Source organism: Cricetulus griseus (genome assembly GCF_003668045.3).
Source record: "Cricetulus griseus strain 17A/GY chromosome 1 unlocalized genomic scaffold, alternate assembly CriGri-PICRH-1.0 chr1_0, whole genome shotgun sequence".
NCBI classification, from domain to species: domain Eukaryota; kingdom Metazoa; phylum Chordata; class Mammalia; order Rodentia; family Cricetidae; genus Cricetulus; species Cricetulus griseus.
In genome coordinates, this window is record NW_023276806.1 from 161,500,813 (window position 1) to 161,572,149 (window position 71,337).

The 71,337-nt window shown below is 42.3% G+C and overlaps 3 protein-coding genes across 4 annotated transcripts; 2 read left to right on the top strand and 1 right to left on the bottom strand.

The window, feature by feature from the left end:
* The first annotated feature begins 1,395 nt into the window (after positions 1-1,395).
* On the top strand, positions 1,396-35,240 carry Ube2n (ubiquitin conjugating enzyme E2 N). The gene is made up of 4 exons (XM_027394122.2): positions 1,396-1,583; positions 33,283-33,529; positions 33,694-33,834; positions 34,421-35,240. Exons 1-4 carry the CDS (start codon positions 1,554-1,556, stop codon positions 34,459-34,461), a joined length of 459 nt encoding a protein of 152 aa, XP_027249923.1. The 5' UTR covers positions 1,396-1,553; the 3' UTR covers positions 34,462-35,240.
* A 5,394-nt stretch (positions 35,241-40,634) lies between these two features.
* On the bottom strand, positions 40,635-57,370 carry Nudt4 (nudix hydrolase 4). Of its 2 annotated transcripts, none has more exons than XM_027394124.2 (5): positions 56,881-57,370; positions 46,776-46,886; positions 45,540-45,584; positions 43,567-43,651; positions 40,635-43,341 (listed from the first exon to the last, which is right to left on the bottom strand). In XM_027394124.2, exons 1-5 carry the CDS (start codon positions 56,974-56,976, stop codon positions 43,139-43,141), a joined length of 540 nt encoding a protein of 179 aa, XP_027249925.1. In that variant the 5' UTR covers positions 56,977-57,370; the 3' UTR covers positions 40,635-43,138. The 2 variants fall into 2 exon arrangements, with proteins under 2 accessions (XP_027249925.1, XP_027249924.1); XM_027394123.2 differs by having other exon boundaries at positions 43,567-43,654.
* Positions 48,794-49,283, top strand: LOC118239604 (peptidyl-prolyl cis-trans isomerase H-like). Its single transcript, XM_035452048.1, has one exon. The coding sequence runs from the start codon at positions 48,843-48,845 to the stop codon at positions 49,266-49,268; it is 426 nt and encodes a 141-aa protein (XP_035307939.1). The 5' UTR covers positions 48,794-48,842; the 3' UTR covers positions 49,269-49,283.
* Positions 57,371-71,337: the final 13,967 nt, after the last annotated feature.

A 71,337-nucleotide genomic window follows, 5' to 3' on the forward strand; every position in this document is an offset into this window, starting at 1 on the left:
AGCCTCTGGGCATGCCTGTGGGGGACTTAATTGATGTATGGACACCCATCTTAATTGTGGTTGTCACCTGGGCTGTATAAACAGAGAGGTAAGCACTAGCATGAAAAATTCGATGTGACCAGCTGTCCTTAACTATGGTGATTATCCCCTTTGAACTGAAATTAACCCCTTTTCCTTTAAGTTGCCTTGTGGAGTATTGTGGTGATATTTTATGATCTAATAAAGCTTGCTTGAAGATCAGAGTGCAAAGCTAGCCACAGCCATTCAGGCCAGACAGTTGGTGGCACACACCTTTAATCCCAGAAGACAGAGGCAGATGGATCTGCGTTCACCACCACCCTAGGAAAACCTGTAGGGAGGTGGAGAGAGAGGAATCATAAGGCAGAAGGAGACAGGAAAGCTTGGATTTAGAGGTTGGTGGAGAGCAATGCAGTCTGAGGACAAGGATCTCCCCTTCCTTCTGAGCTTTGGTAGAGGTGAGAACTCTCTAGTGGCTGGCCACTTTGTTTTTCTGATCTTCAGCCTTAACCTCAATATCTGTCTCTGAGTTTTTATTATCAATATCAACTATTATTCGTGCTACAGGATATTTTATCACAGCAACAGGAAAAGAAATGAAAACACCCAACAATCCCTTTTGGGACCCCTCCACTTTTAGGGCCTTCACTCTGAAGGTACTCCTACTCCTTTAGGGATTACTCCCCTACTTGTTGCAAATCCTTTTGGGGTGGGGGACAGGTCGGAGAGCCCCCCTCCCTTTTTTTGTTGATTGTTTGCTTATCAAGACAGGGCTTCTCTGTGTAACTTTGGAGCCTGTCCTGCAACTTGCTTTTTAGACCAGGCTGACCTCGAACTCAGAGATCCTCCCGCCTCCGCCTCCTAAGTGCTGGGATTAAAGGCGTGCGCCACACCGCCAGGCGAGGCCCCCCCCCTTTTTTTTTTATGTGAAATTAAAACATTTAGAATTATTTGTCAGGGCCTTGACAACCAGTTTCCCAGTTAGAAGCTTTGCCATCGAGTGCTTCTCGTTTGGAACAAGCCCCCCGATCACCAGGTCGACGGAGATGCGGCGCAGCGTCAGCCCGCCGCGCAATGCGGGAACATTGAATGAACAAATGGAACGAATGAATGAATGAGCTACGCCGGGGGCCGGGCCTTTGTTACGTCGCCCACCGGCGCAGGCGTGGTCGGTCGCACGTACGCTACTCGTGGACGCCGGACACCCAGTCTCGCGCAGATTCTGCCGCGGGCGAAGCAGCTCGGCGCTGCCTGGCGCCGCCTCCCCCAAGTCCCTGCCCCGCCGCGGAGCGTCACTTCCGCCACCCCCGGCTGGGGTTGGGGCGGGGAGTGCGGGGGAGGGGGCCATCAGGTCGGACGGAAGGCCGCCCGAAGCCCGCGTCCAAGCAGGGACTACATTTCCCGAGGGGCCTCGGCGGAGGCAGCGGCGGCGGGCGCGGCGACGTCCCCCGGAAGTGGAGTCCGGGACTTCCACTCGTGCGTGAGGCGAGCGGAGCCGGAGACAAGAGCAGAGGCCGAACTCGGGATCTGACAAGATGGCCGGGCTGCCCCGCAGGATCATTAAGGTAACCGCCCAGGCGGGCTTCGGGCCTCCCGCTCGGCTCTCCTCCACCAACGCGCCGGGCCGCGCGGCCATACGCTTCACTCGGCAGCCGCTGAGGGGCCCGAGGCATCGCGGAGAAGGGTCTGGCCTCGGCGGCGGGGAAGTCGGGCGCTGAGGAGGGGGCGCCGAGGAGACTTCCGGCCGCCGCTGAAAGCCGGACGCCGGGGGCTCTCGGGCTGCGAGGCCGCGCGCGGCACGGGAGGCCAGGCCGGTGCCGGTGCCGGGTGGAGGGCGGGGCTGCGGGCTTGGCGTCTGGCGCGGGACCGGCGCGGGCCTCGCCAGGCTTTCTTCACCCGCGGGCGGGAATCGCGGCGTGGCCTGGACTCCGGGCGTGGGTTGTGGCCTGGGCTGGCCGCTTCGCCCCGGAGCCCCCTTCTCCTGGTCGGCGGTCTCGGGTGCAGAATGAATGAACCGGCCCCGAGAACCGGGCGGGGCCGCGGGCCGCGAGTCCAGCCGCCGACCGCACATGTTCGTCCTGGCTGCCCGCGGTCGGCGGCGCCGGGGGCTTGGCGCCCGGGTGGGTGTCCTGCCCGCCGTGTTCGCTTCCCCGCGTTGCTGCCGGTTATCTCCGCGAAGTGATTTTACTCCGGTTGGCAAACTCTTTTTTCTTTTCTTTCTTTATTTTTTTGGCCAACTGTTTTCTGTTCCGAGGCACTGGTTCAGCCCAAAGCATCTCGGTTATGGGGATGATCTGTAATAGTTCGCCTCTGTTTTCGTGCGCCTTCCGTATACTAAGCGGTCTCGAGGCTCTTTAGGAATACTGTGTTTTGGTGAGTACGTATGGAACCATGAAAAAACTCGTATCTTGATTTTCTGAAGTCTTTACATAACAGCGTTGAGACTTCAGACACGATAGGCATCTGTTTTTATGAAGGATATTTAGTTAAAAAAAAAAAAACCCTACACTGCTCACCATGCCAGTGATATGCCCATATTGAAGCTTCGTTTTGCTTGCTGTAATCTAGTGAGCTTGAATTTACAGCACTGTTCACTCTTCTGAAGTTTTGGGCGAGATTTGTACTAATTATATCGAGGGCCCCTTTGAAGGATGTGATGCACTGTCTAGTCCCTCGGGCAGTCACAAATGGGTGTGAGGTTGGGTGTATGACAGAAAGGTGCTTAAATTAGAAAACAAGACCATTTATAAGACATTCTTAGGAAGAAAGAATAAATTGTCAACGAGCACTGTAGTCTTGACATAAACTTTTACTGCTATATTATGAATCTCAGATTCTTTCAAAGTAGATTTTAATTGTTAGGTCGTGCGTTGGAAAGTCCTGACTCGTTTAATTCTGATACAGAGACATGAACACTAGTGATCATGTTAATCAGGATTCCATTTGAAAAATGATTGCTTCCCACCAGACCACCGGGTTTTTATTGTTTGGTTAGGGACTAAACATACCACAGATTGATAATGAATATAATTCTCTAAAATTCACACTGAACCTAACAGTTGGTGTAGTTTTTTTTTTTTTTTTTGATTTTTGCTTGATTGTGAAGATTAATATTCTGCAGTAATACAAAAGTCTTGATTGGGAAAATAAATTCTGTGGAATATTGGCTATAAATTTACAGAAATGGTTTAAAGTAGGATGTTGAGGAGCTTGTTTAATTCATTTGGTACACAATGCTTAAGCATATATTCAGTGTTGCCATTTTGCTATTTTAAAACAAGGTAGTGGTAAACTCGTGCTGAGACATACAATCTTTACAGTATTTTATTGCACCCACCTCTAATTTATGTAATATTAATTGACTTCAGTACTTATAGCTTTAAAGGATTTTTTTTTTTTCCCCCATCAATAGGGCAGGTTAAGAGATTAGAATAATTTTTTTGTTTGTTTTCGAAGCAGGGTTTCTCTGTGTAGCTTTGGAGGTTGTACTGGAACTCACTCTGTAGACCAGGCTGGCCTGGAACTCCCAGAGATCCTCCTGCCTCTTCCTCCCCAGTGCTGGGATTAAAGGTGTGTGCCACTGACACCCCCTAGAATAATTTTTAGATCCATTTTTATATTATGTAGGTTCTATAATCAGTTAAAAATATGCTTTTTCTACTGTTAGGGATTGAATTGAAACTAGCTAGGACTTTGTATGTGCTCTGCAAATGCTTTACCACCAAGCAACACCTCAAGCAGAAAACGTATTTACATTAAAATTTATTTTGAAAAGTAACTTTTGGGCCAGAGAGTGCTCAGATATGGTGCTTGCAAGCTTTCTGAGTTCTACCCTTAATACTGCACACAAACCAGTTTTGGTATTGTATTTAAGTGTTACTTTTTTTTTTCCCCCCAAGACAGGGTTTCTCTTTGGAGCCTGTCCTGGCACTCGTCTGTAGACCAGGCTGGCCTGGAACTGACAGAGACCCACCTGCCTCTGCCTCCCGAGTGCTGGGATTAAAGATGTGTGCCACCACACTTGTCTGTCATGGTGTTTTATACTTATGATTCTAATGTAATAGAGGAAGGAGGGTTTAGAAGTTTATCATCCCTGGCTGCTTAGGGGGTTGAGGCCTGTCTAGAATATATGAGACTTTGTTTCAAACAGGTTAATACAATACTGGGGTCTATGTGACTAGAACAGTAAGTGGGTAAGGGTCGATGAAGCCATAGGGACATACTTTTTTCTATTGGATTATTTTATTTCTTGGTAGACTTTGGCTTTCAAAGGATAATATTTACTATTGCTAATAGTCTTTTTTTAAATTTTGAGACAATATTCCATGTAACTTGTGTTGGCCTCAAACTCAGATTTCCCTGCTGCTGCCTTCCCGTTCTGAAACTAAAAGTATAGGACACTATACCTCGCAATATTACTCTTCTCATCTCACAAATATTAAGTCGTTTGGTTTGGTGAGTTATTAATATGGTGCTTTCTACCTCGTGATGGCCATTGTATTTGTATATTTCTAAAGCCATTTGTTCCTTGATGCCACTTTGTGAATTAGTGACTGATTCAAATGTTGTGAATTAGTGACTGATTCAGATGGCTTTCCTTACTGTTTCTTACTTGGAAATAACATAAGGTATGTACAAATACCTTGGTAGCAATAAAGTACAAGATAACCACCCCTTCACTTTAGACAGGGTCTCACTGTGTAGCCTTTGCCTACTGATTGTTGGGATTAAAGGCTTGTGCCACCATACCCAAATGAGATGACTTTTGAGTTACTGTTCACCCAGTGGCAGCCTCTTTCAGATTCCTGTGTTCAATCCATTAGAAATTCTGTAGCCTCTACTTTCTATGTTAGGCATATTTTCCCATCTGTCTGAAGCCCCTGATCAAATCTGTCCTTTGCCTGCTTTTTTTGCATTAGCACTAAGAAAAACTACAGTGGTTCTCCATTATATACTAAAATCAACATCTTGACAAACTGCCCCCAAATACAAGACCCTGCAATACTATCTGGGATCAGCTCATCTCTTGCACTTCCTACAGTTACAGTGTTGGCTTTGCTCTCCCTAGGATAGTGAATGGTTAAGCTTATTCCAATCATGGGGCTTCACTGGTGTTTGTTGGCTTGCTCACTTTGATAATATATTGTGTTATTTTCTCACAAGACCTGTCCTAAGAAGGGCTATCTTAATTTTAACTGTCTTGTTTTTATGTCCCCATAGTCACCTCCTTTTTGCTGTTTAACACTTAAACACTTTTAAAGCTGTATTATGGCTTTGGGTGATCCTGGCATTGCTTCTTAATGTCAAGAGAAACTTTGGCAAATATATGATAGATACTGCAATACCATTTAACATAATCAATGAGATTTATTTGTAAAAAGTTCTTTTGCTTTGTTTTTTTCGAGAGGAGTTTCTGTGTAGCTTTGGAACCTGTCCTGGAACTAACTCACTTTGTAGACCAGGCTGGCCTGGAACTCACAGAGATCTGCCTGCCTCTACCTCTTGAGTACTGGGACTAAAGTCATGCGTCACCACTCACCTAGCCTGTCCCGTCTGTTGTCATCCGCCCCACCCCCAGTAAAAAGTTTTACAAGAGCTGTGATTTTTTTTTTTTTTTTTTATTTTGAGGCAGGGTTTCTCCGTGGCTTTGGGGGCTGTCCTGGAACTAGCTCTTGTAGACCAGGCTGGTCTCTAACTCGCAGAGATCTGCCTGCCTCTGCCTCCCGAGTGCAGGGATTAAAGGTGTGCATCACCACCAACCAGCATGATTGCATATTTTAATTTGATATTGTTACTGTGTTTAGTAGTGTTCATTTGAACCAGCAATTTCTGAAAAAGTTTTATATATATATATATATATATATATATTTATACACAAGATTTCATGTAAACTAGGCTGACTTCAAACCTCATTTGTAGCTGAGGATGACCTTGAACTGGTGATTTCCTGCCTCCAAATGTGCCACTGTGTCTAGTTTTATGTGGTGCTAAGTATTGAACCCATGCTAGGCAAGCACTCTGCCAACTTACTTGTCTCTTGTGTTCCCCCAAATTCATAAAACAAAAAAACAAAAACAAAAACAAAAAAAACCCAGAAGACTAGGACCAAACAAGCTCTAAAGGGTGCAGAGAGGATTAAGATTTTGCCTATCTGGGTTTCAGTTCTTCACTACAGACACCAGTGTTTTATGGTGTGTCCTGTCAGAAAGACCACTGTAATTCAGTTCATGTGTGTTCTGCTTCTTCCCCTACTCATGTAAATACTTGATATCCTCTCCACCCACCTGGCCAACAATTCTCCTTCAAAGTGAATTACTTTTTCTAGAGCTGCCTTTTAGGATTTTAACTAATTGTTGAAAGCTTTTAAATTGTGTCTTGCAATATTAATAGTTCTGATAGTTTTGCTTATGTGATTTTTTGGTGGGTGATGCTGGCTGTTGTAGTTGTTTTTTTAGCTTTAACCTCCCCTGCTCTCCTACAAGTCCTTCCTAACTACCCCAGACTGTCCTCTAACTTGAGATCTTGCTTCAGCCTCCAGAGTCCTGGGATTATAGGGTGCGGACCACCACATCATTTGGCATTAGAGTTTATTCTCAGTTCAAAGCTAAACAAAGACCACAAAGTATCACTAAAGTGAGAGATTTATTTATCATAAAGAAGAACTGATTATTTTGGGAACAAATAAGTCTATTTTAGTTTTATGTTACACTGATACCCTGATCTTAAAAAGCCTTAATTTTTTAGCAGGGTGTGGTGGCACTCGCCTTTGATCCCAGCATTCAGGAGGTCGAGGCTTGTGGATCTCCTGAGTTTTGGGCCAGTATGGTTTATAGAGCAAGTTCCAGGACAGCCAGGGTACACAGAGAACCCCGTCTTGAGCCCCCCCCCCCATTTTTTCAAGTGTGTGCATGCATGCATATACATGAATCATGGCACACCTATGGAGCTCAGAGGGAGTTGGTTATCCTTCTATCATGAGTTCTGGGGGTAGAACTCAGATTGGCAGGTTTATTATGCTTTTACTCACTGAGCCATCTCTGATACCATTTGATTGTTTTTGAGACTATGTTGGTCTTGAATTTGACATGGTGCATTAGCTTCCAGAGTGTTGGGATCACAGGGATGCCAACACATCCAAAGTGATATTCTTTTATTTTTTTAAATTATTCATGGACAAGAAAATACTGTCTGAAAATGGTACTGACTTACTAAAGGAGTTGATTTATTTGATAAAATCTAGTAAGCTGGTGATGTGGTGGGGATATGTAGCTCACTTGGTAGATTGCTTGCCTAGTGTGTAAAAGCCCTGGGTTTGGTGGTTCCATAGGCTGTAGCTTGAACACTCAAGGAGGTAGATCAGAAAGATCTAGAACCTCAAGATTATTTATCCTCTTCTACTGAGTTCCATGCAGCCTTGAATACATCTCAAAACCAGCCTATCCACCATTGAACCTACTGACCGAGCAAGTCAGTTTCTTGAGATTAACCATTTCCCCCCCAATTTTACTTCTCCTGTTTGAGCGTTTCTGCTTCTGTCCCCTTTCCTCTGTCTTTTACTTCTTTTTGAGTCAGGGCCTTCTATGCTGTGCATCCCAGGATGGCTTCTTGATTTGACCCTCTTGTTTCAGCCTCCTAAGTGTTGAGATTATGGAAGCGAGCATGTCCTACCCAGACACATTCTTGGTTTTTATTTTTTTCAGTCCTGCAACTCACTATGTAGTTTAGGCTCATTTGATACACACATTTTAAGCTTGACCTCCTATTATTACTGATCCATAGCCAGCCCCTAAAATACTTTGAAACGTTGACTTCATCATTTAATTGCTGATACATATTTGTTTAAAAAAGAAAATTGGCTGTTCAGATTTGCAAGTGCTCCGTTAATTTTCAGTGCTATCACTTGTTTTGTCTTTGTCAGTTTGGCTAATTTTAGATAGATCAATTTGTATTCTCAGTCTTTACAGATTTAGGGATTACAGCTATGGTTGCTAAGAAAACACTCAGTAAGGTAGTAAGACTCCAAGGGCACATTTCATTCTTTCATATCTGATTTGTCTGCCTTTCTGTTTTTTTTTTTTTTTTTTTTTTTTGGTTTATTGTATAACATCTTAAAAACTTAAGGGTTACCGGGTGGTGGCTGCACACACCTTTAATCCCAGCACTCGGGAGGCAGAGGCAAGTGCAGGCAGATATCTTAGTTTGAGGACAGCCTGGTATACAGAGTTCCAGGACAGGCTCCAAATTTACAGAGAAACCCTGTATCGAAAAAACAAAACAAAACAAAAACCAAACTTTAGGTTTAGGATTTGTTGAAAATCATTACTATTTAATCATTGTTCAGAGTTAGCATTAATTACTGTTGAGCAGCCAGAAATTGTGGTGTGTCACTGCTATCATCTCTCAAGAGGCTGAGGCAAGAGGATAGTGAGTTTGAGTGCCACCTTGCCTACATTAGGGAAGGAGGCTCAGTGGTTCTGTATTTCTTAACATGTTTGAGGCCCTGGTTTTGATACCTACCTAGTACTACAAAACAAACTCTGGGGGGCGCAGACAAAGGTTTGTCAATTTTTAAATTGTTAAATTAAAATTTAGTCTGTGGATAATGTTCACTAGAGAATTGTAGGGTGGAGGGACTCTTCTCAACAGGGTTTCACACTATAGCCCAGGGTATTGGTTTCTTTTCCGGTTGCTGTGATTAAAAACTCTACACAAAAACAGCTGAAGTGTTTTAATCCCAGCACTAAGGAGGCAGAGGCAGGCAGATCTCTGAGTTTGAGGCCAGCCTGGTCTATAGAGCTAGTTCTGGGATATGAGACACCATGCCCAGGTTTTGAGGTTAATCATACAGTTTTTTATTCTATATAATAATGATCTTACTGACAATGAACTAGGCATTGTTCTAAGCATGCTATATGCATTTCTTTAATTCCAGCAACAATCCTGTGAGTGTATTATCCCCATTTTATAAGTCAACTGTCTCGCATTCAGTGATTTATGGAGTATTGATTTGAACCCAAATGTTTCAGTTCCCTGGGCTAAGTACTACACATAGTGATGCATGTGTTTTTATGTGTGGACCAGTGAAATCGAAGCATGTCCAAGTGAAGGATCTAGGTGCTTTAAACAAAAATCTTAGCCAGACAGTGGTTGTGCACACCTTTAATCCCAGCACTCAGGAGCCAGAGGCAGGCCAGCCTGATCTACAGAGTGCCAGGACAGGTTCCAAAGCTACACAGAAAGAAAGGAAAAGGAAAAGGAAAACTTACTTATTTGTGTGTGTTAGTGTTTTGCCTGTGTGTTGTATGTCCACCACATGTGTTCTTGGTGTCTGTGGAGGCCAGAAGAGGTTGCTAGATCCCCTGGAACTATTTAAGACCAGTTGTCAGTTGCTATGTAGGTATTAGGAACCAAATCTGGGTCCTCTACAAGAATAGTAAGTGCTCTTAATTACTGAGCAATCTCTCCAGGCCCTGTCTTTCTTTTTGCTTCCCTCCCCCCAACAGAAAATTTTAAAAACATTGTTTTATTTTTTACATTCCAATACCAGTTCTCCCTCCCTCCTCTCCTTTCTCTCCCCACTTCCTCCCTCCACCTCCCATCTGCTCCTCAGAGAAGGTAAGGCCTCTCCTAGGAATTAGTCTACTAAGTCTTTCCCATCATCTCATTGAAGCAGGACCAAGGCACCTCCCCACCCTCACCCCCCTGTGTCTAGGCTGAGCAAGGTATCTCCATATAGAATGAATGGGCTCCACTAAGTCAGTTTGTGCATTAGAGTTAGATCTTGCACCCACTGCCAGTGGCCTCATATATCGCCACACAATTGTCACCTATATTAAGGGAGTCTAGTTCAGTCTTATGCAGGTTCCCCATTTGTCAGACCTGAGTCAGTGATTTCTCACTAGCTCGGGACAGTGGGATTCTGTGGGTTTCCCATCATGGTCTTGATTCCTTTGTTCATACTATTGCTCCTCCCTCACTTCTATTGTACTCCAGGAGCGTGTGCATTGGTTAGTTGTGGATTTCTGCATCTGCTTCCATCTGTTTCTGGAAGAGGGTTCTAGCTTTTCTGGGGTTGTGGATTGTAGGCTAGTTATCTTTTGCTTTTATTTATGTCTGGTATCCACTTATGAGTACATACTATATTTTATATTTGTCTTTCTGGGTCTGTGTTACCTCACTCAGGATGTTTCCCCTCCCCCTAGTTACCCAACAGAATTCTTTACTATTTAATCACAAACTTTTGCCTAATGTATTGAAGTTTGTTGTGGGTTTGCTCAAGTATCCTGAAATATCAGAGTTTGTGGTTCTTTGAGAGTAGACTAGAAAGCAGTTATCACTGTTTCCTGAATCTCTCTCGATTCTTATTGAGATCTTGCTGTGTGTGTGGCCTGCATCTTCAAACAGGCAGTTTACCTGCCTTAGCATCCCCAAATGCTAGGATTAATCACAACCGCATGATGCCAAAGTTTGGAAGAGACATTCAAGTATCATTATATCACACTGAAACCATTTACAATGTTAACTTTAAACAACATTTAGTGGTTTTGGCTGGGCGATGATGGTTATGGTACATGCCTTTAATCCCAGCAGTCTGGAGGCAGAGGGATCGCTGTGAGTTCAAGGTCAGTCTGGTCTACAGAGTGAGTTCCAGGACAACCAGGGCTGCAACACAGAGAAAGCCTGTCTCAAAAACCAAACAAACCTTTGTGTTCTACTAAATAAGCCTAAAAGTAGATTCAGATTCTTTTGCTCCCATTGTATTTTCAACTCAGAGAAGGTATTTATTCATACCTGACTCCCCCATTTGGAGAGAATACGAAAAACTGCCTTCCTCAGTTTTCTTCTGCCTGCAAAGAATTCTTGGTGTTAGGGAAACCTCAGCTTAGGGAAAAATTTTTTTTTCACAGTTGGAAACAGCGATTTACAGCTATAAAACTTGACTTTTCTTAACCTTGGCTGTAAAACAGCTATTCTCATTAAGTGTGCCCTCCCCATAAAGCCACATCTATCTGTTTTATTGTTGCTTTTTCTTTGTTTTATTATACTGGAATTAAAGCTAGGACCCCATGCATATAGTATTTTATTGCTCCCCCTTTTTTTGACTATTTGAGATAGGGTCTGAACTAAAATTGCCCAGGCTGGCCTTGAATTTGAGATGATATTCCTGCTTCAGTATCCAGCAATCCTGTTCTAAGGCTTTCTTTCCATCAGGACTCTGACTCCCAAATAACCACATGGGGACTTCTTATTAATTATAAATGCTTGGCCAATAATAGCTCAGGTTCGTTACTAGCTAACCCTAGTTTTAAATGAGCCCATATTTCTTATCTGTGCTGTCATGTGACACCATTTCTCAGTACAGCAAGTTCATCTCCCAGCTTCCGCTGTCTCCTTGCTACTCCCAAGGGTGCTACTCTTTTTCGAGATCCTTTTTTGTCTGCCACTCCCACCTAACCTCTAGCTGTCCAACTGTTGGCCAGTCAGCTTCTTTATTAAACCAGTCACAGTGACATTCACATGCTATAAAGAAACTACACCAGCTGGGTTTTTTGTTATTATTTTGATTTTAAGACTAGATCTTAGTTCAGGCGGTGGTGATGCACCTCTTTAATCCTAGCACTCGGGAGACAGAAGCAGGTGGATCTCTGAGTTCAAGGCCAGCATGGTTTACAGAGTGAGTTCTAGGCCAGCCAAGGCTACACAGAGAAACCCTCCCTCAAAAAACTGAAACAAACAGGACTGAATCTCACCTCCAGTTCTGTAGGTTGGCATTATAGGAGTACACCACCATCTCCACATTCAGATTTTAATTCGAAAAGTTCTTTCCTTTTAGGTTGTTACTACATTGCTAATAATCCAGTCATTGTATGGGGTTATATTAAAAATAGTAATAGGAAAAAAGTCCCCCCCTTTTGCTAATCTAGCCTATTAAAATGTTACCTTATCACTGAATAGTGAAAGAAAAACTTATTTGCCTGTTTATTTTATTTACTTATTTTTTGAGGCAGGGTTTCTGTTTGTTTTGTTTTTTGAGACAGGGTTTCTCTGTATTGTTTTGGAACCTGTCCTGGAACTAGCTCTTATAGACCAGGCTGGTCTCAAACTCACAGAGATCATTCTGTCTCTGCCTCCTGAGTGCTGGGATTAAAGGTGTGTACCATCATTGCCTGGCTCTTTTGTTTCATTTTAAGGTATAAATTTATATAATGTAGAATTCAGTACTTTCAAAATTGAAATTTAGTGTTTTTTTAATATATTCAGAGACATTTGACCAACACCACTAATTCCAAAAGAAGTGTTTTCATAACCTGCAAAAGAAATCCTGTACATACATATATGTATTACTTTAGGACTGGACATGTATGTAGCTCACTTGGCCAAATGCATGCCTAACCTGCACAAGGCCATGAACCCAGCAGTTGCTCATATACTGGGTGTGGTGGTACATGGGTGTAGTCTCCACACTGAAGAATTAGAGGCAGAGGACCAGGTGTTCAAGGTAATCTTTGGCTGGATAGTTATAGACCTGGATTATGGGTGATTGCCTGAACAAAACACTGAACAAACTGGCTTTTAGATTTTACCTTAGTCCCTGATTTTTATCTTCACTTAGAAGGCTTGTACATTTTATCCAACTTTGTTTTACATAGAAAGATTTACATTTTCTGGCCTGCTCTCTGATGTGTGTCAGCACTGCTAGTGTTTTCTTTTGTTAGCCTCTCCAGTCTCAACTTAATTATCTGATCCATCCCTCTTCCTCCAGATGTTTTTTCATGTGGGCTTCTGTTTTCTTCTGGATTTTTTTCAACACTTTTCTTCATTCACAAACACCTTGTCACCGTGAAGCACCTAAAAATGTAATATTGAAGGGTCTCCATTGTGGGTAGGATTGGGTTCCAACTCCATCTGCCATGTAAAACCTCATAGTTGGGGCTAGTGAGATGGCTCAGTGGGCAAAGGTGCCTGCAGCCAAGTCTGACAACCCGAGTTCACTTCCTGGGGAAGAGCATTGTGAAGAGTGAGAACAGACTTCTATGCAATACACATACATGCATGCAAAAAGTGAGAAGTAAAACCTCAGAATCTTCTTTTCATCTTAATTATTTCATTGATCCTTTCAGTGCTTCCTTCCTTATGCATTTTCTATATTTATTGATCACAATGGTGAATTTGTCTGCTCCTGAGTTAAATCATTCCTGGCTGTCTAGTGGGGAATGATAATTAAGTTGGTTCTTTCAATATTGGATAAATTCCAAATTGGATGAATGTCAGGAGATACTGGATAGAAAAAGAATCCTTGAGGAACAAGTTTTCTCTGTTTCTCTTGACACCTTCTTTGTTTAGAGTTTAGCAGTCATAGGAAGACTTCATAGCTAACACCAATTTTCCAGTGTAGATTTTTTTTTAATTTTTATGGACATTAGTGTGAGGGTTTCAGATCTCCTGGAACTGGAGTTACAGACAGTGGTGAGCTGCCATGTGGGTGCTGGGAATTGAACTCAGGTCCTCTGGAAGAGCAGCCAGTGCTCTTAATCACTGAGCCATCTCTCCAACCCCAGTGTAGATGTTTTTTAAAGGAAGAAAAGTGCCTGACATGGCTCTGCCTATAGGTAGGAATAAGATGCTCTTGTGATGTTACATAGTGCTTGGCTTTAGTCCTGCAGAGATTTTTGTAGGCTGTTAGTTCAGTTAGGGGAAGACTGGTGTACTTTATAGCTTTAAGTAGTCATTACGTATTAGATAAAGAGACTCTTAATATAGTTCATATTCTACCATAAGTAGATGTTTCTGTGTACATTTCTGTAAAATGTTTTCAGAGATGGTTCTGATGATTAAGCAATTTACATGAACATACAAACCAGCTACGGGGATTAACCCTCACATCAGTATCTTTTTGTAGGTATTCTGGCTAAATCTGGCTAGATTTTCTGTATTGTTTTTTATTATTTCAATTTTTTTTTCTTGTGTTGGGTGTTCAGTTCACTCGGGTTCATGGAAGAAACAGGATGGTTTTTAGCCCTTGTGGCTGCATGGGTCAGCTTTTGGTGAACTGACTGTAGCTTTACAAAAGGCTTTTTTTTATTGTTATACAATTTACACCTTAGCAAGTCAATTTCTGCATACTAAAACCTCCTATCTAAAACTCCCCAAAGAGCCAAATGCCATATAGCAATTCCTAGTCACAGGACGTCTGTTTTCTGAGTCCTCGAACAACCAAGTTTTGCATAGGCTTTGAATCTTTTAGGAAACAGTCAGATAAGTTCAAACAGAAGGTAGCAGACACAAAAGTTAGCAGTCACAAAAGGCAGATCAAAGCCAGGTGCTAACATTCCAGAATCAAAACTAGCTGCAAAACTATGGGAACTCCCACTACATTTAAAAAATTTTTATTTAAATGTGCATTGGTGTTTTGCCTGCATATATCTCTGTGTGAGGGTGTTAGATCCTCTGGAACTGGAGTTACAGATGGTTAAAGCTGTCATTTGGGTGCTAGGAATTGAATCTGGGTTCTCTGGAAGAACAGCCAGAGCTACTTATTTTGTTGTTTTTTGAGACTGGGTTCTCAACGTAGCCTGGCTGTCCTGGAACTTGCTCTCTGGACCAGGCTGACCTCAAACTCAGAGATCTACCAGTCTCTGCCTCTGTGCTAGGATTAACGATGTGCACCATCGCCTGGTTTAAATAATTTATTTTAAGGATAATTTTTTATGACTTTGTTGCTCAAACTGGTAGCATAAAACGAGTTCCACATATTTTTTATTTTTTACATTCATTTTACTGATTTATGTTGTGTATGTATCTTTGTATGTGAGTGTACACATTTTGATAGTGTGAAAACAGCTTTTGAGAGTCAGTTCTCTCCTTTCACCCTGTGGGTTCAGGGGGTTGAAGTTAGGTCTAAATTTCCGACTGTGTATGTGAATGAGGCATGTGTGTGCAATGGCACGCGTGTGGAGGTCAGAAGACAACCTTTAGGGGTTGGTGCTTTCCTTACTTCCTCTGAGCTTTGAGGACCTGGCTCAGCTCATCAAGCCTATCGTATCAGCAAGTGCTTTTACCTGCTGAGCCATCTCTCCAGTCCTTCAAATTCTTGGGGAGGAGGGAGGAAAAAGACAAACAACAAAAACTTTGAGCTAGAGAGCACACACACACACACACACATACACACACACTAACAGTGATCTGTGTGGAAGTAAGAGGCCTCAGTATCATTCCTCAGGAGCTGTCCAACTTGTGATTTTGGTTTTTCCAGACAGGGTTTCTCTGTGGCTTTGGAGCTTGTCCAGGCACTCACTCTATAGACCAGGCTGGCCTTGAACTCATAGAGATCCGCCTGCCTCTGCCTCCCAAGTGCTGTGATTAAAGGCGTGGGCTATCTTGTTTTTTGAGACAGGGACCTGGGCCTCCTTGATAGGCTTAGGCTGGATGATAGAAAGCCCTGGAACCTGCATGTCTTTGTCTCCCCATTACTAGGGTTATAAAAACATGCCTGGCTTTAGTCTAGTGCAGGGGATCAAACGTGACTCCTCAGCCCTAAGATCTTTAATATGCTAAATAGTCAATATTGAGACCATGTTCATTATCGCAATTGAGGATACTTAAGAAGAACCAACCTAAGTTTGACACCAGCTAGAGCTATGTAGTGTGAGACAGCTTAAAAATCTAAGGGGTGGGATGGAGGAGGGAAAGAGCTAAGTGGGGAGAGGGATGCAAAGAGAAGGAAGCTGCTGGAAGAGCAACAAATAAATTGAGCTTGGTGCTGTTGACTCTTGAATTTGGTCCTTTTTAGTGTATAACTGTGTAGTTACACTATAAAAAGCTGTTGAGCAGAAGTGCAAACAGTTTGTGAAAGTTGGAACAGTCTGTCCTATTGTTCCTACCACCACTTTTTCTACTGTTTCCAGCCACTTTCTAGCTTCCTAAATCCTTAGACTTACATTCCTGTTCCCAGTTGGTCTTTTTTTTTTTTTTTTTTTTTTTTTCTCCTCATGGAGATGCTCATCTCTTCCACTAGGATTGAGACACACGTGGGTGTTTGGGATTGGGCCCATGCTGGTTGGTGGAGACATCATAAAGTAGCTAATTGTGTAAGGGGTAGTCTACAGAAGGTGCACTTAGTGGTACTCAGTGACACTTAGGGTTTCTTTTAGCTGTCATTAGATTTTCCAGAAAGTTGAAGTGTTGGCATTTGGGGAGCTAAAATATGCTCATGGTGTAGCCTTATCCTAATGCTCCAGAGCAAAATGCTGATTGTGGGGAATGTGATGTGTGTTTATATAGTCAAGCACAAAACCAGGGCCAGAGTCTTGGCTTGACTTTGTCTCTGCCAAATAGTAGCTTGAGTAACTTCATTTGACCTTTCTGGGGATGGACACATGAACACACACACACACACACTCTCTCTCTCTCTCTCTCTCTCTCTCTCTCTCTCTCACACACACACACACACACACACACACACACTCACTCACTCACTCACTCACTCTTTAGGATGGTTAAAGTTCAAATAACAGACATTAACATAATGCTGTATTGGTTCTTAACATTACTGATTTTTTGTTTTACAAAGATTTTCCTTCACTATAAAGAAATTTACTGTAGCATACTGAGTGGGAATTTTGAATTAGTTACACAGAATACATAGTGCTAAGTTTAATTCTGAAATGAACCAACCATTTTTGAAAGCCAGCGATACCCATTTACCAATAGTAGCTAAGAAAATGGGATATTTTATGTAAAAATCAGCAAGTATCTTTCTTTTTTTTTCTTTTTCTTTTTTCTTTCTTTCTTTTTTTTTTTTTTGAGACAGTGTTTCTCTGTGGTTTTGAAGACTGTCCTGGAACTAGCTTTTGTAGACCAGGGTGGCCTCAAACTCAGAGATGCACCTGCCTCTGCCTCCAGAGTGCTGGGATTAAAGGAGTGTGCCACCAACGAGGTAAAATCCATTTTCTATGTGTTAGATTATAAAGAAATTAACCTTGGAACCATCAAAATGGCACCCAGTACACATCCAAGAAAAGATGACTTTGCAGCTGATAAATTGAACTTTTATTCTTTAATTGAAGATATTTCCATTCTTGCACATCACAGCTGCAGAGGCTGTTGTTCATGCAGACAACATTATGAACAGTGCTGTTCTGAAGTTGTGCAGCCTTAGCAAGGGAGGGAGACAACCCTTAAAACCTGAATGCCTCCTGCATTACCTGTTTTATTTATACTTGATCTCTGTCTTGTCCTCCCCCCCCCCCACTGTCCTGTAACTTCCTTTGAAGGTGGGGTTGGGTGCCAATTGAAGGCAGAATTTAAATGAGTCCACTAGACCCAAGATAAATGATAAATAGGTATTTATTAGGGAAGGACTTAGACAGATAAAAGCTGTAGTCTTCCTGCTCCATAAGGTGTAGGCTCTTCCCTTCCAATGCTCTCTGCAACTCAAGAGAGCGAGAGCCAGCCCCTCCTCTACCTTAGAATTGGGGTCACCTCTCTACCTGAAACCACACCCAAAGGGAGTGGCCACCACAAGTTCATTGACAAGGCAAGATGCTACTATACCTGTAAACTACAGTGGTCTTGAACTCAGAGATCCAATTGCCTTTGTCTCCCAAGTGCTGTAATCAAAGTTGTGTGCTACCATACTTGGCCATATTACCTCATCTCGAGTGTGACATAGTCTTTGCTTTGGGTTTTATTTTGGGGAGGGGGTGGAATCAGGAAACTTTATGGGAGCTAGTTTTCTCCTTTCATTGAGTCCTAGAAGCAGGTCATCAGGCTTGGTGACAAATGAATTTACCTTTGAGTCATCTCATTGGTCCATGGGCTCTTAATTCTTTTCTGGAACTAAATTATGTTGGCATAATTGGATTGAGTGCAGATCTCCACCAGTGTGTCTTTGCATGCCTCACCAAAAAAAAAAAAAAAAAAAAAAAAAAAAAAAAAAGCTGCCCTACTTCCCTTTTTCTGTGTGTTACTAGAAGCATAAGTAACCTCTGTTAGGTACATTTGTAGGCACAACATTGTGTTGTGGTTGCTGCATTCAAATTCAAACTGAGATTCAAATTCAACTGAAAGAAAAGCTTATATAATATTATGCTTGCTTTGGTAGCCCATAGGATGGAACTTGAATGGTACAGAGTTACTTAGTGTGGCATTGTCCCTGATCTAGTGTGATCATTAGCTTCTAGGCCAAGAAAAAATAGTGATTTATCTGTTATGCACCAGCTTTGAGGAATGAAGCTGGCAGTGTCAGAGTAACAAGTGTACACCTTCAATAACTTCAGGGATTTTGTCTGTATAAGAATAACAACATTCTAGAATGTGGCTGGAGTTTGGTTGCTAGGAATATGACTAATTTCATATTTTATGAACAAATTAGAAAACAAAAACTTGGAACTTGGGTGTGGTGACACATGCCTGTAATCTAGTACTTCACTCAATGGAAGCAAGATCAAGATTTAAGAGGCTGGGCTAAACAGCTAGACCTCACCTCAAAAATGAACAACCACAAACATTGGTAACAAATTTCCTCCTCTTCCCCTTGGCAGAAAGACTACTGAACAGTACTTAGCACCAGAGATAATAACAAAAGGGGAGTGTCCAGTAACAGTAGGATTTAATTCATTCTAATAATAGAATGTTTAGTAAATTTAGTGCCAGAGAGTCTTTGATATTCAGGGTAGGCCTCAATTTTAGAAGGTGATTGACTAGTATATAGTTTTGTGGCACAATGTCCAATTAAAATTGGAATTAAATTAAGGTGTCCTGGCTGTGAGCCCCTTCCCCCATACTCCAGGCTACCTAGCTGATTTCAGCTCTGTAGTTTGAAATTAGTACTATTTTAAAAGGGTTTTAAATTATGTAGAGGGTCTTTGATAAGAGATTATTACTGACTTAATCTGTTCTTCCTTTTGTATTTCTTTACTCTCAGTCTGTTAACCTCCTGTCCTACTTTGGTTTGTTGAGATGAACACCACAACCAAAAGCAACTTGAGGAGGAAAGGTGGTGTTTTTTAATTTTTTTTTTTCTTTAACAATCATCAGGGAAAGCCAAGGCAGGAACTGAAGCAGAGACATGGAGGAACACTGCTTACTGGGTTGCTTCCCATGGCTTGCTCAGCTTGCTTTCTCATACAACCCAGGACCAACCATCTGGGATGGTATTTAACATCCCCCTCCTCAAGGTGAGCTAGGCCTTCCAACACTAATCATCAAGAAAATGCCCCCACAGACTTGTCTTTAGGCAGTCTGATGAAGACATTTTCTCAATTTAGGTTCCTCTTCTCAGATAACTCGTTTGTGTCAAGTTGACAAAAAAACTAGCCAGCATGTCCCCTTTTCACTTCTCTAATTTTAGACTATTTCGTTACCAAGCAACTACAGCAGCTTTAGGTAATTTTAGCAGGAGCAGCATCGATTGCATTATTAGGCATCTCAATCATCAGGAGAGTCAAAGAGCTAGTAACAGAGTTTAGAATTGGACAACAGTGATTTCATTGAGTTGATGTATACACTATGCTCTACACAGTATACTCTGCATTGTGGTGCTCTTGGTTGCTGGTGGCCAGTACAGGATGTTACTTTGAGAACTCTTCCATTATTTGTTGCGTTGGTGGTAACTACTGTTATTCTTTCTAGGATGCATGTATTCTTTTGATTTGTTAACTTCTGGCACACAAGGGGTGCTTGCTTTTTTTTTTTTTTGCTTTTTTTGTTTTTTCTTTTTTAAAGACAGGATCTTACATAGCCCAGGTTGGCTTAAACTTGGTGTGTAGCTCAGGGTAATATTGAACTCCTGATCCTTTTCTTCTAACACCCAAGGTGCCATGGAGGGTGCCATTGTGTCCAAAAGTGAGGAACTAATATTTCAACTTTATTGAGGGGGCCATGGAATCCAAAAAGTGTGGTTGGATGTGTTTACATGTGTCTAAGGGTGTGTGCTGATTTCCAAACAAGGATGTTTGTTTATGGCCTGGTCAAAGGAACTAGGGATATCTACAAGCCTCATTTTGCCATTACTGTTGCCCTGCAGTCTTAACTGTGGCCATTAGTTTTTGCTATTCTCCAGCAGTTGTCTCACACCATATTTTTCTTAGTGCCTCAGCTTCAACTTAATACTAAAAAAGAGCAAGGAAAGAAAATGGGAGTCAACTGGGCACAGTCCTAGCACTCCCAGCATTTGGGAGGCAGAGGCAGGCGATCTCTAGTTCTCCAGGACAGCCAGGGCTACACAGAGAAACCCTGTTGGTGGGGGGGAGATATGAGTGAACAAAGGAAAATATGAATGATTTGGGGAATTTTTCTTTTACTAAAGTTCATATTTGTTCAGTTTTGCTAATGTATCACACAGAATTTAAGTTTGCAACATAGAAATTGAATTTAACAAACAGCTCCCCTAGTTGTCACTGGTGATGAAGGCAGACATTTGTCTCTTACTCTACCTACCTGTTAAGTTACTACTATTCTAGGATATGAAATATTCAAGTTAAAAAAGAAAGCCAGCTTGTTGAATTTATTAGTGCTTTAGAAACTTGGCATACAGCAGTCCCAGTGAAGTGTTAATAAGTTAGAACCTTGCAGTGAGGAATAAACTTATACTTGAAATAGCAAGCACTGGAGATGCATAGCAAGCAGATCTAATACACTGCAAGTGTGGGTACCCTGATTGAATGCTGAGAGCAACTTTTATGACCTTGAACACAAGTCTCTTCCTCCTTTTCTTCACTGGTTAAGTAATGGAGGATTAGTCTTTTGTTGTTTTTATGAGTGTTTTTTGTACACCACAGTTAAGGATGGCTGATAGATGCCATGTGGGAGGCTGGGAATTGAACCTGGGCCCTTTGGAAGAGCAGCCAGTGTGCCCTTAGCTGCTGAGCCATCTCTCCAGGCCCAGGAGTTATATTATATTCTTATACATCATCTGCTGCCACTTTCTCAACAAAAACACCTGCAGGGGTTAACTTTACATCTCATTGATTTAAAAATGTTGTACCTTAGCTGTTCTTTTTCTACTCTAAATTTTTAGGTTTGGTGGGAATAGCTGGGTGTTAGCAGCCCTGGTTCTGTTCATCTGTCATTGGGCCTAAGGTTCTTGAAAACAGTCTGTTCTATTTTGTTTCTTAAACTTTCATTCAGGCCTCCAAGATACCAACATTCCTGAGACATGGAATTCATTAGAAACAAAAAGATAACTGGTATTCAAATCACTATGTCTAATTTTTTTTTTTTTTTGAGTTTATGATAAAAATAAGTCGAGCTGGGAGTGATAGTGCCTACCTTTAATCCCAGCACTGGGAAGGCAGGGGAGGGGTGGATCTCTGAGTTTGAGGCCAGCCTGGTCTTTACATAGTGAATTCTAGGACATTCAGGGCTACATGGTGAGACCCTTTCTTAAAAAGTCTCATTCACTAAATTAGGAACTAGAGAAAATGGAGCTGTTTGGATTCCTTGAATCTAATTTAGTGCTGGATAGTTAAAGGACAATTTTACTATGAAGAATTTTCCAAGTTTATGAATGAGTAGGGGATGTATCTGTAACTGGTGCTATTATTTGGAAGTCTTGGAAAACATAACAAGATGGAAGCTTTATTTGCCATAAAGCTTAAAATATATTTAGAAATCAGCAAGAATAGGCTTAATCTTGTCATGCTTGTTACAACTGTTAAGACTGATACTCAAATTCTAAAACAAATTTTTCAAAGAGTGGCATTTATATATATATAATATAATATATATTCAATATATATTCAATATAATATATATATATATGTATATATATATATGTCCAACAAAAACCTAACTCTGGGAGTAGTGACATTCTTGGAATTTCAGAACTTGGGGACTGGGAGAGATGGCTCAGAGGTTAAGAGCACTGACTGCTCTTCCAAAGGTCCTGAGTTCAATTCCCAGCAACCACATGGTGGCTCACTACCTTCTGTAATCTGTAATTTTTTTTAAGATTCTAATGTGTAAACCTCAATAGGCCCTCTTCTGGCCAGCAGGCATATATGCAGGCAGAATACTGTATACATAATAATAAATCTTTAAAAAGTTTCAGAACTTGGGAGATGAACACAGAAGAATCAGTTCAGTCATCCTCTGAAGATTTAGATTGTTCTATTATTGAATAAAATGAGTCAGATGCAGGGTAAGAGAAGTGAAGAAGCAACCAGTGACGACCTTTCTTTTCCCCCATTTAAAGCCCCTAATCTTAATAAGCCCCACCTACTACTTCCTGTGACTTTATGTATTCTGGGTCCTCCAAAACCTATGGCTAATTGTGGTCAGCTAATCCATAACTCTGCCCTTCAATTTAAAGTAAACTTTATTGGCATTTACAGAGTGGGAGTGTCAGTGCAAACAAATAACCTTCAACAGTCCTTAGTTATATGGGGAGTTCTAGGCTTGTCTGGGCTATGTGAACCCTGTCTCAACAAAAACAGAACACGAAAAGCCATCTCTGGCAAACAAACATCCCCAAACAACCCATTTGCACACTCAGTAGGCTACTAGTTTTCACTGATGTGGCTGCATATAAGAATCACTGGGGACAGTATGTAATGTTCTCCACCCCAATGGAGATCTGGTATCGGAGGCCTATTGAGGTTTACACATTAGAATCTTAAAAAAAACAAACTTGTTAAGCTTAATGCACATCTACAGTTGTTATAAAGCAACACTAAAAGGGTTGGGAATGCTCTAAACTATGGAAATGGAAAATAAATTTTTTTTTCTCTTCTGAGCTCAGGAGGGTGGGTCTCTTTTTTTGGGGGGGGTCTCTTTGACACACTTCTGTCCCATTCACTTAACAGCAGGAGCCTTGTCCGTGAGAAGGACTACCTAAGCCCTGGTCTTCATAGAAGAGCCTATGTCACTATGGTCAGTGATAGGCCACGGCCAACCCATTTTCTAAAGACCTGTTAATCTTTCCTCATATAGAATTGAGGTTTGTTTATTATGTGTTGTATATTGGGTATGTGTGGGTGCATTTAGATGCTCTTAGGTGCACTTGTGGGATCAGAGGGACATAATCCTCTCTTGTTTCTCCACCTCAGTATTCTGAGAGAGGATGTTTCATTGAACCTGGAGCTTGATGTTTCAGCTAGGCTGACTAGCTGGTTGGTTGTACTATTTGGTTAGCAATTCCTGACACCCCCAAAATAGACAGAGCTCCTTCTAGCACCAAGGTAACAGTCTGTTTCCACACCTAGCTTTTTTTTTTTTTTTTTTTGAGTGCAGAGGAGATATTTTCAGGTCCTCAACACTTGTGCGACAAGCACTTTACCCTCAGCCTTTAGGCTAAGCAGAAATCATTTTACCTCCTCAGAGAAGGGAGGGAAGGGAAGATAGGAAGAAAAATGTCTTTTGCTTTCCATGATTTGAAAGCTGGGCATGATGGTTCACACCTGTAATCTCAAATACTGAAAGGTAGAAGGATTCTGTGAATCTAAGGTCAGTGTGGGTACATTGTTGAGTTCAGGACAAAGTGAGACAGCCTGTCTTTTTTTTTTTTTTTTTTTTTTTTTTTTTTTAAGGAAGCATTGACAGAGGCAGGTGATCTCTGAATAACAGGCTGGCATGGTTTACATAGTGAGTTCCAAGTTCTCCAAAGTTACAGAATGAGACCCTGTCCCAAAAAATAAAAATAAAACAAAAACAAAAAATTGATACTTGTCCCAAAAAATAAAAATAAAACAAAAACAAAAAATTGATACTTCAACATTTCATAGGAAACACAACTAATAAACATTCATTAGTAAATTGGCCCTAGGTTCATGGAATGTCAAAGATGGACGAAATGTTTTGCTGTTTTGAAATTGCAATAGACAATTTGTATGATAACATAGCAGATTTTCAAAGACTTTTCTCTATTTCATTTGTGTGAATGAAATTGCACCATTTCAGTTCTTAGTAAAAAGGAGGAAAAGTGGCATTATTGCTTAAATTTACTACTTTTGTGAGCTGGTGATTATAAAGGTCAAAAAACGTCCCTTCTTAAAGCCTTTCCTCTTTACTGCCCCAGCAGACCAGTTGAATCTTTAGAGTTCACAGTGTTTGCCACCAAGATTAAGAAGCCAGATGGAGTAGAGCCCAAAGCCTGGATTAAGCCTTGGCTCTATTTCCTGGTTTGGTTCTATTTTAACTGGTTACTCTTTGTTCCTCATTTATTAAATGAATATGAGGATTGAGTGAATTAATTTACGTAGAACACTTAGATAAACATTTGGCATGGATCATTGTATCCATTCTTATCTGGGCATAGTGCATTATTCCTATCCTTAGGAGCTTACAGGGTATGTGTGTAAACTAATAGTTGATGTGTTTAGGTATGTTTAGTTGGGGCAGAAGAATTGGGGAGATGATAGACAAGGAAATTAAGAAGTTAAACCTAATTTACAAGGACATTTTGTTAGAATTTTTTTCTTGTCAGCAATTGGATAATTGTAGATGCTGCTTATTCTCTCTGCTTCCCAATCAGGCTGACCTCTCTTTTGTAACAGTCCTCAGGCCTGAGCTTCCCCAAGGGCTGGGACTATAGACCTAAGTCACCTCATCTGCTTTTAAATATGTCTTGAGGTACATGTTCCCAATAGACACATGCATGTATTTTGCACTTAATGCCATTTACTAGCTGGGATTCTTGTCATCAGAGAGTTGTATCAGTTTGAGTGATGGTAGAGAATAGGAAAGTGGAAACACAGGAGAGGTTTTCCTTCTGTTTCAGACCTTTGAAACAATCTGACCGTACATAATTAGTCTTTCATATCTTCTGTTTCCCTGTCTTCATTTCTTTTTCCCTGAATCTCACAGGTGTATTGATTTAGTTTAATGGGGAGGGATAAAATTGGGATGTAGAGTTCTAACCCATAAAAGCATTAGGCCCCACCTATTGCTTAGTACTCTTAGTGGAGTAGAGTACTTTCTTTCCTGCTACTTAACTGGTAGGATGAACCCAGGGCCTTTTGTTGTTGTTGTAGATCCTTTGTATTTCTATGGAGTTTTGCTTGGAGACAAGGTTTGTATCCAAGGCTGGCTGTCACTTTATAACCGAGAATGACCCAGAATTCCTGTTACTCTACTCTCTACCCAATGGTGTATGTGATGCTAGGAATTGAACTCAGGGCTTCCTTCCCAAGTGCTTTTCAAGCACTCTGCCAACTGAGCCACATCTTCAGCCTCCAAGTAAGCTTTTTAAGAAAGCTTTCTTTACATTAGATTAAAAATCTTGGGCCGGGTGGTAGTGGTGGTAGTATATACCTTTACTTGGGAGGAAGAGGTGGGTGGGGTCTCTAAATTCAAGGCCAGCCTGGTCTACAGGGCAAGTTCCAGGACAGCCAGGGCTAAAGAGAAACTCTGTCAAGAAAGAAAGAAAGGAAGAAAGAAAGAAAGAAAGAAAAAGAAAGGAAGAAGGAAGGAAAAGAAAAGGGGGCTGGAGAGATGGCCCAGAGGTCCTGATTTCAATTCCCAGCACCCACATGGTGGCTCACAACCATCTATAGTGGGATCTGATACCCTCTTCTGGCATAAAGTTGATAAAGCACTCATAGACATATAAATAAATATTTAAAAAAAAAGAAAAGAAAAAGAAAAACCTTCTCAGATTTAGTCCTTGTTACCACATCTTGGAAAGAGCTTCTCTTCTGCTACCTAAAAAATCCAGGAGGTAGAAGAGAAGGGGGAGTATATTGAAAACCACTATATTCATTTGACTTTAGGATAAGCATCTTCAAGAGGTTCCATAGGCCAGTGGCTTGTCTAGGGTTACAGAATGCAGTAACATACAGACAATTACTGGTTAGCTTAGTTTTCCAGACTTTCTTAAACTTTTTAAAGGTGAACTTGAAATCCAGGTCAGAATGGGAACTCTTTTAAAGACATGCTTACATAGAGTTAACTTTAGCTTAGGGAAGTGACCTTGTGCTATAATTTGGAGAGAAGAAAAACAAATGACAAGCTGCTGGGGTGAAGTAATGAACTTTTAAAGAGTATTTGTTTTTTTTTTTTTTTGTTTTTGTTCCATCTGTTCATGTCTTTGTCCAGTAGAGGGTGGTGTTCACTGGAAGAATTAGCATTGTTCCTTGTGATTAACTAATATTTTGTGTAGTTGCCCTTTTTTTTAAAATGAGTCACTTTCATACACAGTGTTTTGACTGCAGCAAACAGCAATTCTGACCCATTAGTGACTCCTGGTCTTCCTATATTGCTTAGATTATTTTTGAAGGGAAAACAGTGATAGTATAAAGTTCTATAAAAACTTACCCACTTATTAAGTAAATTCATTCTTAATGATATCATTGAATGATACCAGTGATATCTTGAATTTTACTCATTAGATGATGGCATCTTGTGGCTAAGAAACAGTTGAAAAGTAGCTAGTTTGAATTATGTGCTTAGTGTAAATTACAACCTGGATTTCTGAAGACTCGGTATGAAAGAAGAGCTAAGCTGTTCTGTTAGTCATTTTATACTGATAGCATGTTGAGATAGTATTTTTATATTGGGTTAATAATTGGGTGAAAATTTTAGAAGCTAATTTTTTCACATAAATAAATTATTGTCCTAAGAACACACACACACACACACACACACACACACACACACACACACACACACACACACACACAGAGAGAGAGAGAGGACAGAGAGAGAGAGGAGAGAGAGAGAGAGAGTGTTAGCTGGTAGACACACTTGCCTGGTGACCTGAGGTCTATCCCTGGAACCTACATTGTGGAAGGGGGAAAAAAAAGAACTTCTACAGTTTCTCTCTGACTTTCAAGGCAAATAAACACGTTAAAAATTGTGCACCAATTTTAATACCAGTGCTCCAGAGGCTGAAGCAGGTTGATTTCTGTGAATTAGAGGCCAGCTTGGTTTACATAAGAGCCTGTCTCAAAATGAAACAAAATAAAAATGTATTTTTTTAAATATGCTTGTGTTGGGGGTGTTGCCCATGTATCAGTATTATGTATTTCAGTATAAAATATCTCATTATTAGCCGGATGTTGGTGGTGCGCACCTTTAATCCCAGCACTCAGGAGGCAGAGGCAGGTGGATCTCTGTGAGTTCAAGGCCAGCCTGGTCTCCAGTGCCAGGATAGGCTCCAAAGCTACACAGAGAAACCCTGTCTCGAAAAAGAAAAAACAACAACAAAAATCTCATTCTTTTATACACATGCATATGTAAATTCCATTTCATATGTGCATCAAAAAAAAAAGAAAAAAAAGTTTAAACACTTCAGGCGTTGGTGGCGCATGCTTTTAATCCCAGCACTCGGGAGGCAGAGGCTAGGTGGATCTCTGTGAGTTCGAGACCAGCCTGGTCTACAAGAGCTAGAGCTCCAGGACAGCCTCCAAAACCACAGAGAAACCCTGTCTCGGGGGGAAAAAAAAATCATATGTGCATCTTAAATAAACATTGCAGCTTTTCCACTTATGATTTGAAGTATGACAGGAAAATTGGCAAATTTCTTTTTTACAATTTTACCTATAGATTAAGGGTCTCCCCCCACCCTGGGGGGGGGTTGGGGGGCTAGAGACAAGGTTTCTCTGTGGCTTTGGAGGCTGTTCTGGAACTAGCTCTTATAGACCAGGCTGGTCTTGAACTCACAGAGCTCCTCCTGCCTCCTCCTCCCGAGTGCTAAGGTTTTTGTTTTATAAAACAATCTCTCAGGGCTGAGGGATAGCTCAGCCGTTAAAGGCTAGGCTCACAACCAAAAATAAAACAATCTCACTGTGTAGTCTTGATTGGTTTAGAACTCACAAAGATGTATCTGCCACTACCTTTCCAGTGCTGGGATTAAAGGCGTGCCCCACCATGCTCTGCAGAAAATTCATTTAAGTAATTTTCGTACCTTTAATAAAAACGACTAAAAACAAGAACTTTCACTGTCAATGCTTTCCCCCTCTCTCCTACACTGGTTTTGGGTCTCAAATAGCCAAGGATGACCTTGAACTTTTGGATTTTCTTGCCTCTACTTCTGAGTTACAGGTCTGTGCTACCATGTCCAGCTAATATGCTAGGGATCTAAGGTTTTGTGTAAGTTGGAAAGCACTGTCAACCCCACTCTGTAGCACAGCCTTTACCTTTTCATTAGGGGAAACACCTTTTACCCCCCTTTAAAGATTTTTTGCCGGTGCTGTCCCTGGTGTTGCATGCCTTTAATCCCAGAACTTGGGAGGCAGAGGAAGGTAGATCTCTGAGAGTTCAAGGCCAGCCTGGTCTACAGAGTGAGTTCCAGAACAGCCAGGTCCACACAGAGAAACCCTGTCTTGAATTAACAACAAACAACCAAAAAATGATTTATTTTATTTTATTTTTTGGTTTTTCAAGACAGGCTTCTCTGTGTATCTTTGGAGCCTGTCCTGGAACTCACTTTGTGGACCAGGCTGACCTCGAACTCACAGAGATCTGTCTGCCTGTGCCTCCCGAGTGCTGGGGTTAAAGGCGTGTGCCACCACCACCCGGCTAGAATGTATTTTTTTTTTATCATTTATTTTATTTGTACATCTGTGTGCATGCCTCTGGGTGCCCACAAAGCCCAAAAGAGGGAGTTGGAGCCCTTGGAACAGATGGTTGTGAGCCACTTGGTGCGGGTGCTGGGAATCAAACTCTGGGCCTCTGCAAAATCATAAATGCTCTTAACCTTGTAGACAACTCTCCAGCCCTGAGGGGAAACATCTTAGGGCTTTTCTTTGGCATTTACAAATTGCAGGCTTCACTGCTGTTACACTTTGGTGCAATCACTAAACAAAATGAGGTTAATTTGAACACACATTATCAGTCTGGTAGCTGGGACTGGTAGCACCTGGGCACAAAGTTACTAATGGCCAGTAATGTAATTTTCTTGGATAAACTGGGCAAAGGATTCACATCTAGGTGTGCAACAGTGTGAGATTTTATGCTACAGCTAGGTTTCCTGCTAAAGCAGTGGTTCTCAACCTTCCTAATACTGTGACCCTTTAATACAGTTCCTCATGTATGGTGACCCCCAGCCATAAAATTATTTTTGTTGCTACTTTTAGTTCCTGACCATCCTGAGTTACATGTCTAGAAAGAAAACAAAAATCCCAACAACATAAAACCTTATAATCTTTTAGTTAGGGAAATTTCCATTTACTATTTTAGGAATTTTTTTCTTTTTTCTTTTTTGGTTTTTCAAGACAGGGTTTCTCTGTGGCTTTGGAGCCTTTTCTGGAACTAGCTCTTGTAGACCAGGCTGGTCTCGAACTCATAGAGATCCACCTGCCTCTGCCTCCCAAGTGCTGGGAGTAAAGGCGTGGGCCACCAATGCCCAGCTTATTTTAGGAATTCTTAATTGTTTTATGTGAGTATGAAAGGGAGGGGAAGAGAACACCTGCATCATGGTGCCTGTAGAAGTCATAGGGCTTCAGTGACAGAACTGTCTGCTGACCCATCAACTAATATTTTTTGATTGAGGTTGACCAAGGGTAACTGCAGCTGTGGGAAGATAAATTGAGTTCAAGGGGAGAACACTGTAACTGCACAAAATAGTGATGGAGCTTGCTCAGAAACAGTAAACAAGTGAAGCAGTTGGAATTGCAGCTCCACTTTGTCACTTAAAGAATCCTACTGTATACTTCACGGTCTTTCTGATAAAGAACTGTAAAATCTGAAAGTACTTCACATTTAACTGTGTTAGATAGTAGCAAGAGAGATTATTTCCTACCTAATATTTACTTTTTACTTCAGTGATTAAGGGTTTCAGGTAATGGTGTCAGAGCCTTGTTCTCACAATTTATGCTGTGTTTGGGAAATAAACAGTGTTTCATCAGATAATTGTCTGTTTATTGTGTCACATTCATGGCAACCTGAGAGGAGGGATGTTTTGTACATCTAAAAACTTACCAACAGTGTATATTCTAATGAAATCTTATGATCGATTAGGTCATGTTTGTGCTTTGTATGTACTTTTTGGTTTTGGGTCGGTCTTGCTGTGTAACTTGCCACACTATCGCAGTATACAGCCTTGAATGCAAAGCTACCTACCCTTTTACCTGAGCTGCCCAGGTCCTGCACACCCCACTAATGTGTTCTTTGGGAAGAGTGCCTAACTAAGGGTGGGTAAACTGATAGCCCATGTATGATTGTGGCATCTGACGAAGATGAAGAGTGATTTTGGAACTATTTTAGGATATGATCTTGGAGGTACTTTGGGTAGCTTGTTAGAGCTTTAAATAGCTGTTACTATGTATAATCAGGGAGTGGTGACTTAGATTTTTGGACCCTGTCCTCCCTTTCCAGCTTCCTTTTTCAAGGAAACCTGGAATAAAACAGTTGAGGAAAAGGCCAAAATGGAAGAAATGTTACTTTTTTAGTTTTTCATTTCTTTGCACTTATACTGATCTTTACATTTTTTTTTCCTCTTAAAAAATAAAGGCCAGGCCCCTTCCTTGTTTTTCCTAGTTAACTGTTCCCTGTGGGAAAGGAGTAGGTGTAGTCTCTGAAGTGGGAGTGTGTCTAGGAGGTCAAGGAACTGTAAGGGAGTTCAATTGGATTGAGCACAGATTGGGGTGCAGGGTAGCTGAAGGTGAATTGGAAAGGTAGGCAGAGAAGTCCATCGCAAGGCTCTGACTTTTCAATACATGTGGGAGGTAGACCCAGGGAGTAAGGTAGCAAGGGGGGAGGGTGGGAAGACTAATGCCATCATGTGACAGCTCGAATGGAGAGTTTTTTATTGGGGGGAAGGGAATGGGGAGGGGGAGACAGGCCTCTTGAAGACAGAAAAAGGGCAGAGAGGAGAGAGGCAGGTGGCACTTGTCTGGGGGCGGGGCGTAGCGCATGTCCACAGAGACTAAGTAAGTAGGACCTTGAGGAGGCCAGAGTACTGCCTGAGTACTGGCAAGTACATGCACATATCCTGCCAGGTCCCCAAGGGCAGGCCAGTGCAGGTGCCTGAATGCTAATAAGTATGTCAGGTTTTATTAGTCTGCCATTTGAGAGCAGGTGGAGGCTTAAGCAGAGGTGTAGGAGTGGTGAGAAGCAGTAGAGCCATGGGTAGACTTCTGGAACCTTTCTTTTCTGTCTTTGCTGGGGATCATCCCAGGGCTGTATACATGTTTACACATATTTTTGTCCCTGAGCAAATTTTTTTATTTTTCGTGGCAAGGTTTCTCTGTGAAACAGTCCTGGGACTCACTTTGTAGAGCAGGCTGGCCTCGAATTCCTGTTTCTGCCTCCCGAGTGCCGGGATTAAGGCGTCCACCACCACTGCCCGGCCAGGTTTTTGTTTTTTAAGTTTTTAAAAATCAGGCTAAATATTTAGCCTATAGGGGAAGATGGCTCAGTGATGTATTAACTGACATAAGGAAAAATTGGGGAAATGGGGAAGATCAGAAAGTTGAGTTTGGGTTGCTGTGTTAGTCCATTTTCTTTCATTGTACTAAAGTGTTAAAGCTGGAACTTAATGAAGACAAGAGTTTTAGAGTTTGAACTGCAAGGTCATACAGCTTTTTGTTTCTCGTGAGGACCTGTCCCTCTCTATTACAACATGGCAGAGAAGCTGGAAGGAAAATGGTCCTTTGCAGAAGATGCCAAGCTTGTGGAGTGGCTGCACTTTATAACAGGAAATCCAGCCTTATTATCTCCTACTAGGAAAAATACCATAAAGTTTGAATGATTTGAGGAAAGGTCACAAAGGAAAGAGCTGGTTCAGGAGAGATGTTGGAGCAAAGTTCTTGGGAGGCTCAGTGAGGAGGGGGCTGTGCCTTGGTAAAGTGCTCTGGTAGTTCACAGGAACATGTGAGAAGCCCAGCAGCATATGGGAATGTGTGCAGATCCTGTCATGTAAAAGATGTGTGCCATCTCATGAAGTAGGAAGCAGAGCACCAATCTAAAGCAGGGATGAAAATGGGTATTTTGGCTGGGTGTTGGTGGCTCACACCTTTAATCCCAGCACTCGGGAGGCAGAGGCACATCTCTGTGATTTTTGAGGCCAACCTAGTCTACAAAGTGAGTGCCACGATAGGTTCCAAAGCTACACAGAGAAAACCCTCTCTCAAAAAAAAAAAAAAAAAAAAAAAAAAAAAAAAAGAAAAGAAAATGGGTATTTGGAGGTTCCCCTAGTCATGGGAAATAGAATGTGATATGATTATTGGGGAGCATTACAGGCCCTTTACAAGAGTTAGTTTTAGGCTTATCGTCATGGGCCAATGCACCCTGCCTTCCACCCTCCATCCCTTACATCTCTTACACTTTACGTGCCTTAGACATGTTCTTATCTCTTCCTCCAAAGACAGATCCTACTCTCTATGTCTGGCTGACCTTGAACTCAAGAGATCTGCCAGCTTCTGCCTAAGTACTTGGATCCAAGGGTGTGCTTCTGCCACAATACCCAGTTTCCTAGACTTGTTCTCCAATACTTCATTATAGTTAGCAGGTGGAAAAATCCTATGAGAGGAAAGTGTGTGCTTAATTTGTGTCTTAGGTACGAAACATTCACATTGTTTTTTGTTTGTTTTTGGCTTTTCGAGACAGGGTTTCTCTGTGGCTTTAGAGGCTGTCCTGTAACTTGCTCTTGTAGACCAGGCTGGTCTCGAACTCACAGAGATCCACCTGCCTCTGCCTCCCAAGTGCTGGGATTTACAGCCACCAACGCCCGTCTGTAACACTCACATTGTATTAGGCACTACAAGTCATCTAGAGATGGTTTGAAATATACAGGAAGATTTCTGTACTTTAAATACAAATAAATACTGTACTATTTTATGTAAGAGACTTGAGCATCCAGAGATTTTGATGTCCTAGTATTTTAGACCTAGTTTGCCCTTGAATACAAAGAATGTATTGCAGCAATCCTGGTGTCATTTTTCTTTCCTTTTACATGAATATAATTATGTCTGTCTGTCAGTATCATCCATCCACCCACCCACCCACCCATCCCTATATCTTTTGAGAGGTTCTCCCTACATAGCCCTGGCTGTCCTGGAACTCACTGTGCAGACAAGGCTGGTCTCAAAGCCACAGAGATACATCTTCATCTGCCTCCCAAGTGTTGGAATTAAAGGCATGCACCACCATGCCCATCATAAACAGTTTTTTTTTTAAAGCATTTATTATTTGTGAAGGGGATGTTTGTGTGCCATATTTTGGCATTATTTGGAGGTCAAATAAACATTTTTCGAGTTTTACATTTGATTAGCTAAATTATCACTGGGAGATTCTTTTATGTCTAATTAAAAAAGATCTGATTTTAACTTTGGTGTTTAGTGAAATGACATTTGTTTCACAAGTGTGTTTATTTTTCTGTTGTAGGAAACCCAGCGTTTGCTGGCAGAACCAGTTCCTGGCATTAAAGCAGAACCAGATGAGAGCAACGCCCGTTATTTTCATGTGGTCATTGCTGGCCCCCAGGATTCCCCCTTTGAGGGAGGGACTTTTAAACTTGAACTATTCCTTCCAGAAGAATACCCAATGGCAGCACCTAAAGTACGTTTCATGACCAAAATTTATCATCCTAATGTAGACAAGTTGGGAAGAATATGTTTAGATATTTTGAAAGGTAAGTGTTGTCACTTAATGTGTCCTTTCTGTCTTAAGCATTCCATATTTAGAATGTAAATATTGTAATCTCATGTTAACACCAGTGTGTGGGAGGGAAGTTCAACCATTCTGGGCCTGTTTTTCATGCTTTATCATATCATACTGGGCCTGTTACCTTCATAGATAAGTGGTCCCCAGCACTGCAGATTCGCACAGTTCTGCTATCAATCCAGGCTTTGTTAAGTGCTCCTAATCCAGATGATCCGTTAGCAAATGATGTAGCCGAGCAGTGGAAGACCAATGAAGCCCAAGCCATAGAAACAGGTACTTCATATTCTTTTACCTGCTTTTTTTCTAAACAATCTTTACCCCCCCCTTTTTTTTATGAGCTCAGATTAAAAGTAATCTAGAAAAGGAGATCTTGCACTGTGGGTTAGATCTACATGGATCTAACAATGACTGTCTGCTTATGAGCAGTGTGTGAAGAGACTAGAAAACTTGAAATTGTTTTATACTGTCTTTATGGTTCATTTAAAGTACATAGCAGTTTGTAGAGTATAGAATCCACAAACTTCTTCCTGTGACAGTTACAACAAAATGAGGAACGTTATTGTCTATTCAGAAGTGAAAGACACAACCATCTCCATTTGTTGAATTTTATGAAAGGTTTGAATCTATTCTGGTCAAAATAGTGCGAACCTTAGAAAAACCAAGACCTCTTTCTAATCAGCTGTACTGTTTTAGTAATGAGATATTCAGAAAAGTGATCTGATCCAGTTTATAGGAGATATTGTGAATTTAGGAGGGTATGTGTAGCTTAGCATTTCCACAAAATGTGTTTATTTGTTGTTTATGGTTTTGAAAAGAAATCTGAGTTAACTAACAGTTGCATGTTTGTTTTTACCTACAGCGAGAGCATGGACTAGGCTATATGCCATGAATAATATTTAAGTCGATCAGATCATCAAGTGTACATCACTTCTCCTGTTCTGCCAAGACTCTTCCTTTTTTTGTTTGCATTTAATGGACACAGTCTTAGAAACATTACAGAATAAAAGCCCAGACATCTTCATCTTTGGTGATTACATGCACATTAGCAAATCTATGTCTTGTCCTGATTCACTGTTGTAAAGCATGAGCAGAGGCTAGAAGTATCATCTGGGTTGTTGTGAAATGTTTAAAAGCAGTGACTCTGCTTGGATTCGTTTCCCCATCATGGTTTAAGTACAAAGCACTGTGAATGAAGGTAGTTGTCAGGGTTAGCTGCCCAGGGGTATGGGTGTTTTTATTTTATTTTTTAGGGGGAAAATAGTTTTATTTTAATTTTATGGTCTCCTTTCCCCCTCCCTCTCTTTTGGGATCTAATTGCCGTGGTTAAATGCAGCTAACCAGTTTTTTAGAATATGCTCTCTAGCCAAGTCTAACTTTAGACGCTGTAGATGGACAAGCTTGATTGTCTGAACCAAAATGGGAACATTAAATAAACATCACAGCCCTCACTAATAACATTGTGACTTTGCTGTTAAGTGTAGATTCTCTGCCCCACCCCCAAAAGAAGAAAAAAGCTTGTGACCATTTTGTATGGCTTGTCTGGAAACTTCTGTAAATCTTATGTTTTAGTAAAATATTTTTTGTTATTCTACTTTGCCTTTGTACAGTTTATTTTACTGTGTTTATTTCACTTTCCCAATGTGACAATCGTATTTAAAATTAAAACTGATGGAACATTCTGTTTTGGTCCTCTCCATCTGACAAATTGATTGGCAAGAGGAGAATTTCACCAGTTTGTTTCATTGATGCAGATTTGTGTTAGGATTTTACTGAGTGAGTATTTATAAACTGGCTCGGAGCATGCATGAAGCATCAGTATCTGTTTTTTTTTTTTTTTTTTTTTTCCCTCCTAGAAATTTTAAATAAATGTTACCTGATTTAATTAGGTGATCATTGGTGTCTTGCCATAATGTTTGAAAGTTGATCACACCCAACGGTCAAAATAAAAAGGACAGGTAGATGTCCTTATACGGGACTTTCACATGTCCACATTTGAGCCTCAGATTGTAAGTTATGACTTGGTTCTTGTCTGAAAACCTGATTGTTTGTGCCATTAGGAAACCAGTTGAGGTTTGTGGAGGCAGTTTTGAATCCTCCTTGTAGACCCAGTGAACAAATCCCAAGCAACAGGCTTAACAAGGGATTATCAGCTCTTCAGTTTCCTGTGCTTTTATCCCTCTGGGCTGGTGTGCTTTCTCTCTCTCTCTCTCTCTCTCTCTCTCTCTCTCTCTCTCCCTCCCTCCCTCTCTCTCCCTCTCCCTCTTCCCCCCCTCCATCTTGGTTTTTTTTTTTTGGTGTGTGTGTGTGTGTGTGTGTGTGTGTGTGTGTGTGTGTGTGTGTGTGGTGTGTCCTGGAACTCACTGTGTAGACCAGGCTGACCTCCAACTCAGAGATCTGATTGCCTATGCTAGGATTATAAAGGCTACCGTGCCCAGCTACTCCTTTTATCCTTTAATTTGGTATTAGTAATTATTTTCTTCTCATTTGAAACCGTTTTTTTTCACCTTTTTCTACATTGGTATTAGTAATTATTTTCTTCTCATTTGAAACCGTTTTTTTTCACCTTTTTCTACATTGGTATTAGTAATTATTTTCTTCTCATTTGAAACCGTCTTTTTTCACCTTTTTCTACATTGACTTTCTGATTCTTGTTATTTTGAGTCATGTCTGTGTAAGTCCTGACCGTAAGGACTTAACTTATAGCCCATCTTCATTTCCTCACTTCATATCTTCTGGAGTTTCTTCAGAATGTGGTGTATATTATTGTGTTCCTATGTAAGATGAAGAATTATCTATTAAAATTACATTTTCAACATGTAAGAGCTTTTGATGACTGGTAACTGGATCTTTCCACATAAATGCATTTTGTTAACAAATATTTAGAATAAAATTGCTAATGGCCCTACCTGATACTGTAAATTTTAAAGCTCTCTTTCAGCAGTTGTTACAATTCTTGGGCAGATAACATCTTTTGATCACAGCTAAGAAAGCTCTCATTTAACAACAAACAAAACCATCTCAGAACTTGAAGTAATTAGCCATGGGGCAGTATTACTTCCTGAAAGCCAGTACTGCTCCTTGCTATAACTGATGCCACACAGTGAGTTACATGTTACCCACACGTAGGGTTCTAGTGTGCACTGAGGTTTAGTTTCCTATTTTACATTATGAGTTCCTGGCATCACTTTTTTTTTTCTTTCTATTTTTTAAAAATTTTGGTGAGTCTCCATTGTTTTGATGAGACCTGTAATCAGCCAGTTGGAAGAAGCAAGAATATGTCTGGACTTTTCCTAAAAGACTTAAAGGAAACAATAGGTCAAAATAGAGTTGAATCCTAGCAACTAAGTTTGGCCCCTGGTGGTTTCCTTAGCCAACACTGAATGGTTGGATAAAAGCAGTTTGAGTTACATGGCAGTATTTCAGAAACAGAGTATTCAAACATAAACAGTCTAACATTTGAATGAAGATGTGACAGTAGTGGGTTGACCCACCATAGCTCAGGAACCTATTAGCAGACACCACAAGGACCACACACTATCACTCCCCTTTCTGTTAGGAGTTGGTTAGTTATTCCCAGCCTACCTGTTGCATATGGAGTCCTCTTCTTACAAACCTTTGACTTTGTAGCCCCAGCTGAAGGAAGAAATTCACTTGTCAAAGGCATTTGAACATTTGCCTGCTGCTGGTTGGGGATGTGAATGAATAACTTGGACCTTGCTTTTGAAGGAACAATTTAGGCATAAGGCACAGCACAATAGTTACAGCTCTGGTCCTGGAGAAAGGAAGTGCTGGAAAGGCTACCCTTCTGGACTCAGGCTGGACAGATGCCTCCAGCCTCCAGACAGTGCATACAGAGAGCTCAGTGTGAGAAGAGATGTAACCTCTCCCCAATTGAAATCAGTTCAGAAGCTCTAGAGTAGTGGTTCTCAACCTTTCCTAATGCTGCTGCAACCCTTTGCATTGCTACTTCATAACCGTAATTTTGATGCTGTTATGAACTGCAGTGTAAATGCTGTGTTTTCCAATGGTCTTACGGGAACCCTATGATATCTGGGTGGGGGTGGGGGGTCGAGACTCAGAGGTTGAGAATCACTGCCCTCAGCCAGGTATCAATTTGAGCTTTGTGGTCTGAATGTTTTTGTTATGCTTTGTCATCTATTTTGCTGTGATTCACTTCCACTCACTGTGAGATTAGTTATTCTTGGTTCTCTCAGATGGTAGGCCTTCTGTATATAATACTGAAAACCTTACACTAGACCAGGAATGTATTTGTAAGGTAAGCCTCAGTGCAAATTGGTGTATCAAAACCACCCAGATGCTGTGGTTAGCATTTCTCAAGAGGGTGGGAAAAGAACATCTGGTGTCCTGTAAGATAGCGTGAGGCCAGTCAGCCAGGTAGACCTAAGTGGTGCCATGGGACATTTTTGATGGATTAGGAGTGTTCTTTTGGCTGCTCAGACTCAGTTTGTATTACTGCAGTTTTAGGAATACAATATAAGAAAGCTGTCCACATACAAAATTACAAAACGAGATGAAAAAGTGGGTACCTAACTTAGTATTCCAGAAGAAATATGTAATTTATTGGAATGTATTCTGGGGTTGGGAACATTTTGTTTAGCTATGAAGCATGCTGCCTAAGGAACTATATCAGGGTTTATATTTTAAGTAACACAAAAGGAAAACATGTTGAATGTAATAATTTCAAAGAAGTATATAAATAATAAAAATCTATACCAATTGGATGTGATAATTTGTCTATTTCCTTCACTCTGCACTCTCCTCTACATTGTTCCCACTATATCACTAAGGCTGGGAATAATATGTTCTAAAAATTAAACTTTCCCACTGTACAGTTTTTTGTTGGTACTGGAGTTTTTTGTTTTTTAAAGATTTATTATGTATACAATGTTCTGCCTGCATATATGCCTGTAGGGCAGAAGAGGGAACCAGATCTCATTATAGATCATTGTGAGCCACTATGTGGTGGTTGGAGATTGAACCTCTATATAAACTGCTGAGCCTTCTCCAGTGCTCACTGGATATGCAAGTACTACCACTGATCTTTATTCTAGCCCTGTCATTTGCATATAGGACTGAATCTTTTGAAGGATGAAAAAAGATCTGTAACCTCACAAGCTTAACACAGGCCTTGATCCTGTTATCTGGAATTGGCTAGAATTTAGCCAATGGTGTTGGCCTGGAAGGCATTAAAAATGGGGGAGAAGCTAAGCTTGGTGGCTCATACCTTCCAGTGCCAGGAGGCAGAGGTAGGCAATCTTTGAGTTCAAGATTGGAAAAGCTAGGGAGGACTACTTTGGGGAACATCTGTCTCAAGAAGAGTTGGGGGTGGGTGGGTTTGGGTGTTTTGCCTACCTGACCACTGTGTTTGTGGCTGCCAAAAGGGCTTTGGATTCCTGTATTCAGAGACAGTTGTGAGCCTCTGTAATGGGTACAAGGAACAGAATCCAGGTTCTCAAACCATCTCTTCAGCCTCAAGAAATTACTTGTAGCTTGATTTTGCAGTGTAGGTCCATATTACATTTTGGTAAGTATTTGGTAGGGGATTATGTTTTTTAAATAGAATTTTACTTGAAGTCTATGCAAGAACCAAAACAAGAAAATGCTATACAACTAAACTTTAGTAATGTTCTTTTGGCTGCTCGATTCCTAAGATTTTAGGAATCTATGTGAGCTCCTAAGTGCTCCCTGTCAAGGAAACTGTCAGTGGTGCTAGCTGGGCAGGCGTGAGCAGATGCTGCTTTATTGAAGCAACTGGGAACTCCATCTTTTTTTGGGTTTTTCGAGACAGGGTTTCTCTGTGTAGCTTTGGAGCCTATCCTGGCTCTGGAGACCAGGCTGGCCTCGAACTCAGAGATCTGCCTGCCTCTGCCTCCCGAGTGTTGGGATTAAAGTTGTGCGCCACCAACGCCCAGCTGGGAACTCCATCCTTTATGATAGCAAAATGTGTTTTTTGAGATGCTTTTTGTATAACCCTGCCTTTTGAGTCCTGGGATCTAAGGTAACACTACCATGCACAGCTCAGAATTGTTCTGGAACTCATGTAGACCACGCTGGCTTCTGGCTCAGAAATTTTTCCACATCAGGCTCATAGAAGACTTTGGGAGGCCTGAGACTACGTTAGGTTTTGTTCCTGTTGCTTTCTACTGCTTTTGGAGACAGGCTACCACTAGGCTAGGCCAGGCCAGCTGGCCTAGGAACCCTGAGGAATCATGGCTGTCTTACCATGCTAGTTGTACTACCACAGCCTGGCTTTTCACATGGGTTCTGGGGACAGAACTTGGGTCCCGTGCTTGCTTAGCAAACACATTACTGACTGGACTACCCCGTGAAATTTAATTATGTGTGCGGGCATGTGCATGAATGTAGGATTCCTGCCCACAGAGGCCACATTAGCTCCCCTTGGAGTTGGATTTATAGGCAGTTACAATCTGTGTAGCCCTGGCTGTCCTGGAATTCTAGTCCAGACTGTCAAACTGATACCCCTTGCCTCTGCCTCCTGAGTGCTGGGATTAAAGGTGTGCCCTAACACTGCCGGGCTCAACCTTTTCTTGAAACAGGGTCTAAACTAAAAAAGATTGGTAGCATTTTGATGATAGTTCCTTTCAACTCCTAGTCAGTCATAAAGTGTGCAAGAGCTTTGTATGTATGAGGGGTCAAATGGACAACAGCGAAGGTTTTACTGTATAATGCCAGGCAGGTGCTTACATGTTGGTATGCATGGTTATGTATAATGGATTCTGTACAGCAAAAGTATGGCTTTGTCTGGGTAGTTACTTTATGGATTTATTTTTCTCAGAGTATGGCTTGTGTGCAGTTGTTTCTAAAGGCCAGAAGAATGTATCAGATCCCCTGGAGCTCAAGTTAGAGGTTGTGAGCCTCTCTTATGTGGGTGCTGGGAACCAAAGTCAGATCCTTTTGGAAGAGCAGCAGGCACTTTTAACGCAAGCCATCTCTTTAGTCTCCTGGGTAAGCATGCACCTGACCTTAAATTTCAGAAAGCTGATTAACTTGAAAACACTGTACTCATGCTAGCTAAAAAATAAACCCACACAGATTATTTCCATTTTTATTTGATGTTTCCAAATGTAAAAAAGAAAGTCAAGATTCTTACACCAGCTTGAATGAGACCATCTCAAATGAGACCATGCAAAGCAATTCTTCCTTTTCTGCTTCATAATGTGACTGACAAAGAACTGGATGGCATGTGCTTGGTGGGAAAATGCCACCACACAGGGAGGGCAGTTCCTACCTTTCTGCAAGTCATTAACAGCGTTGTTTCTTAAACTTAGGCACATGGAACTGAAGAATCTAGCTGCCCCATTTTATTCAGTAATTCTACAAATAAGCACAAACAGCAGCTTCAGAACTGCACACTGCAGAGGGCTGAAATGGATTCAACTGATTTTGAAGAGAACTGAATCACTCCCCCTAGTTCTTTTCCTCTATAATCTTGCTGGTCTGGGTCCCAGAAGAGTAATGGGGAGCCCCCAGGTGAAATTGAAAAATGAAGCTACATTCTGTAAATTCTTTGCTATTGAAAAGACTAAAGAGAGTTGGTTTGCTACATGGCACTGAAGAAAGTCCTGACTTAGGTGACCTGGCTTAATCCAAATGTTTCTGACCAAAGAAATTATACAACAATATTTATAGGCTAACTTTAAAGAGATGGTTGACATTAATACTGTACATATTTTACATGGCAATACACAGTCCAAGAGTTTATAAAATAAATCCATGCACTATTACCTCTCAGAATATCATGTACATTACGAACCCCAAGCACTTGTGATGGTTAGCTGGAAGTAGTATTCTATACAAAGCAGTCCAGTTTCTCTGTTGTGTTTAGTACATAGAGAAATTTCGGAGATTTGTGTGTGTGTATGTGTGGGGAGTCTCGGCAACTGACGGAAAATGTCAATCTGGGCTTTAAAATGTTTCCTTTAAAAAAAAAAAAACAAAACAAAACAGAATACATGACCTCTGTACAAAGAAAAATATAAAAGGTCTGAACGATCATGTGTGATTACACTACATAATTCAGAATGAATGCTACTGGTTGAGTTTTTCTACTCATTACTGTGACAGCATTAATTTGTAAACTAACGTTTTTATTTAGTTCCGCTGCATTTGTGGCACAAGATCGCATTTTCAGAACCAGTTTTCCTTACATCCAAGAACCATTTTCAGCAGCGATTTCATTTTAAAGGTTAACAAGTTACAGAACACATGCCTCAATGTACTTCCTGTTTTATGCTTGCCAGTTAAGAGTATTTACAAAAAGGTTAACAAGGGCTACATAAAGACTGATCTCTTCCTCTTCCTTGTCCCACATCTGTGGAGGGCTTTCCCCTCTGCTTCACTTCTGACCTCATGAAGTATGGGAGTTTCAGACCAGGCCCTTTTCACAGGATGGCCGATTATGAGCAAAGACAAAGTGTAATAACTTGACTCACATGGTCCAATTCCCCCACAGTTGACTTTAGTGACAAACCACTCACTGACACTAAAAAACCCGGAGATCAAATGTGCCCTCTGCCTTAGGCCTGGAACAGCTGGACAGCAATGGCCATTTTCTTTAGCTGTGATGCAGTCAGCACCAACTGGATCTGAAGGCTAGATTTAATCCTGCGGAAAACTGATTGTTTAACTGAACAGGTGTCACTAAATCAGAAACTGAAAATGCATTTTAAGAGCAGTCTCCATTGAGTGAAATGTGGCCTTCATATAGTCTATGTTAAAAGAATTACGAAGGGAACTGGCAACTGAGCATGCTAAGTAAATTTCTATAAATAACAGTTTTCAGGATGAGATGCACTCAACCACATGCAAATTGCTGAGAGTATTTCCCTAAAATGATGAGCTCTCTATATTTTATATTGAGTCACTACTGTGTTAGAGGGGAAACAGTCCTAGTAGGTTGACAGTGACATAATACTGGCTGTGAACACTCAAACCAATTCTTGGAAATAGTGAACTGAAGTACTTTGTCAAAGACTACAGAACCATATCAAAGAAACCAGCCCAGATGTGCAGTTTACAATGGAAATTACAATCCTCTTACACAAGTTTTGGGGTAAATATATTTCTTTAAATACGGAGAATCTTTGCATTAATTCCCAACACAAAGATCTGGTGATTATTTGATACTGTAAGGAAAAAAAGAGGGGGGGAATTGTGTGAAAATATATACCCAACAACTTACTTGACTTGGCAAAATAAACCACAGGATGATGTCAAGTGGACAAAGTGGGGGAAAATTTTTCATTAAAAGATGAAAACCAAAGTAATGGGGTAGAAGGGTTACAATTAAGGCTCTAAAAAAATTCCACATGGCTTTGGCATCTTAAAATTTTTATGCTATTTTGTTTACTCTAAAAGACTTGAAAGCATCTGAAACGCATGCAAATTATTTGAAATTCCTGCACACGGCAAATTCAGAATTTGCCGGCAGCAGTCAGATGTGTCAGAAGTAAAAAAAAAAAAAAAAAAAAAAAAAAGAAAAAAAAAAAGGCCTCTCCCTGTGACATTACACGGTGGGGGGAGGGGTCCCAGCTTTCTATCTTATACTGGATGGCACCCCGGAAGGCTGTGCAGCAGTCACAAACAAGGCATTGTTATCTGGGAGGGAAGGGACCGTGGAATTTCCATTGGTTGGAGAACACCCCAGCTTCAGTTTTTCCAGATACTCTGCATGGACAGGCTTATGACACTGAAGAACTTTGATTGCATCTTCTACTTTGAACCACTCTCTCTTCCTTCCTAGAGAGCAGGAAAACAGCAGTTACTGCAAGGGCAGTTTTAAAAAGCATACCCTATCACTACACAGTATTCCCTTGCTTCCTCCAAAACAGTGACTTTCTACTTCTTACATGACTTAGCATGGTAGGGTGAGGTAATTCAAACTCTCAAAGAGTAACCAAATGTTAGTTACAGTGAACTGGAGAAATGTGTTAGTGGTGACTAAGCAAAGGGCCAGGGGCTCACCGATATTAACAGAATCTTCCCAGTCTTCCAATATTTCAGTGACTGTCAGAACATAAACATAAGTTCTGTGCTTCCGGTCTTGATTCTGCTTGAATAGAAAAAAAAAACAAAGCATTTTAATTCACAAGAGCTGACCATGGATGGACGAGCACAGCGTATTCCAGTGTCTGTAAGTGTGTAGTGAGTATTCTAGGCAGAAGGTGTGCGCAAACAAGAAACATTTAGAAACGGGGATTTCAAGATGGCTCAGCACATCAAAGCACTGACCTGAGATGGATCCTGGGAGCCTAACTGGAGAGAACCATTCCCACGTTATCCTCTAACCTCTACATGTATGCATGCACAAGTCATTCATGCACATTTGCCCAATTTTTGTTTAAAAGCAGAGGGCATGATGGGAGTTAATGGCTGAAATAAGTACTTGGAAGGCTGAGGCAGGAAGGATCCAGTTCCAAGGCAGCCTGGACTACGTATCAAGTTCCCAGCCAGCTGAGTTAAGATCCTGTCTTAAAACAAGAGACATGAACTAGCTCAGGTATGGTGATCCACACTGGAAATCCCAGCATTTGGGGGTTGTGGCAGCCTGTACTACAGAGTGAAGCCATGCTATCTCAAAATCATGAACTAGAGCTTCAGCACTGTCAATGGGTAAATTGCTAAAATGTGGAACTTTAGTATTTTCATTTATGTATGCTCAACTTTGATAAAACCTTGAGATCTGGATGAATCTAAAAACTAAACGCCTCACCTTTCTACTTTTATGCCTGCAAAGTCAATGCATTTACTACTTCCCATTCATAAGTCACTAATGTCACCAGTGTGGTAGGAAGCAGTTCTGATGTGCTGCAATACTTTCTAGAGGGAAGAAAATGCTGGCTGATGTTTTTTACTAAATAGTGTGCTGTCTCTTTAATAATTAAGTGTTAGTATGACTTTTCTGGCTCTTAATTGTATCCACACATCACAGAAAAATTTGTGTTGCTCCATTTCACCAGAAGATGGTGCTATATAACTGTAAAACCCATGCCACAGAGAGGTTCTTTGAATATCAACTTAAAGAATAATTTTTACATTTTTATTTTATGCACACTGGTGTTTTGCCTGCATGTATACCTGTGTGAGCATGTTAGATCCCCTGGAACTGGAGTTACAGTTATGAGTTGCAATGTGGGTGCTGGGAATTGAACCTGAGTCCTCTGCAAGAACCACCAGTATGCTCGTAACTACTGAGGCATTTCTACAGACACAAGCCCCACCCCACCCCCCCTTAGTTTTTCTCTGTGTAGTCCTGGCTGTCTTCAAACTCAAAAGATTCTCCGGCCTCTGACTCCCTAGTGCTGGGATTAAAGGCTTGCACCATCACCATTGGTACTCACTGAATTCTGGTGAATCAATTACAAAGGCTTAACAATTTCTAAAGGCTTAAAAACAAATTTTATATGTATGGTTCCATTGGAAAGACTGAGCTAGCTCTTAAACTTTGATAAGGGAAATCCCCATGTTTCTGGCATACCACATATCTGTGTCTGAAAATCCGAAATGCATCTTCAGAACCTAGCCTCTTTTTTCCATTGTCCTTAGCGTGCTGATAACTTTCAAATCCCCTCACAGGAAATTCTATTCTGCCTTCAGTTAATAAAAGGTTGCTTATGCAGAAGAGTTTTTTTCCTTGTAGCATCTATTCCTTATACTGGAGGGTTTTTTTTTGTTTTTTCCCCTGGCCCTTCAAATCATTCTGTATGTCGTGCAGTGTCACATACTGAGACAAAACCATAGGGCAGTCTTTCTGTGTCAACTCCACTGCATGGTCAGACACAGGTAACCATGGCATCGCCACTGTGTGCAAACAAGGGCACCACCCAATCCTTACCACTGACTTGCCTGCTGACAGTTTTAGAGGAAACCAACTTGTTCAGGCTGTTGTCAGGAAAGTCATGAATTCTACATCAGTAAAGGGCTATTTTGTAACTCACCTCGAATATTCCCAGGAGTCTGCCCAATTTTCCTTTGACTCCAGCCTATTAAAGAAAGAGCTGGTAAGTAAAATACTCATCTCTCATAATAATCACATTTAAGCTATTTTGTTTTAGTTTTTGCCTGATTGGTTAGACTGATTTTCATTTATTTCAAAAACCAAAACCAAAACGGGGTGATAAAAAAAAAAATCTGTGAATAAAAGCAGACTTTTCAGTATGAACTAACAGACTCGCCGGTTCTAAAAACCTGCTTTCTCCTTTGCCAGGGCTCAGGAGCTATAATTCTCTAGCTACTGTTCACTGAAGGGTCTGAATTCCTCACCCTCAGTGTTTCCTGTGTGTGAAGCTGGGAAGCACTTCTCTGAAGAAGTGCTGGCAAGATTGCGTACCCCCAAAGCCCAAAGGAAGAGCACAGGTTTGCCCTCCCCACCTAACCCTTGCATGGTGTCACCCGTGAGTAAAGCAAGTTCCACCCTCAGGGAAGGGACAAGCAGGCCACTTGTGTATGAGGATGCCACACAGTTTACTCAATTTTTTTTTTTTTTTTTTTTTTTCCCTCGAGACAGGGTTTCTCTGTGGCTTTGGAGCCTGTCCTGGAACTAGCTCTTGCAGACCAGGTTGGTCTCGAACTCAAGAGATCCACCTGCCTCTGCCTCCTCATTTTACTGAATTTTAAGACAAGAAAACAAAAACAATTGGTTTTTTGAGACAGGGTTTCTCTGTGTAACAGTCCTGGCTGTCCTGGAACTTGCTTTGTAGAAAAGGCTGGCCTTGAACTCACAGGGATCCACCTGTCTCTGCTTCCTGAGTGCTGGCATTAAAGGTGCCACTGCCTGGCAATTGGTTCCTTTTTAGTTTAAAATTTATGGTACACAACACAAGTGAGTGTCTCCGCTCAAAAGGACACTGATGTAGCCCCCAGGAGAGGTCATTATTTTATACACTGATCATGAATCAAACTGAACTAATGTTAATACAATTGCATTTATTAGACTTCTAGAAGGCTCACATTCATACACTCATTTTAGCTGTTTACCATGTACAAAACACAAACTTGAGCCAAAAAAAAAAAAATGTTAACTATAGCAATATACTTATAACACTGCACCAGACAACAGAACACCTCCATCACCTGCATTCTTGCCTTTCCTCAGCATCACCTGGCAAAACCCAGAAGATGCTCATATAAAACCCCTCAACAATGTGTAAACGACAAAACACTCTTCATCTCACCTCTTCATATACTTCTCTCACGGCAGCGCCACCAGGCTCCTCCTCTGGCTCCATCCCTCCTCCTGGGACAATCCACTGGTCTGGATACCGACTGCTACTCACCAACAGCACCTGCAAGACCCATGACAACCATGCACTTAAGGCCTGAGAAAAACTAGGAATCAATACTTCAAACATTTCAAGGCTGTAACTCTCAAATTTCACTGAAATTATCAAGGGCACACATTATAACACATACCAAATGATAGCCTTTGGGGGGTGATATACTGACAATCCCATCATTAAACCATCTGCACCTGTGAACTCATTTATACTGGTGGGGGGGTCATTGAGACAGGGTCTCATTGTGTAGCCTGGCTAGCTTGGAACCCAGTATGTAGACTAGGCTGGCCTAGAACTCTGGCCCCCATGGGATCATTTAAATTATTAGATTTAAGAAGTACAACTTTCTACTTCTTAGGCAAAAATATCAGCCCTATACTTGACCACACTGAGGTCTGTTCTGGGGTCATCATATCAGTTACCTTGGGAGGGAGTGGCACACAGATTCACGTGGCATGTATTCCCATGCAAGATTATGCAGATTGTATGTCGAGTGTGTGTGTTGTCCTCATCATTCCCTCCATTTTTAAGACAGGAGCTCTCAATGAACCTGGAGTTCATCTTTTCAATACACAAGATGGCCAACGAGCCCCTGGGATCTGCCTATCCCTCTATTTCCCCTACCCTAAGGTTGGAGTCAAAGGTGTGTGCCTTTCCCATGGATGCTGAATCCAAATGCAGGTCTTCATGATTCCAAGTACGTTATCCACTAAGCCCTTCCTGTTAGTCACTCTTAAGCTATACAATTGTTATTCTTCCAATTATCATTACATAGCCACAGCCTGGCTACCCTGCTCACCCATACAACCTGAGTTCTTGAAGACAAGTGCTGTGAGAAAGGAACAGGGAAATGCATGAACAGCCACTGGCTGGGCAGGGTTATTTTATACTCATGGTTAGGTAGGAAGAGGCACCTGCAGATTCCATAGCCATTTGATCAAGCTAGTCTGATAAATAGCTGTTAACTTATGGTCTAGAACAAGGTTGGCAAACTAAGTTCACCTGTTCTGAACAATTCGAGCCAAAAAGTCTTTCTTTCCCTCCCTCCGGGAACTTGGTATGTAAGCACAAGCTACCCTTGAACATATTCATCTGGTTCTGAAATGCTCAGAGTTCTATAGTACGAGCCAGGTGGGTGGGGTTATATGGTGCTCAGATTTCAGTGCTCATAGATAAAACTTTATTAGCATTAGTCATTCCTGCTCACTTTTGCATACCACCTGGCTTTTATGTCACGCCGACAGCAGAGTTGTTGAGAATAGACCACACAGGCTGCAAACCTTAAAATATTCACCTGGCCTTTTACAGGGAATAGACTTCTGACCAAGAACAGCATTAAGCCTAAAGTATATAACCCTTTAAAAAAGCCACTCTACGGGCTGAAGGGGATGGTTAGGTGGTTAACAACATTGACTGCTCTTCAGGAGAACCCGGGGTTCAATTCCCAGTACCCACATGGCAGCTCACAACTGTCTAACTCGAGTTTTAGGACACACATGGCAAAAAACAATGCGCATAAAATTTAAAAAAAAATTAAAAAGCCACTTTAGCTAGTCTAGGTATTGTACACCTTTAATTCCAGCAGAGGCAGGTGGATCTCTGTGAATTCAAGGCTAGCCTGCCTAGTCTACAAAATGAGTTTAAAAAAAAAAAAAAAGCCAACCTATCCACCACAGACAAGGACTTAGTTGTTAATAGTTTACTAGCACTGAAGGAGTACTACACAGGCATTGCACAAATGAAAAACTGAAACTCATTTAAGTTTTAGAAAGGCGGTAATGAGCCAGACATTGGTGGCGCACGCCTTTAATCCCAGCACAGGGGAGGCAGAGGCAGGCGGATCTCTGTGAGTTGGAGGCCAGCCTGGTCTCCATAGCGAGACCCTGTCTCAAAAAACCAAGAGAAAAAAAAGTCAATCCAGTGGTCTTCTTTGATGTCAGCATTGGCGGCCAGGAGGTTGGTCTCATGAAGATCGAGTTGTTTGCAGACGTGGTGCCTAAGACGGCAGAGAACTTCAGGCAATTCTGCACTGGAGAGTTCAGAAAAGATGGTGTTCCAATAAGATACAAAGGAAGAACCTTCCATAGGGTCATAAAGGATTTCATGATTCAGGGTGGAGATTTTGTTAATGGAGATGGTACTGGAGTTGCTAGCATTTACCGAGGCCCATTTGCAGATGAAAATTTCAAACTTAGACACTCAGCTCCAGGGCTGCTTTCCATGGCAAACAGTGGTCCCAGTACAAACGGCTGCCAGTTCTTTATCACATGTTCTAAGTGTGATTGGCTGGTTGGGAAGCATGTAGTGTTTGGAAAAATCATTGATGGACTTCTGGTGATGAGGAAAATGTTCCCACAGGCTCTAACAATAAACCCAAATTGCCGGTGGTAATCTCAGTGTGGGGAAATGTAATCTAGACCAACACTGAACCAGGTCTTCTGCTGTTCTAGGTGACATTCTCCCTTGAGTCTGACAAACTGTACTAGCCTCTGTGTTTGGTTCCCTGCCTGTGATCCAGGACCTGGAAGTATCACAGATCAGAACAAAGATCTTGTTTAAATTTTGAACTGTAAATAAAGGATTTTTTTTAATTAAAAAAAAAAAAGACAGAAAGGCTGTAATGACCAAATGTTTGTGAAGGTAGCATGTCTTAACATCAACAAAAATGCTACAAAATTACTGTGGTATGCTTCAGTATATTTAAACAGGTCTTCCTAGGGGTTGGGAACACCACACTTAGAGCTTGCTTGGGTGGTATTTGGGAATCAAGCCCAAGGCCTTGAACATGCTAGATGTCCTAGTTGGCTTTCCCTTGCTGTGATAAAACTTACTAAAAACAACTTGGGAAACCAAAGGGTTTGTTTGGCTTATATTTCCAGGTCATAAACCATCAGTAAGAGAAGTCAGGGCAGAAACTGAGGAAGAAACCATGGAACAATGTTGCTCACTGGCTATGTTCACCTAGTTTTTTACAACCCAGACCTCCTTGCCTAGGGAAGGTGCTACCCACAGTAGGCCGGGCCAGCTCTACTTCACTGATCAGCCAAGCCAATCTCTTACAGTCACGGCCTCAGGCCAATCTGATCTGTAATTACCCAGTAAACCTCAATTGTGTCAAAATGACAAAAATTTACCAGCACACCATTTAAGCCATCTACAGCTGAGCCCTATCTCCAGTGCCCCACCTCAAAATTCCCAATGTGGATATTGCCTTTTTGACAAAGACACTAGCAATTCTATTTTTCTCCCGCTGCTGGAGAAGCTGCTGGCGCTCTGGAGCTTAGAAACACAGGTGTTCCACTATTTGAGAAAGGATGATGTGTGTGTCTACATGCCTAAGTGTGCAAAAGACAGAGGTAGAGATGTCTTGTGCCTTCTATCTCTACCCCTCGCCCCAGATTCTCTCACTGAACCTGGTGCTCGCCATTTTGGGCAGTCAGTTCCTGGATCTGCCCTGCTGGTTCTTAACCACTCTTGACACACCTCACAAGAGCTTCTCACGTGACTCAACCTTCCCTAAGATGGAGAGCTGCAGTTGACCATGCAACAACTCTAATCCCTTGCTCTGTCTGCTGTGCTGCCCACACCACTCCTAATCATGGAACTGACAAAGACAGTGGTCAATCCAGGGAAACACCGAACCAACAGAAAGGTTGGCAAAGCCTTAGTTAAAGCACCTAAGGCTGCTTTGAGGGCAACAGCATGTCCAAATAAAACATATTTAAGATGTAATATTTGCAAGTAGAGCACAATTCCTAATTAGAAACCAAGGAGCCTCGGGGCAGTGGTGGCACACACCTTTAATCCCAACACTTGGGAGGCAGAGGCAGGCAGATCTCTGTGAGTGTGAGACTAGCCTGGTCTACAAGAGCTAGTTCCAGGACAGCCCCCAAAGCCACAGAGAAACATTGTCTCGGAAACAACAAAAACAAAAAAGAATCCAAGCAACCAGAGTCAAGCAAATTTAACAGTATTAGAAGACTGATTAGAAGACGGAGCTTGATGTATACATTGAAGAATAGTGGCCCCTTAATGCTAAGGATCTTGTCTGCAAGGAAAACACTCATCTTGCAAGTCTAAACATTCTAAAGGAGGCTCAATGAAGTTTATTAAAATAGTCAAAGGTGTCGTGCTGGCCTTTTGTATCTAGACTGGCGAAAGAATTGCAGGCTTAAAGCACACCCATATGACCTGCAGTGTCAACAACCCCCAGTTCTGACCCCCAGTTACAAGCCTCTTTTTCGAGTCAGAGATGTCCTGGTATTGTTGGTTGGATAAAATTTTTACTTCACAATTCCCAAGTAAGCCATTATTTAGTAAAGGAGTTTCAAAACTATTGGTATTCAGAATGTTTGAGGCTCCCCCCCCCCAAAAAAAAAGTAAAAAGAAAAAATGAAACCCAGCATCTGGAGTCTAAGTTGTTGAGTACCACAGTCCCAATATTCTCATTCATATCTATTCCCTCTCCCTCCCTTTCTTCCCTCCGACCCCCTTCAGGTGAGACGAGACTCGTGTAGATCAGGCTGACCTCAAACCATTATGTAGCTAAGGATGACTTTGAACCATACAGTCGGATTGTTTTGATGACTGAAACTAGCAACAACAACAAAGAGTAGATCTATATAAAGCCATGACAACAGACCTACATAAATTTTGGACAAGTGATTTAGTCTAACCCAGTAACTTACCATTAACTTGAAATGGACCTTTCCAAAACAGGTTCAGTTTAGTAAGTAATACTTATGGGTACAGAAATAACTACTAGCTTAACTAGGTTAAGAGACCTGCTTTAAGTACCTTTGGGAGCTGGAAGGGAGAGGGTGATAAGAGTCCTGTGTGGTGACACATATTGTGAGGTCAGCATTTAGGAGGTAGAGGCAGGATCAAGAATCTGAGGCTTGATTGGGCAGTGGAAGTTGTGCACACATTTTATCCCATTACTTGGGAGGCAGAAGCAGGAGGATCGCTGTGAGTTCAAGGCCAGCCAAGGCTTTACACAGTGAAATCCTGTATTGAGAAAGAAAAGAAAACAAAAAGAGTTCAAGCCAAGAGGAATGGCGACCATAGGCTCAAGACCTGCCTAAGTTAAACTTAGGAGAAGGCTGCCTTGGGCAATTTAGTGAGTCTTGTCTCAAAAACAAATAGGCAAAGCAACTCAGAAGGATAACTCCTGCCTAGCATTCACAAGAGGTCAAGCCCCAGGGCTGTGACCTTTTGGGTAAGGGAGAGCAGCAGTGAGAGTCAACCTCCAGCCTCATTCATGAAGCAACTGCTCCACCACAGAGCCCCATCTGCAGCCCTTGTGTTCACTTTTTTGAGATAAAACCAAACTAGCCTGGAGCCCTATGTAGATCAAGCTGGCCTTGAATTTATCTTCTGCCTAGCCTCCCTAGTGCAGACAAAAAGCATGCATTCTTAAGCACAATAAAAACGAACCAGGAAAAAGATTTGAAATAATTAAGTAGACTCTTCAATACGAACTATTTAGAAGCAGCCTACCTTTCATCTTTCTTTCATTACAAATATGAAAAGTCTCCCACAAATATTTCTTTATCAGTGCTGGGTCTTATACATGCTAGGTAAGTATCAACCACTGAGCTATAATCCCACCTTTAAAACAAGCCAGACACAGTGGCTCATTCCTATAATCTCAGCAACTGAGGCAGGATGACTGTCAAATTCAAGGCCAGCCTGGGCTACAGAGGGAGATACTACTAACAAATCAATTTAGGGTTTTTTGGGGGTGAGGGGTTGGGGGAATGAAGTCATTTCCCTAGCCACAACAGCAAACAACCCTTTCTTACACTTATATTGCCTTCAGAATGGGGCAGCTGACTCTAAGCTCCCTCCATCAACACTGAAAACTCCACAGAGAAACCTATCACAAAGTAGTATTATTTAACACCCCTAAGCAAACTAACAAACTAGGTGTATACAGTTAATGTACTAATTGATATATATATAGGCAAGTTAAGCATTAAATTAATTTCCCATTAGACTACAGAATAATCCTAGGATCACACTAAGACAAACAGATGCAAATGCTAGACAAGTGCTCTCCCTTGGTTGAAGAAAATGGTTGGTTTCATGGCCTTGGAAGTCCCTTTAGGTCTAGGGGAGCTGCTCAGTGGTAGAGTATTTGCCTACCACATATAGGCTGAGATCAACTGTCCAGCCACACAGGGGGAGATGAAAGGATACCGCAAGAAAAAAAAATTAAGGGCTATCTTGAGTATTTAATGCTGACAAAGTCTTTTTTGATGACTTAAAATCTCTTGGTCAAGTATACCAGTACCTCTTATAGAAAAGGGTGACTTCTGTCGGGTAAATGACAATTGATCCTACTTGTAAAGAATGTTAGGGTTTTTTTGTTTGTTTGTTTTTTAGTTTTTCGAGACAGGATTTCTCTGTGACTTTGGAGGCTGTCTTGGAATTAACTCTTGTAGACCAGACTGGTCTTTGAACTCACAGAGATCTGCCTGCCTCTGCCTCCCGAGTGCCGGGACTAAAGGCGTGCACCATCACAGCCTGGCATCCAGGGGATTTTACCAAACATTCTGATTAGGACTGATCTTCACAGCTCTGGTTTTAGTCTCGTGTTTTGAGATGCCTTCTTTTTCACCACACCTTACTTTTTACTGTTTGATTACATCCTTCTCCAAACTGTACCTGGATTCAACCCAGCATTAGTCACTTCTCACTCTCCCTTTAGCAGTAGTCTATGTCCCATTTTGCTTTCACCCCCACCCCCCTACCCCCATCTAAAATCGAAATGTACTTGTTAAAACTAAGAGTTCCTTTCTTGCCTAGCAAGCTGTCAAGCTTACATGTGAGGTGCTGTCCGGTGCCACTCCCCATCCCCAGGCTTTGTGCTTGGTAGGCAAGCATTCCACCACTGTGGTTTTTTTCTTTGCCACCCCAAGCCACCCTTGCAGATCACAGCCCCAAGTCACCCTCTATTTGGGATGCTTGATCCCTCCTTTCCCATTTACTGAAATCCAATTCCAAATGACACACATTGGGTTCCAAACGCAAAGCACATAAAAGCACATTGGGACATTTATCATCTGTTTCACCTAATCTTCCGCTACAGAATATGTTCCTTACCACCTAAAACTTCATCTTTACATCCACTGTTCAAATATATATGCAAATATGTTCAATGGAATTTATTTCTGGCCACCTACTCAGAACACTACTGTAATCTTTGTCTATACAGGCAGTGTCCCAGCTACTCTCTGGATGTTTACCGTAGGTCTGTCTGGAAGCCACCCCGAAGGGGATGCTTTTCCACAGAACTAGCTAGCTAGAGAGGCTGCTCAGATGAAGATCTAGAAACAACAGACCTGAACTCAAAAAGTCCTGCTTACTCTGTGACCCTGGGACAAATCCCTTCTGCAACCTAAATTTGGTGTTTGTTCCTTTTGAGACAGGGTCTCCCTATATAGACCAGGCTAGCCTTTAGCTCAGAGATCCGTCCCCCTCTGCCTCCCATGTGCTGTATTTAAGGCAAGTACCACTATGCCTGGCTCTATTCCCCTCAACCCCCAGATAGGGTCTTACAATTTAACCCACGAAAGCCTTCTAAATACTGGGATTCCTGGCATATCCCAACACTATGCCAAGGTCTCTCTAACTTCTTCCTATGCTATGTTACCTCTTACAGCAGGAAAAGAAAAGAGGAAAGCCAACAGGATGGAGAAAGGGTGTGTGTGGGGGGGGGGCACTTAAAACCACCCCACCCCTCAAAGCAAGTAACTCTACTCTCAGAAGAACCTGTTCCAGCCGGGCATTAAGGCTCATGACTGTAATCCCTGCACTCAGGGGAGCCAATGGGAGCTCTCTGTAGCCTTTTAGGGTCAAACAGTAATTACTCTTTTTATTTGAAGTTACTCTCATCTTTAAAACATACATTTAAATGTCCTAACTAGGACCTACTAGTTCTTAACCCAGTAGTGAAGCATTTCTTATCCATTATTTAGAGAGGTGGGTTCAAGCACTTTGTAGTCTAACCTTGGACCAGTAGTAATATCATTTCAATAGGGAAAGCACATCTCCCCTAGGCAGCTTACCGTTTTGCTAAGAGTTCATTCTGTAATTATTACATAGTAGAAAGAGCCTCAAGCATACACAACCAGAGGAATACAAATTCTGAGGAGCTAAACCAGATGTTCAAAGTTGGCTGTGTATTCTGGAGAATTCCAGAGTCTTCCCTCAGAGCATATCCCCTAACAAGCTGATCCACTAGGTTTCCCAGCAGACAGATTCTAAGAGCCAGAGGTTTACATAATGGAGTCTAACATACTCCCCAAGTCTTGCTCCTTAAAAGTACTAGTCTCATTTTGAAAATAGGCTGTAGCAGTTATTTTACAGCAACTTCCTGGAGAGAGAGAGAAGGAGGAAGGGGCTCAGGAGTGAACCCAGGGCTCCCACGTGCTACAAAAACTCTCCACCACTCTCCTTTAGCAGCACTTCCTTGCAGCAGACAATCTCCAAGCACACACCAACCAACCCATGGACCTGCTTAAGGTCATTTATGAAGCAGATGTCAAGGCTGTGTTGCCAGACCCACAATTTAGACCATTTTGATTTCGCCCACCTCCATAACTTCCCCTAGGGGAGACACACCACTGTGAAAAATGGTGCCTGAATTTCCAACCGCATATTATGGCACAATTTCAAAGGTAACTTAAAGGCTTTGAAGTTAGCCCCACAACATGGAGCATCCGATCGATCGCGGAGAAGAGAGGGCAGGGAGTTCTGGAGTAGGAACTGGATCCTGAATTCCGACTCTACTGACTCCTAATTCTGTCATTTGGACAAAGTACTTCTGCCCAAAGCTGTCTTCTCACCTATAAACAGGACTGACCAGCACTACCTCCAAGTGCTAAAAGGATTAAATGTAACAAACATTCCCCTGGCTGCACCTAACACATTGTAAACGCTCAGCTAAAAATATGATAGCAGAGTGGTGAACAAGTCAGACGGGATCCTGGGTCCGTTCACTATTATATGCTTTTATATTTAGTTTGCCTTGCCCTAGCAAGGCCTTTCCTTTAAAGACACCACCCCACCCCCTCGGTAGATTGCATTTAACGTTTGTTGACGTCTTTCTTTGTGCACGTTTAAAAAGCCCTTGTATTTCTCTCCTAAGTAGAACCACATCAAAGACCTTTCTCTGAAAATTCCTTTAGGATTCGGGTTTCAAATCAACCTGAATTGTTTGTTTCTTAAAAAAAAAAAACAAAACCCAAAAGGGGTTTAAAAGATCTTAATTCTCAAGCACTCGGTTTTTGTTAATATAAGAACTAAGCCACTGAGTGTATGCTATGCCATACTTATAACTTCAGGAGCCATTAAATTCCCATCTCCAGCCTTACGCCTGGTGGTTTACAAGACACGGTTATGGAAGCAGAACTCAGTGTGGTAACCTTTTCACTATCAACTCATTTTAGGCGTGGCAATGCTACAAGATTTCCCCCAACTACCAAGTGACTTAAACGCTCAGACCAAGTTGAAAAGAGTCGTTTTAAAAACTGAGCGAATATAACTGAAATAAACAAAAATCGCCCTTCCACAGAATAATACTCCAAAAGGCCCGTATCAATCCAATGCAGAAGGGTAAAGTTACACACCGCTCCTTCCCAGATGTCAAGCCACACCGCACAGAGCAGCAGCCTCGAGAAACCAGAAGAGCGAGAGATCAACGTGCCGAAAAGGGCCTATCTTGTCCCTCTTGGCGTCATTCCACATCTCTCGCTGGCCATCTTTCTTTCGGTCGTCAGAAAAACTTTAAAACCGGAGGCCGTTTTGTAAAAGGAGGTATATACGTAATGAAACCTACTGCTTGCGAGCTAATGGATCGCTTAAAAAAGGCAGGCTGGCGAGACCAGCGGAGGAGGGTTTCCAGCTCCGGGCGAGCGGGCTGCCCGCGACCCGCAGGCCGGGCGGTGCAGGGGGTGCGGGACGGAGCCCCGCCGCCAGCCTTTGTCCCCGCGCTCACCTCGTCCTCCTGCTCGCTGCGGAAGCACAGGCAGGCCGCCCGCTTCTTAAAGCCCTCGCGGTCGTACGTCCGCGTCTGGTTGGGCTTGAACTTCATCCTAGAGCCGGGCTCCTGCTGCCGCTGCTCCGGCCGCCACCGTGGGGACCCGGCCGCCGCCACCCCGCCGGGGAGTCGGGCCGAGGACAGTCGCGGCGCTCGGGCGCCGGCGGGACGGGCGGCGGCGCGGACACGGACGGCGAGGCCGGGCGGCCGGCGCGACGCGGGACGGAACGCGGGTCACTGCAGCCCGGGCGCAGCGGTGGAAGCGCCGCCTCTGCTCGGGCGCCCGCCGCTCTCCATGGAGCCCGCCGCCGCTCGCAGCCACTCCCTGCCTGCCGCCGCCGCCGCCGCTGCCGCCGCCGGGGAAAGAGCGCGGCTCTAGGCTCGTGCCACGCGGAGACAGTTGGAAGCGGCGGTGCCGAGCGGGCAGCGACGCCGAGGATGCGCGCCGCCCACTTCGCCCGCATTTAAGCAGGGCCCGCGCGCGCGCGCCTTCGTCTGCGCGCGCCCTCGCGCCTGCGCGCCAGGACCGTTGCTGGGGGAGGGAAGAAGCGGAGGCGGCTTCGACCGGCCCGGGGCGGGGCGTGGCACGCGGCCTAGGTCTAGGGCGCCACCGGCTCTGCAGGGCGAGCGGGCGGGTGCTCGAGCGGCCGTGGAGGGGCGCGCTTTGTGAAAGGCCTGGGAAGGGAAGCGAGCCGAGACCCGCTTGCTCTCCGTTTTAGGGGCCCGGTGGAGTTCCCCTTAGGGACGGACCCCAATCCTGTGTCCGGGAGTGGGCTCCCGAGGTGCCCGGAGCCGTTGCAGGGACAGCGGAAGCTTCGCGGTTAGCGCGGCCAGGGAAGGCTAGAAAGGTTAAGTTCATTGAGTTCTTTCTCTCTCCTCTTCCCCTCCCCCTTCCTTTCCTCTTTCTCAATGAGGATGCGCTATATCCTCTTGAGGAGTCAGCTGAAGCTTTAAAATGCTCTGTGCTGTAGACAGTTGTCCGTGCGGTAGCAGCCTCCACCTCGGCTCACTCTCCAGAGCGCATTCGTGAATACAGGCCAGGGCTGTTACTTTTCTGTGTGTCTCTTACTCTAAGTAAATCAATGGAATTCTTCTTTGGAAGCTTACAATCTTGGGCACTTGGAACAACTTCCCATATTTCAGTGTCATTCAAGGGCTAAGATATAAAAGATAAGGAGGCCTTACATCACTGGAATTCAAGAAAAACCTAATCCAAATCAGGTGTGGAATCCCAAGTATGTAATCCCAGCGTTTGGGAAGCGAAAACAGGAGGATTAGGAATTCAAGGTCATCCCCTGTACATTTGGAGCTGGAAGCAAGACTGGTCTACATGAGATCCTAAACCCAATACCCCGAACCCACTAGAGCTCAGCTTCCCACAGAACTGTTTTAGACAGCCACATCCGTTTGTTTTTCATTCCTGGAAGGCCTCCCGTGTGCCAGGCGTTGGCATCTAACAAAACCGGTCAGACCCTGCCCCTCCAGGAGAGTAAGAATCTAAGAACAGAGAAAAATTGACCAATCCCAAGAGGTCATATAAAACTGCAGCGGTGATATGGTGGGAGGAATAGAAGGTTTCAGAGATCTTTGACCAGGGGGGAAGGAAGCCAGCTTGTTTCTCTGGGCAGCATGGCAAGAGTCAGGGCAGCGCAGAGAGGAGGAGACGCTGAGAACAAAGAGCCGAACTCTCAAGAAGAGAACTGGGGTTTATGCAAAGGTCAGGGAGGGAGAGAAGGAGAGAGGAAGGAGAGCGCTAAGAAAGGAAAGAACGCCAGTGTGGCTGTAGAGGAGACCGGAAGCTTGCCCCTCAGGCTGAGGGCTTGTGAAGCATGACCGAAAGCAGGACTCTTTGGTGAGCTAGGGCACCTCTTTGACTGGAGACTGCTGTGCCTGTCTAACTCCCAGTGCCTAGCAGACGCAAATTTGGAGAATGAGTTAATGTTGAATAAGTGGTTTAAGGAATGAAGCTCCGCCACGATTAGAAATCAAGTCTGTACAGAGACATTTTTCAAGCGGTTCTTACTGAAGCCACTTGAAGTTTAACTAGTTCCAGGATTTACAAACAAAGTTACCTAGGAATGCCAGTCGGACTGATATTGCAAGTGCTGTTTTTAGATCACTGATTCCCGCTGATGAAGTGGTCTTTTTTTGTGTGTGTTTTGTGATGTTTTGAGATAAGGTCTCGTGTAGTCCAGGCTGGCCTCGAATTCCTGACCCTGATGCCTCCACCTCTCAAGTGCTGGGCTACAGGCATGTTCCCACTTGCCTGGCTTCACTGTGATGCTTTCAAATGCATGAAGAGGATTCAGTTTCCCTCAGCTCAGATTCTTCAAAGTGAAAAGTTCCACCTTAACACAAAGATCTGGCTTCTAGTTGTCGATCACTAAGTAGGATGCCAGATCTAAATGGTGGTTTCCTCAAGTCCCATTTACTTTTTTAGATTTATTTATTTATGAATGTTTTGCTTACATGTTTGCATACATACCTGCACCATGTGTGTGTGTGCCTGGTGTCCTTAGAGGACAGAAGAGGATATCAGATCCCCTTAACTGGAGTTAAGGGTGGTTGTGAGCCACCTTGTGACAGGTAGGATCTGAAACTGGGTCCTCTGCAAGAGTAGTCAGTGCTCTTAACCATCTCTCCAGCCCTTTTCTCATTAATTAGTTATAGGAGATGAAGCACAGGCTAGATAGGGTTTTAAGTAAGGAGAAAAGGGGAAGATTTTTGGAACCAAACTGCTGAAGGGAAAATGTACAGCAGGTAACTGGTGAATGTGAGCAAGGGATACCTGTTTCAGCTTCCAGGCACTGGACTTGGTTAGAAAAAAACAAACAAACAAAAACCCTTGGCTTGCCAGGTGTTGGTGATGCACACCTTTAATCCCAGTACTCGGTAGTTCAAGGCCAGCCTGGTTTACCGAGCGAGTGCCAGGATAGGCTTCAAAGCTATACACTGAAACCCTATCTCTAAAAAACCAAACCAAACAACAAAAAAATCAAAGTGTTCCCCCCCCCCAAAAAAAATCTGGGCAATGGTGGCACACACCTTTAGTACCAGCACTCGGGAGGCAGAAGCAGGTGGATCTCTGTGAGTTTGAGACCAGCCTGGTCTACAAGAGTTAGTTCCAGGACAGCCTCCAAAGCCACAGAGGAACCCTGTCTCAACCCCCCCCAAATACCCCAAAACCTTGGCTTCCATACTTACAAGTACCAGGGGCACTGGGCAGTGCTGGTACATGCCCCTAATCCCAGCATGGTGGAGGCAGAGGCAGGCAGATCTCTGTGAGATTGAGGCCAGCCTGATCTACAGGGCAAGTTCCAGGACAGCCTCCAAAAGCTACAGAGAAACCCTGCCTTGAAAAATCAAGTACCTATGGCTATGTGCTGGGTGTCTTTGAGCCTCAGCTGTCCTCATCTTTCAAATGGGTAGAGTATGATTTGTTGCATTTTACACAAGGCTGTGCATTCGGAAGTACTGAAATTGCAAAGAATTTGAAGAAACACATGTTATCACCAAGGCATTTTAATTGCTATTTTGAGAAGGAGGCTTACTGTGCAGCTCAAGCTGACCTTGAACTCTGAGCCCTCTAGCATCAGCTTCCCTGGGACTACAGACCTGTATTGCTAGGTTTTGCTGCAAGTCTCTCCTCCTACCCATATTCAAAGACTAGAAGAGGCTCAAGCATTTAATCCTAGCACTCAGGAGGCAGAGGTAGGTGGATTTCCATGAGTTCAAAGCCAGCCTGGTCTACAGAGCAAGTTCCAGGACAGCCAGAGCCACACAGAGACCCTATCTCCAAAAACAAAACAACAAAAGACTAGAAGAGTATTAAAGTGTTTGGAGAAGGCTTGGAGTTTAACATTGGATGGAGGAGTCTTAAATACTGTAATAAATTATCTAAACTAAATACTTTCAATAGTATAAATTACCTACTCTTAACTACACTTATGTATTCTTACTTATTTGCTTGCAATTATTTGAGAGAGAACCAATAGAAAAGGAGGCTCTTCTGACTAAGATTCGAATAGAGAAAGATCAGCCACAAGACCAGATCTGCATGTGCCCTTGTGGGTTCTTGTGAATATGGTGTGCATGTTAGCTCAAAGCTCCAGCTTAGTATTGTTTAGAGTATTGCGCATCTGAAATGAGCTTAGGCACTGTTCAAAGCTTAGATCCTATCCTCTCGGATCACAGTTGAGATAGACAGGCTGTTTTTCTTCTGCAGAACCAGTAAGCACTGGGCTATACCGGTCAGTTCACTTGGGGACTGGAGTCCAGTTTCAGATTAATGTCTGTTTAGTTCGTTTACCACAGTATTGTGTTACTTGGAATTTAGCACCCGCAGTGCCATTTCATACCTTATTTCCAATTTCTCTGAACCTTCAGAGAGGGAAATGGCTTAACATGGGTTATATGACTGTGTAGGGTCTTTTCTCCTGAGCTCCAAGCATGGCCCCGTGGGGCAGAAGGGTTCTGCTGTGTCCTGGATCCCAGCGTTGCTTTAAACTGAATTCTTTCTCTTGAAACTGTGATCATGAACGGGTCCTTTCAATGTCTCTTTGCAGATGATAACACTTCTTCCTCCTGTTTGTGGGTGCATTGCATGATCTCATTCGATGATCCCAGCTGCAGCCCCATGGGACAGCTGTTAGGGCTTTTGTTATTTTTTGTTTTGCTTTTGTTTTCTCGGTCAGGATTTCAGTATGTAAGCCTAGGCCAGCCTCCAACTCAGTTTGTAGCTCAGCTGACCTGGAACACAGTCCCTGTGCCTCAGCCTCAGGAGTTCTGGGATCATAGGCCTGTTCTACCACACCCAGCAGGTTTATTTGTTGTCATTTTACACAACGTGGAACCCTGGGCAGTTCTCTGCTGTGCCTGCCTCGTGTCTGTGAGCATGTCCTGCTGTTTCTACTACTAGTAGCTATTAGTTCATGTGTGTTTCATTCTAACATGGAGTTTCTTTTCCTTTTAAAATGAAAAAAGGAACTCAGTGGAGATCAGAAGGTCTAGATTACAATTCCATTTACTCTCAAGTGGTTTCTTTTACAGAGGCACTGAGAAGTAAAGGCCACAAAGGCATACACCTTTATTTTATTTTATTTATTATTATTATTATTATTATTATTATTATTATTATTATTAAAATTTCAAGACAGGGTTTCTCTGTATAACAGCCCTAGCTGTTCTGGAACTAGCTCTGTAGATCAGACTGGTCTCAAACTCACAGAGATCCACCTGCCTCTGCCTCCTGAGTGCTGGAGGAATTAAAGTGGAGGGACTCCACTGCCCAGCTGGAATACACACACCCTTAAACCAGCAGTTCTCAACCTGTGGGTTGAGACCCATGTGTGTGGGGGGGTGTGGAGGGGGGTTTGTCGAATGACCCTTTCACAGGGGTCACATATCATATTAATAACATTTATGAAGTAGCAATGAAAATAATTTTATGGTTGGGGGTCGAAGCATTAGGAAGGTTAAGAACCATTGCTTTAATCCACCTACTCTGGAGGACTAGGCTAGGACAGCATAGCAAGTTCAAGGCCAATCTAATCAACTTAGTAAGACTTGTCTCAAAAAAAAAAGAAAAGAAAGAGGAGGAGGTGGTCTGGACATAGACTTCCATGGTAGAACACTTATTTAGTTTATAATTAAAACTTCAGGTTCAATCATTAGCACTGCAAACAATAGAAAAAAATAAAGACACATATGAGAAAGGGTTAAAATAAAGATGACAGGTTTTTTTTTTTTAAATGACTACTTTTTGATCCAACTGTTATTTAAACTTTGAATGCAGACTTTTTAGTTTCTTTTTTCAGTTTACTGTTTGTAAACTCATTTATGAGAATAATACTGGACTTTCACATTTGCAACTGAATTCCTATTTTCTGGGTTCCTGTTCTCCACCAGGCTTTTGTTTTAAAAGCTCAATGTTTCTAAGCAGTCCTCCAGCTGATGAAAATGTTTGCTGGGAAGCGAAGTTCTCCCGTCCTTATCAGACAAGGAAAGACACATGTCAAGGAGTTATCTCCTTGCAAAGACATGACTTGCTGATCTCAGAGACTTCAGGGCAGCCTCTGGCTCAGGCTTCACCCTCAGATGCTGGTTTTATTTTATTTTTTTGTTGTTATATAACAATTCTTCATTTTTTTCAAGATAAAAGCAATAACAACAAAGAGACATGCTAATTAGTCAAATACATTGAACTTGTTTTAATTTACTAACAACAAACTAAGGTATTGTAGAAGGATATTAGTAGGAGAGTCAGTTGGTTCTGGATACCTGGAGTCACAGACTGAATATTTCATATTAAGCAACTGCTGTGCTGGCGTTGATGTTTAAAGGGGGCAATCCTTGTTTTTTCAGCAATATGTGCTAAATATATATGCTACAGTAACATGGTATTTGAGTTCCTTCAGAATAGAATAACCTAGGCTGTTAGGGGCAGGGAAAATGGTGAGCATATAGAATTAACAACATTGCTCATCATTATTGAAGCTGAGATATATGTACACAGAGACAGACTATATTCACTGCATAACTTTGAGGTGTGTGTGTGTGTGTGTGTGTGTGTGTGTGTGTGTGTGTTTTATCTTATTTTTATTTTTTCTGTTTTGAGAGGGTCTTGATATACAGTCCTGGTTGGCCTGGAAATTGCTATGTAGAATAGGCTGGACTGGCTTCAAGCTCACAGAGATTCCTCTGCCTCCCAAAGTAGTAGGGTTAAAGGCACTCAACATCATGCCTGACAAAAATATTTTTTAAATTGTAGGCACAAGCCATTAAAAAGAGCGAGAGAGGGAGAGAAGGAGAGAGACAAGAGAGGGGGTCTGTATTTCCTATGGGCATAGAGGTAAACTCTGACACTGCTGGAATGGATGTTTGCACATTAAGAAGGATTGGTCTAGAATAATAAAAGGCTGGCTATACTAGTTTGATCTGAAACAGATGAGAACCACTGGAGTTCATTAACTTGATTTTAGACATCTGAGTTAACAACCCCTTTCTCCCTTCTATTGAAAGGGTGAAAGGGATGTTACTGTCACACATAAAAATCAGTCCTAGAAATGTAGATCTGTGTTGTTTTGGAGTCCTTGTATATTTTTAGATTGTACTTATTTCTTTACGTGTGTATGGGAGTTTTGCCTGTCTGTATGTCTATGAACCACGATCCATGCCTGGTACCCTTATAGGCCAGAAGAAAACATCAGATCACTGGGGGTGAAGTTATAGATGGTTATGAGCCATGTGAGTGGGAATTGAACCCCTGGTCCTCTGGAAGAGCAGCCAGTGTTCTTAAACCCTGAGCCATCTCTCCATCCCCATGGAGTCTTTGTATTTTACACCATAGACTACCACCAGCCAAAGTACCTCAAGATGGGCTTGCTAAAGATCAGGAACCCCTTGAAACTGGCTACAGATATGTTTGTGTAGATGCATATATTTTTGGAGAGATGAATCTATAGCTTTCATAAGTTCAGGGAAATCTCCACTGTGAACCTCATTTCGAAAACCTAAATGACAACAGGATTCTGGGTTAGACTGTCAGAATTCAGAGTTAGTTAGAAGCAGGATGAAACTGCTCTTCAACAATAAGAGAGATGCAGCTACACACACACACACACACACACACACACACACACACACACACACACCTAATAAAAGTGCCTTTCAATATTACTTTTCCTTTCCATTCTGACAGGAAAAATCATACTGTGATTCCTCCTAATGTCAGAAACTACACCCATAAAATCTCACCAGCATGACTGCCTAAACACAATTAAACAAGGACAACAACAATAAACACGCCAAAGTGGATGGGGAAAAGTCCATGAAGCCTCAGCCATATGCAAAAAACTACAAGAAACTAAGGAGTGCTGAGAGTGGAAGACTAGCCTTTCCTAGGGAAGAGCACACACCGTTTAGTTATCCCAAATAGTCAGCCCTAGAAAATTACATATGAGTAACAATATACAGATGGAACTAGTTATATTTAGGAATATATTTGTAAATACATGTAATAACAATTAATGAAAAAGAGGCTATGAATTTCAAAGAAAAGAAGTAGAGGTATGTGGGAGGGTTTGAAGGGAGGAAAAGGAAGGGAAAATTATGTAATTATATTATCTCCAAAAAAATACATGAATGTGGGGCAAGGACTAAAGGGTGGTAGGGGACCTGAAGTTTGGGAGAGGATGAGAGTAAGACTAAATGTTGAATATGCATGCATGCATGCAGGAAACTTTTGAAGAATTAATTTAAAATATATTTTTTTAAAAATTAGCAAAATCGCTACTCTTCTCTCTACTCTCTCTACTCTCTGATCTGCTCTTCTCTTCTCCCACCTACACACACACACTCTCTCTCTATGGCAACCAGCCATGGCCATCAGCCATTAACCCTGTTCCTCTTCTCTCTCTCTCTCTCTCTAATAATTTTTTAAAAGGTTTTATTCATTTATTATGTATACAGTCTTCTGCCTGCAGGCCAGCAGAGGGCACCAGATCTCGTTCAAGGTGGTTGTGACCACCATGTGGTTGCTGGGAATTGAACTCAGGACCTCTGGAAGAACAGTCAGTGCTCTTAACCTCTGAGCCATCTCTCCAGCCCTCCTCTTCTCTCTTACTCTCTTTACTCTGCCAGGCCTATAATGAACTAGTTAAGATGTCTAACATGTCTCATCTTGCACCTCCCCTCTTCTTTTATTTCTAATTTAAAGAAAAATCTAACATTTGGCTCCCAACTAGGTTTAGGCTCTCCCCAAAACCTCTCCTGCCAGGGGTGCAGAAAATTTTGGGGATCCTAAAATCTGAACTCATAACCCACTTTCCATCTCGGTTTTTCCTGGCACTTCCTCCTGCCTGCAGCGGCCTGAGATGCTGAAACTCTGTATACTTCAAGTCGCTGCTTTTCCAACTAACCATCTTTGGAACCCACTCATCTGCCTGCTCGCTGCAATCTACTTTCTATAACAGAGAGATATGCCAGCTGCTGGCTCCACCCCATTTCCTCCAAGAAGACTGATGGGCACTAAAGAAACTTCATCACGAGTCAGTGACAATGCTAGTCACTGAGCAACCCTGCCCTTCACCTCAACTACTACAAAGTACTCCAGACCGTAGACAAGAGGATGATGGAATCGACTTTCCCTGTGTTGCTTGGGCCAACTGTAGGTGAGCCTTCCTGTAGTCCGTAATCCACAGGCCACATGCTATCAGCAAGAAGGCAGCTATCCTGCAGCCTACTACTATGGATGGAGGACCTTGGGGGTGGCTGTCCATGCAGCCTGCTGGCAAGTCTCTGTTATTCTTTAATCACTGATTCAGGTAAAATCTTATCCTTCTCAAGAACTCTGATGCTTTTGATCACTGGTAGTCTTGCCAACTTAAAGCAAAACAGATTTCAGGAACAGGTATTCTAGGTTTATCTATGTGAAGATAGGAAAGTGTAAGGTGTATGAAGGTCTAGGAATGTAAGGTATAAAGGTCTGAGGATGGAAGGTCTAAGATGGTAATGTAAGGTGTATGAATTAAAGTTATGAAGGTCTGAGGATAATAAGGCTTAAGTGATGATAAAGTGAGTTGTAAAAAGAATGAAATATGTTTCTGATTTCTGTTTCTCATGCTACTGTTCATAGTAAAGTTCTACAATACCACTATAGGATCATTACTACAAGGTCAAGATTAAGATGCTTTTCATTGTCCTAAAAAAAATATCTGTCAGGCTGGAGAGATGGCTCAGAGGTTAAGAGCACTGACTGCTCTTCCAGAGGTCCTGAGTTCAATTCCCAGCAACTACATGGTGGCTCACGACCATCCGTTATGAGATCTGGTGCTCTCTTCTGATGTGCAGATCTACATGGAAGCAGAATGTTGTATACATAATAAATAAATAAAATCTTAAAAAAAATCTGTCAATTTTAAAATGTTAATGCTTTCAGCCAAGTTGCTTCTAACATGAATATGTTGCTAATGTGTCTAATACTGAAGTTTCCACAAACTCTAAGAATTCTTCTAAGTTCCAGAGAGCTGAATTGGATCCAAATAGGTCAGATTCACTCCAGTTATTCAGTCTTTCCCTAGTCCCAGGACTCCCTTCCCTCATGTTACAATCTTTCCCTCAAGTGACAGGATAGGACCTAAGAAAAAAATTTTTTTTCTAAACTTAACCTTGTCCTCTGCTCTACCAACATCTTGCCAGGTCTAACAGGCGCCTGGGAGTTCCATACAGCCTGGACTGCGATGAAACAACCAGCTACCCCAGGACATGGCAGCACCCCGACCTTCTCAGGTCCCCCAAAGATGACCAACGCCCCCCACGTCAGCAGGAAACAGTCTTGAGAATTCAACACCCTTATTCCTTAATCTGCCATGTCTAACACCCCACCTTCTACTAATAATAAGTAAAGGTGGGATTGAAAGGTTCGGGCATTATGCTGGCCTGCCTCTGTCACCTGGCAGAACAGGCAGTAGTACCCTGGTCAGCCCAGGTTTCCATGGGAACTAAGTCTGCACGCAGGTGCAAAGGACCCCTTTAAAAGGCAGACCCTTGCCCATTTATGTTCTCTCTCTCTCTCTCTCTCTCTGTCTCTCTCTCACTCCCTCCCTCCTCTTCTCTCTCCTCTATCTGTTTTCTCTCTGCTCTCTGCTCTGTTCTTCTCTTCTCCCGCCTACACTCTCTCTGCCTCTCTATGGTGACCGGCCATGGCGGTCAGCCATTAACCCTGTTCCTCTTCTCTCTTAGTCTCTTTACTCTGCTGGGCCTATAATAAACTAGTTAATATGTCTAAAAAAAATTAGCAAAATCAATAACACGAAAAATACAATAGGAAATGGGTGTATATGTTCTTTGAGTCTTCAATATTCTAGTTTGACTAAAGAGTCACAAGACTTAAGGAAAACATGAGTACACAGGTGCATTTTTAAAATTTTATTTTTTTATTTCTGAGCAGGGTCTCACGTGGCTCAGGCTGGCCTCACCTTGCTATGTGGTTAGAGGATGGCTCTGAGCTTTCCATCTTCCTGCCTGTACTGCTGCATGCTGGGATTACAAATGTGTGCCCCCAGGAGTAGATTTTGTGATGCTGAGTGTCTTGTTCATGCTAAGCAGCTGAGCCATGTCTCCAGTTGTCTTGAGGGTACTGTTGCCTTGATGAAACACCATGACCATAAACAATTTGTGGAGGAAAAGATTTATTTGGGTTTCACTTCCACAGCCCCGTTCATTACTGAAGAAAGTCAGGACAGGAACTCAAGCAAGACAGGAACCTGGAGGCAGGAAGCTGATACAGAGGCCATAGAGTGGTTCTGCTTACTGGCTTGCTCAACTTGCTGTCTCATAGAACCAAGGTCCACCAACTCAGAGATGGCACCACCCACCACGGCCTGGGTTCTCCCCCATTGATCACTAACTGAGAAAATGACCTACAGCTGGATCTCAAGGAGGCATTTTCTCAGTTGAGGTTCCCTTCTTTTAGATAACTCTAGCTTATGTCAAGTTGGCATAAAACTAGCCAGCACACCAGCCCTACAAGTGCATTTGTGTGTGTGTGTGTGTGTGTGTGTGTGTGTGTGTGTGTGTGTGTGTATGTGTGTGTGTTTTAGGCTCAGTTTTTGTATAACTATTCATTAAAAAAAATAAAAACCCAGTCTGGAGAGGTGGCTCAGTGGTTAAGATACTTGCTACTTTTGCACAGGACTGGGGTTCAGTAACCCATGTCAGGCAGCTCACAACTGCCTGTAACTCTAGTTCCATGGGATAGAATACACTCTTCCAGCCTCTATGGGCACCCACACTCATGTGCATGTATGCATGATCATGTACACACACACACCAAAAATAATAATAATTAAAAAAAATCTTAGAAAGTAAAAGCCTGGCTGTGTTGGTATATGCCTGTAATCCTATTTCGGAGGCTGTGGCAAGAGGGCTGTGAGTTCAAGGCCAGTCTGGACTACAGCTTAACACCTTATATTAACAAACAAACTAATTAAAAATGAAAGAGGTATTGTTCTACCTTATTTAACACAGTTTGGTAAGGTTAAAATGAATATAAACTTACTTAATATAAACCAAACAGTGTAGATTTTTCCACATTGAAGGGATGTTTGCATTCTCTAGGTTGGTTTGCCACCTAAACCAGGAACAAAGGTTTTCAAGTTTCCTTCCTTCCTTCCTTCTTGAGACAGTCTCTCTTTGTAGCCCTAGATGTCCTGGTACTTGATATAGCCTCAAATTAACAGATTCTATTGCCTCTGCCTCCTGGGTGCCAGGATTGAAGGTGTGGGCCACCAGACCTAGCCTCAGGAGTTTTATTTTATGTAAATGTCCATCTTTCAATATTTGGAAAAATGAACCCCAAAACTACTTTTGGTTCTTAACATCTGTGTTAGTTTTAAAAATACATATCTAGAGAAATTTGGAAATAGTTTTGTTTGGTTTTATTTTAGGCAATGTCTCACTCTGTATTCCAGACTGGCCAGGGACTCATTATGTAGCCAAGACTTGCTGAACACTTGTAGAAATTCTCCTGTCTTAGCCTCCCAGGTGCCAGGATTGCAAACTTGAATCACCTTGCCTGGCCTGAGGATGCTTTGAGATTGTTGATATACGTTTGACATAAACACTCGGGGTTTATGTGCCAGGCTTGGAATGGAAGAACACAATTGTTTTGAGATATTTGATTCCAGAAGAAACAGCTATGTAACTGTGGACCCTCTAGCAATGCCATCTGTTACAGCCATGTGGGAACAGAAAGGTAATGCACACTGGGCCAAAAAAACAAGATTCACATTGACTGTCTCATGTTTCCTTCTCTCTGGGTTTATAAAGACAAACTATAATAACTGGAAACTCTCTTCGAAAAACAGGTAGAATGGGTTAAAATTTTTATTACCAATTTCTAAGAAAAATGTTGAGCAGAAATCAAATGAAAGCATAATGAAATAGTCTTTTGTTTCCCCACAGCCTGATGCAAAAGTCCAGGGAAATGGGGTTTAGGAAGACTTGAAAACCCATGTGACTATAAAGGGTTTCTGCTGGGTTCCTATGGGGAGTCTGAAATATAGCCTAGCTGCCCACTCTGTTGTTGGTAAAGTCTGGGCAGAATAGATAGACATGGGCTTGCTATAAAAGGCATGCAGGGTAGGTGGGAGGTGCCTACCTCCCAACATGTGTTTCAGTTACCTGTTTTTAAAAGTGTCTACCTAATGCTGGATGAGTTGGCACACACCTGAGATAGGGGTATTCTAAAGACTGAGGCAGAACTGCTATGAGCATGAAGCCAGCCTGGGCTATAGACTGCCCAGAAAAGGAGGGGTTGAGGGGGGTGTTCTACATTAGATTTAAGGATTCCCAGAAAACTTTTCAGGGTCTGCACCCTGTAAGGCAGCCTTCCAGAGCTGCATTCATTCTCCAGACTGCTCTTCTTGAGGGAGCCTCAGTGGGCGCACACCTTTAATCCCAGCACTCAGGAGGCAGAGGCAGGAGGATCTCTCTGAGTTCAAGGCCAACCTGGTCTACAGAGAGAGTTCCAGGACAGCCAGAGCTACACAATGAAATCCTGTCTCAAAAAAAAAAAAAAAAAACAAAACAAAAACAACTCCCCAAAAGACTACAAAAATATATCCATTTTAAAAAGTATTTGGTAGCTAATAGAAAAGGATACCTAAAAAAAAATTAACAATATGAAACTAAAAAAAAAAAAAACAAAATTAGAAAAGGATGCCTAACTAGTTTCTAAACACAAGTCAAAAGTTTGTTACAAACCTTTTTCAGAAGTTCTGTGTGTGAGTCTGTGAACATGAGTACAGTGTCCACAGAGGCCAGAGGAACTGGATGGCTTGGAGCTGGAGTTACAGGCAATTGTGAGCTGCAGGACATAGATGCAGGGATCGGAACAAACTCAGGTCTTCTGGAGGAGCAGCCAGTGCTCTTAACCTCTAAACCATCTCTCCAGCCTCCTCGTCACAAAGAGTTTTTAAGTATAAAAGACTGTGAAGGCCTAGGCAGGAGGATTATGAGTTTGTGATCACATTCTACATAGGAAGAGACCATGTCTCACAAATGTAAAGCAAAACAAAACAGATTGTAAACATAATTCAATAGGAAAATGAAGCAAAGGGACCTTGGGTTGTAACTCAGGCATTTGCTTAATTTGTGCAAGCATGGATTCAATCCCCAGCTCGGCAAGAAAACAACAACAAAAACCCCAAAAAATGCAGCCTAGGTGGCCAGCATGGTGGTACTTGCCTTTAATCCTAGCACATGGGAGACCAAGGCAGAGCAGAGTGCTGTGTGTCCAAGGCCACCCTGTCTAAAAGGGCATTTTTTCATGAGCATCTCTTATTTTATTAAGATACAATGTTGTTTTCGTGATTCCCGGGCCACCGGCACTAAGTTACCATGAATTAATAAGGA

Bases quoted from the DNA above. Each gene is read 5' to 3' on its own strand.
- Nudt4 (XM_027394123.2), bottom strand. From the start codon at position 56,976: ATGAAGTTCAAGCCCAACCAGACGCGGACGTACGACCGCGAGGGCTTT. The intron at 46,887-56,880 runs GTGAGCGCGGGG...TGGGTCTTGCAG, and splicing joins GCAGCGAGCAGGAGGACGAG to GTGCTGTTGGTGAGTAGCAG. The intron at 43,342-43,566 runs GTGAGCCCCTGG...CCTGCTCTCTAG, and splicing joins GGAAGATTCTGTTAATATCG to GAAGGAAGAGAGAGTGGTTC.
- Ube2n (XM_027394122.2), top strand. From the start codon at position 1,554: ATGGCCGGGCTGCCCCGCAGGATCATTAAG. The intron at 33,530-33,693 runs GTAAGTGTTGTC...TTACCTTCATAG, and splicing joins ATGTTTAGATATTTTGAAAG to ATAAGTGGTCCCCAGCACTG. The intron at 33,835-34,420 runs GTACTTCATATT...TTTTACCTACAG, and splicing joins AGCCCAAGCCATAGAAACAG to CGAGAGCATGGACTAGGCTA.
- LOC118239604 (XM_035452048.1), top strand. From the start codon at position 48,843: ATGAAGATCGAGTTGTTTGCAGACGTGGTGCCTAAGACGGCAGAGAAC.